The sequence below is a fragment of the Anomaloglossus baeobatrachus genome, chromosome 12 (genome assembly GCF_048569485.1).
Source record: "Anomaloglossus baeobatrachus isolate aAnoBae1 chromosome 12, aAnoBae1.hap1, whole genome shotgun sequence".
NCBI lineage: Eukaryota > Metazoa > Chordata > Amphibia > Anura > Aromobatidae > Anomaloglossus > Anomaloglossus baeobatrachus.
In genome coordinates, this window is record NC_134364.1 from 129,375,705 (window position 1) to 129,445,274 (window position 69,570).

The 69,570-nt window shown below is 55.2% G+C and overlaps 5 protein-coding genes across 10 annotated transcripts; 2 read left to right on the plus strand and 3 right to left on the minus strand.

Moving 5' to 3' along the window:
• Positions 1–4,911: 4,911 nt before the first annotated feature.
• On the minus strand, positions 4,912–7,808 carry SLC39A1 (solute carrier family 39 member 1). 2 transcript variants are annotated; one of them, XM_075330893.1, is made up of 4 exons: positions 7,750–7,808; positions 6,138–6,461; positions 5,902–6,032; positions 4,912–5,733 (listed from the first exon to the last, which is right to left on the minus strand). In XM_075330893.1, the coding sequence occupies exons 2-4, from the start codon at positions 6,310–6,312 to the stop codon at positions 5,098–5,100; spliced, it is 942 nt and encodes a 313-aa protein (XP_075187008.1). In that variant the 5' UTR covers positions 6,313–6,461; positions 7,750–7,808; the 3' UTR covers positions 4,912–5,097. The 2 variants fall into 2 exon arrangements, with proteins under 2 accessions (XP_075187008.1, XP_075187007.1); XM_075330892.1 differs by having other exon boundaries at positions 6,138–6,335; positions 7,750–7,801.
• TDRKH (tudor and KH domain containing) lies at positions 7,685–14,933 on the plus strand. Its single transcript, XM_075330901.1, has 13 exons — positions 7,685–8,006; positions 8,084–8,196; positions 9,147–9,374; positions 9,495–9,637; positions 9,713–9,956; positions 10,107–10,270; positions 10,393–10,565; positions 10,650–10,714; positions 10,945–11,096; positions 11,326–11,437; positions 11,496–11,567; positions 11,761–12,231; positions 14,773–14,933. The coding sequence occupies exons 2-13, from the start codon at positions 8,091–8,093 to the stop codon at positions 14,817–14,819; spliced, it is 1,977 nt and encodes a 658-aa protein (XP_075187016.1). The 5' UTR covers positions 7,685–8,006; positions 8,084–8,090; the 3' UTR covers positions 14,820–14,933.
• On the minus strand, positions 14,902–23,154 carry OAZ3 (ornithine decarboxylase antizyme 3). 4 transcript variants are annotated; one of them, XM_075330898.1, is made up of 5 exons: positions 23,123–23,154; positions 15,644–15,762; positions 15,387–15,559; positions 15,212–15,297; positions 14,905–15,133 (listed from the first exon to the last, which is right to left on the minus strand). In XM_075330898.1, the coding sequence occupies exons 3-5, from the start codon at positions 15,515–15,517 to the stop codon at positions 14,958–14,960; spliced, it is 393 nt and encodes a 130-aa protein (XP_075187013.1). In that variant the 5' UTR covers positions 15,518–15,559; positions 15,644–15,762; positions 23,123–23,154; the 3' UTR covers positions 14,905–14,957. The 4 variants fall into 4 exon arrangements, with proteins under 4 accessions (XP_075187014.1, XP_075187013.1, XP_075187011.1 ...); XM_075330896.1 differs by lacking the exon at positions 23,123–23,154 and adding an exon at positions 15,847–15,968; XM_075330897.1 differs by lacking the exon at positions 23,123–23,154 and adding an exon at positions 15,904–15,964.
• Positions 22,873–42,386, plus strand: MRPL9 (mitochondrial ribosomal protein L9). Of its 2 annotated transcripts, XM_075330894.1 has the most exons (7): positions 22,873–22,980; positions 36,946–37,105; positions 37,179–37,303; positions 38,866–38,919; positions 41,128–41,229; positions 41,575–41,658; positions 41,872–42,386. In XM_075330894.1, the coding sequence occupies exons 1-7, from the start codon at positions 22,921–22,923 to the stop codon at positions 42,106–42,108; spliced, it is 822 nt and encodes a 273-aa protein (XP_075187009.1). In that variant the 5' UTR covers positions 22,873–22,920; the 3' UTR covers positions 42,109–42,386. The 2 variants fall into 2 exon arrangements, with proteins under 2 accessions (XP_075187009.1, XP_075187010.1); XM_075330895.1 differs by lacking the exon at positions 41,128–41,229.
• A 3,847-nt stretch (positions 42,387–46,233) lies between these two features.
• RIIAD1 (regulatory subunit of type II PKA R-subunit domain containing 1) lies at positions 46,234–63,644 on the minus strand. The gene is made up of 4 exons (XM_075330900.1): positions 63,533–63,644; positions 58,380–58,456; positions 58,227–58,273; positions 46,234–46,479 (listed from the first exon to the last, which is right to left on the minus strand). The coding sequence occupies exons 1-4, from the start codon at positions 63,596–63,598 to the stop codon at positions 46,421–46,423; spliced, it is 249 nt and encodes an 82-aa protein (XP_075187015.1). The 5' UTR covers positions 63,599–63,644; the 3' UTR covers positions 46,234–46,420.
• Between the last annotated feature and the right edge of the window lie 5,926 nt (positions 63,645–69,570).

The following is a 69,570-nucleotide window of genomic DNA, read 5'->3' on the forward strand; positions in this document are numbered from 1 at the left end:
GTCACTGCTAGTGTAATCCTGTATATAGGGGCGGTATAGTCACTGCTGGTGTAATCCTGTATATAGGGGGCGGTATAGTCACTGCTGGTGTAGTCCTGTTCTGTATATAGGGGTCAGTATAGTCACTGCTGGTGTAATCCTGTATATAGGGGCGGTATAGTCACTGCTGGTGTAATCCTGTATATAGGGGCGGTATAGTCACTGCTGGTGTAGTCCTGTTCTGTATATAGGGGTCAGTATAGTCACTGCTGGTGTAATCCTGTATATAGGGGCGGTATAGTCACTGCTGGTGTAGTCCTGTTCTGTATATAGGGGCGGTATAGTCACTGCTGGTGTAGTCCTGTTCTGTATATAGGGGCGGTATAGTCACTGCTGGTGTAGTCCTGTTCTGTATATAGGGGGCAGTATAGTCACTGCTGGTGTAGTCCTGTTCTGTATATAGGGGTCAGTATAGTCACTGCTGGTATAGTCCTGTTCTGTATATAGGGGGCAGTATAGTCACTGCTGGTGTAGTCCTGTTCTGTATATAGGGGGCAGTATAGTCACTGCTGGTGTAGTCCTGTTCTGTATATAGAGGGCAGTATAGTCACTGCTGGTGTAGTCCTGTTCTGTATATAGGGGCGGTATAGTCACTGCTGGTGTAGTCCTGTTCTGTATATAGGGGGCGGTATAGTCACCGCTGGTGTAGTCCTGTTCTGTATATAGGGGGCAGTATAGTCACTACTGGTGTAGTCCTGTTCTGTATATAGGGGCGGTATAGTCACCGCTGGTGTAGTCCTGTTCTGTATATAGGGGGCAGTATAGTCACTGCTGGTGTAGTCCTGTTCTGTATATAGGGGCGGTATAGTCACTGCTGGTGTAGTCCTGTTCTGTATATAGGGGCGGTATAGTCACTGCTGGTGTAGTCCTGTTCTGTATATAGGGGCGGTATAGTCACCGCTGGTGTAGTCCTGTTCTGTATATAGGGGGCAGTATAGTCACTGCTGGTGCAATACAAAGAGCAGTCCAGCTCACCCATTATAGTTCATTGGAGACCAGCACTTCTTGACCGTGCACGGAGCAGAAGGAGAAAGCCAACTCCAAGCAGATAAGGAGATAGATTTGTAGGATTGTCCAGGAAACGGGTCAAAAATTTAAAAGTAAAATATTTTTCTTTATTTCATTAAAATTAAAAATAAAATAAAATTCCATCATGTAAAGTACAAAAACCATAGAACAGGAGGACGCGTTTCGGATCTCACATCCTTATTCTGTCTCCATACAGAACATAATGAAACAAGCCTTTTAAAAGCACAAAGTAAACCAGACAAGAGGTCACAATAGCAGCAGCAGATTAAGTTAATCAAACAGCATGTGTGTACAAGGGGAAAAGAGAAAAAACCTCACAAACGTTCAATGCAGAGGCATGAAATCACTTTTAAGATTAAGACCCGCAGGGATCTCGTTTTCATGTCCAAAATCCAATGTGCTTCTTTAGGCCCATTTCACACGTCAGTGAAAAAACAGTGACGTTTTTCACTGGCATGTAAAACACGCACATGTCCCTGCGTGTGCCGTGAATCACGGCACACGTGGGTTGTCTAAGTGCAATCCGGGCTCCGTTCTCCGTGGCCTGTGATTGCACTTAGAAATCAACTCACCTGCGCCCGCTCCCGCTCTCCGTGGTGCTGAATCCTCCCGCGGTGCAGCATCCGGCCGGCGCTGACCCCTGCCAGCAGCTGCTTCCGGGTCGGCTGTGTCGCGTATAATGAATATGTGCGACAGTAATCAGCCGGCTCAGAAGCAGCAGGGAGAACGGGCTGCAGAGGACATCGCTGAAGCCGGGTGAGTTAAAATGTTTATTATTTTAAAAGCACGTTTTTTTCTGGCACGTGTTTCACGGACCACACCACTGCGTGGTCCGTGGGACATCAGTGATGCCAGAAAAAAATGGACATGTCTCCGTGCGGCAATCACGCACACGCGGGTACGCCGCACCGAGACACGTGCAGTGAAAAATCACTGACGTGTGAGCAGACCCATTCATTAGAATGGGTCTGCATATGTCAGTGATTCTGGTACGTTTAAAAAAAAGCACAAACGTCCCAGAATTACTGACGTGTGAAAGAGGCCTTACATTGTAAAATGTTTTTTATATTAGTCCCTCTACGTGGCAACAGAATTTTCTCCAAAGCATTCACCTGTAACCCATCAAGGTTACCACCATGAACCCTCAAAAAATGTTGTGAAGCTCCTGCTAAATTTCTGGTAGACGCATTAGAAGTGTCATAAACATGTCCTGAGATGCGTTTTCTGGTGGTGCACCCTATATACTGCATGCGACAAATAGTACAGGAAATCATAGAAACTAAGTTGGATGTTCCACAATTAATGTTGTCATATCAAATTTGCGACCATTTGAATAAGATTCAAAAAAGGTGATATTTGGCATAAATCTACACAAGAGACATGCCTTTTTTCCACATTTAAACGACCCCCTAGTGGGAAGCCAATTTTCTCATCAGGTCCTTTTTTATTGAATCTTTTCAAATGGCCGCTTGGTGATGAATATCACGCTGGGGGCAATTCTATCACCAAGCGGCCATTTGAAAAGATTCAATAAAAAACGATCTGATGAGAAAAATTGGCTTCCCACTAGGGGGTCGTTTAAATGTGGAAAAAAGGCATGTGTCTTGTGTAGATTTATGCCAAATATCACCTTTTTTGAATCTTATTCAAATGGTCGCAAATTTGATATAACAACATTAATTGTGGAACATCCAACTTAGTTTCTATGATTTCCTGTACTATTTGCCGCATGTAGTATATAGGGTGCACCACCAGAAAACGCATCTCAGAACATGTTTATGATATTTCTAATGCATCTACCAGAAATTTATCAGGAGCTTCACGACATTTTTTTGAGGATTCATGGTGGTAACCTTGATGGGTTACAGGTGAATGCTTTGGGGAAAATTCTGTTAGGCGCCCTTCACACGCACGTGTCTCTGGTACGTGCCCGCATGTACCGGAGACACAGGCACACGTAAACCCATAAAAATCAATGGGTTTATGTGCACGCACGTGTTCAGCCGTTGGCCCGTGCCTCCGCGTGGAGCAGACGTGAGCCCGTGTGCTCCATACGGAGGCATGTCCGTTTTTCTCCAGCAGCACGGGTGTCACGCGACCCGCACACGTACCACACGGATATAGTGTGGATGCGGGCCCACGTGACACGCGCCAGAGAAACACACGTGTCATTTTAAAAATAAAAAAAAAAAACACATACCTCCACCAGCCCTGCAGTCTCTGCCGCGGCTGTCACCTGCATCCAAGCCCCAGTGAATTTGAACAAAGCATCTTCACTGGGGGCCGGAAGCAGCGTCAGCGGGGCATGGCCTGTGCCAGACACTGTCATTCAGCACCACAGACAGCTCTGGAAGAATCAGGTAAGGCGGAACTTTCCGTTCTCCATGTGTTATTACGTATAACACACGGAGAACACGCATGTGCCACAAACATGGCACACGGGGAGCAAAACACCCCTTTAACACGTATGTGACAAAACGGTACGTTTTTGTCACGTGCGTGTGAAGGGGGACTTACCACGTAGAGGGGGGTAATATAAAAAACATTTTACTACGTAAAGAAGCACATTGGATTTTGGACATGAAAACGAGATCCCCTGCGGGTCTTAATCTTAAAAAAGTGATTTCATGCCTCTGCATTGAACGTTTGTGGGGTTTTCTCTTTTCCCCTTGTACACACATGCTGTTTGACTTAATCTGCTGCTGCTATTGTGACCTCTTGTCCGGTTTACTTGTGCTTTTAAAAGGCTTGTTTCATTATGTCTTGTATGGAGACAGAATAAGGATGTGAGATCCGAAACGCGTCCTCCTGCTCTATGGTTTTTGTACTTGACATGATGGAATTTTATCTACAATGAAATAAAGAAAAAAATGTTTACTTTTAAATTTTGGACCCATTTGCTGGACAATCCTACAAATGTATCTCACAGTCACCGCTGGTGTAGTCATCTTCTGTATACAGTGTGTCCACCCATATCCTGTACACCGCCATTAACTTGAGAACGGCGGCAGCTATAGGCATAGAAGTGGTGTCTAGGTATAGTAAAGTAGCCATGCGCTACACAATGAAACCACCTATAGCGCCACCTGGTGGAAAACAACGGAGTTAGCATTTTTATCTCGAAAACGGAACGAGATAGAGAAAAAAAATGAATTAAAAAATTGTAGGGCATCATCAATTCAATCCGAATCGACACCTTGCATACAGAAATGCTATGATGTGAAACCCAAAACATTGAATGCTGGTCACTCATATGGCGCTCATTAACTTTGATGCTCAGTGGCCCCCGTCAGCTGCAATGCACATCTGGCCTCTGCACAGCATACTGTATCTGGCTGCAATGCACATCTGGCCTCTGCACAGCATACTGTATCTTGCTGCACGTTGTGCAATATGGTAGGTGACACGTTTGCTCAAGCATCTGTGATACGTGGTCGTAGGTCCTGCAATGTTGGTGGAGGGGTCGCATACACCTGCTGTTTGATGTGACCTCACAGAAAGAAGTCCAATGGGGTCAGGTCAGGAGAGCGGAGGCCACTCCACACAGCCCCATACCCAATGACTTGTAGGAAGGTCTCCATGAGGTATCGCTTCACGTCCGCAGCCTTGTGAGTGTTACACGTTCTAATCATAGCATTTCTGTATGTAAGGTGTCGATTCGGATTGAATTGATGAGGCCCTACAACTTTGTGTAATTTACTTTATCTCGTTCCATTTTCGAAATAAAAACGCTAACTCCGTTGTTTTCCAGCAGGTGGCGCTATAGTTTGTTTCATTGCGTAGCGCGTGGCTACTTTACTATACCTAGACACCACTTCTATGCCTATAGCTGCCGCCGTTCTCAAGTTAATGGCGATGGACAGGATATGGGTGGGCACACTGTATAGGGGGTGGTATAGTCACCGCTGGTGTAGTCCTAAAGGGGCAGTAGTATAAATAGTGATGTCACTACTGGCTGGAATGTCTTTTCAGTGGGGTCTGGTCTCCCGGGGCTGGGTGTTTTACCCATGAAGGTAGTTCTTGGACCCTTCAGATCTTGATGAATAGGATGGCGGTGATGACAGAGAAACCGCACAGTATGACGATGACCTTGACGATGCGCTGGTCTCCGGCGGTTAGCTCATGGGGCAGAATCTCCAAGAAAGTAATGTACAGGAAGGTCCCTGTGGCGATGCCCTCCAGGACGCTGCGGGTCAGCTGGTGTATGGGGTCTGTGTTCTCTGTCAGCACAATGCCAAGTCCGATGCCCAGAGGGGTCATGAAGGCGAAGAGAAGGAGGCAGGAGAGGATGACCCGCGGGCGAAGGCGGCCCTGTGCCAGCTTCAGGGTCAGGCTGAAGGAGATGATGCACTTGTGAATGAGCAGCGCCAGACAAGTCTCCAGCACCTTCCCGCTCTCCTGCAGGAGCCCCACGGCCAAACCCTCCAACACAGAGTGTAAGGAGAGAGACATGACCAGGACCCCGGCCCGCACGGCAGAGTGAGCGTTCACATCCACGTGGACATGCGGCTGCTCCGTGTAAGGAATCCGGGAGTCAGCGCCCAGGAGGGAGTGCGTCTCCTCCGACCACCCCGGCTGCTCCTTGTAACTCAGCACAATCTGCTCCAGGACCAGGACCAGGAAGAAGCCCATGGCCAGGACAAATTCCTGCAGGGGGAACTGGAGCTGAGGGCAAACACAGGGGACAAGGGTTAATGCAGGCAGGACAGCTCCACTCACTTCCAAATGCTAGTATTGTCATGTGACAGTGGGCCGGGCCCGGCGGCTCGCAGCCAGTGGGCCGGGCCCGGTGTCATGTGACTAGACATGGATTGGTGTTTCAGCAGTACTCACGGTTATATTCAGCCTCATGAGGGCGTCGTTCATCCCCGAAATGTAATCGGGCAGCAGATCTAGCAAGCAGGTGGCCAGGAAGACTCCCCCCGAGAAGCAGCTGATCAGACTCAGCGCCCTGCGACGGCTGCCTGTAATGAGGAATTACCGAAGACATTACTGACTCCGCCAACGGCAGCCAATAGTGACCACAAGGTTGTCAAGCAATGCCCCATTTTCCTGAAGACATAACTTACCCAAGATGTCGGGGGCTGCCTGCCGTCTGAAGAGGAAGAGTGGGGCCAAGCCACTGATGAGGGTCAGGAGCAGCAAAGTCACCAGAGATCCCAGCTTCACCTCCAGACCGGCCATAGAGAGAGAGGCGGCCTCCCGGCCCAGGCTCCACACCGCACTGGCGGGGTTCACCTCCATGGTGGAAAGGTAGGTGCCGATCACTAGAGGACAGCAGAGGCGAAATATCAGGCCTTGTTAACAAGAACCTTTATCTTGTCCAGGCCGAACACAAGACCACTACTTATCCATGTGCCCAATGGGTCCTGCGTCGTCTCTACCATCAGACTCTGCCATCAACAGAAAAGCGAGAATAAGAAGATGATACGAAAAAGTCACCGAGTGTCATTCACAGCAACAGCTATGGAATAGTATGGACAAAGACTGCACGGAGGACAAACGGTCCGGAGGAGGGCGCCGACTGTGCGCGGGGGAGGACAAACGGTCCGGAAGAGGGCGCCGACTGTGCGCGGGGGAGGACAAACGGTCCGGAAGAGGGCGCCGACTGTGCGCGGGGGAGGACAAACGGTCCGGAAGAGGGCGCCGACTGTGCGCGGGGGAGGACAAACGGTCCGGAAGAGGGCGCCGACTGTGCGCGGGGGAGGACAAACGGTCCAGAAGAGGGCGCCGACTGTGCGCGGGGGAGGACAAACGGTCCGGAAGAGGGCGCCGACTGTGCGCGGGGGAGGATAACCGGTCCGGGGGAGGGCGCCAACTGTGCGCGGGGGAGGATAACCGGTCCGGGGGAGGGCGCCAACTGTGCGTGGGGGAGGATAAACGGTCCGGGGGAGGGCGCCAACTGTGCGTGGGGGAGGATAAACGGTCCGGAGGAGGGCGCCGACTGTGCGTGGGGGAGGATAAACGGTCCGGAGGAGGGCGCCGACTGTGCGTGGGGGAGGATAAATGGTCCAGAAGAGGGCGCCGACTGTGCGCGGAGGAGGACAAACGGTCCGGAAGAGGGCGCCGACTGTGCGCGGGGGAGGACAAACGGTCCGGAAGAGGGCGCCGACTGTGCACGGGGGAGGACAAACGGTCCAGAAGAGGGCGCCGACTGTGCGCGGGGGAGGATAACCGGTCCGGGGGAGGGCGCCAACTGTGCGTGGGGGAGGATAACCGGTCCGGGGGAGGGCGCCAACTGTGCGCGGGGGAGGATAACCGGTCCGGGGGAGGGCGCCAACTGTGCGTGGGGGAGGATAAACGGTCCGGAGGAGGGCGCCGACTGTGCGTGGGGGAGGATAAACGGTCCGGAGGAGGGCGCCGACTGTGCGTGGGGGAGGATAAACGGTCCGGAGGAGGGCGCCGACTGTGCGTGGGGGAGGATAAACGGTCCGGAGGAGGGCGCCGACTGTGCGTGGGGGAGGATAAACGGCCCGGAAGAGGGCGCCGACTGTGCACGGGGATGGGGGGGACGACAAACGGTCCAGAAGAGGGTGCTGTGTGGGGGGGACGACAAACGGCCCGGAAGAGGGCGCCGACTGTGCGTGTTTGTGTACAAAGGCTCCGGCCTCTGGGGTGTGGGACAGAGTACTAAGGAGCGTAGCGAGTTGTGGGACATGCCGAGTATTAGCGATTTCTCACCCTAACGTTCGGGCGCCTGTTCCGTTCCGTTTTACTAGCACACCGTACTGCGCATGCTCTAACGCCATCTTGCTGCACCCGGAAATGACCGTCATCTCATCACAGCTGGCCCCAGGAGCGCAAATCAATGGCTCGGGGCGTCCCCAACGCTAGAGGGGAGTAGATAAATAACGGAGTAGCTGCCGCCCCCTCCCCCTCCCCGAGCTGCAGGTACCGGGAGGTGAGCAGTCTGCACTGGGCGGGCGCTGTGGCCGGCTGTAAGTGTCTCCGGTTTCTTGCAGCTTTTGAGGAGGGTCACGTATTATTATTATTTTTTGTTTTTACTGTGCGGCAGGTGGATAATGGAGCGATGGAGCGGCCTCAGCACCAGGCAGAAGGTGGCCGTGACCATGGGAGTGTCAGCTGGAGCGGTACTAATGTATGCGTGCTACACCCGATACCGGACAGGTGAGGAGCGCCGAGACCTCCGCACTCACTGCCCCCGTTCGCTCGCCCTCGGTCCCTCGCTGTCCGTCCGCTCGCCCGCCCTCTGTCCACTCGCTCGCTCTCTGTCCGCTCGCCGTCCATCCGCTCGCCCTCGGTCCCTCGCTGTCCGTCCGGTTGCCTGCCGTCTGTCCACTCGCTCGCCCTTGGTCCCTCGCCATCCGCTCGCTCTCTGTCCGCTTGCCGTCCGTTCGCCCACCTTCGGTCCGCTCGCCGTCCGTCTGCCCGCCCTCGGTCCCTCGCCGTCCGTCTGCCCGCCCTCGGTCCCTCGCCGTCCGTCTGCCCGCCCTCGGTCCCTCGCCGTCCGTCTGCCCGCCCTCGGTCCCTCGCCGTCCGTCTGCCCGCCCTCGGTCCCTCGCCGTCCGTCTGCCCGCCCTCGGTCCCTCGCCGTCCGTCAGCCCGCCCTCGGTCCCTCGCCGTCCGTCAGCCCGCCCTCGGTCCCTCGCCGTCCGTCAGCCCGCCCTCGGTCCCTCGCCGTCCGTCAGCCCGCCCTCGGTCCCTCGCCGTCCGTCAGCCCGCCCTCGGTCCCTCGCCGTCCGTCAGCTCGCCCTCGGTCCCTCGCCGTCCGTCAGCTCGCCCTCGGTCCCTCGCCGTCCGTCAGCTCGCCCTCGGTCCCTCGCCGTCCGTCAGCTCGCCCTCGGTCCCTCGCCGTCCGTCAGCTCGCCCTCGGTCCCTCGCCGTCCGTCAGCTCGCCCTCGGTCCCTCGCCGTCCGTCAGCTCGCCCTCGGTCCCTCGCCGTCCGTCAGCTCGCCCTCGGTCCCTCGCCGTCCGTCAGCTCGCCCTCGGTCCCTCGCCGTCCGTCAGCTCGCCCTCGGTCCCTCGCCGTCCGTCAGCTCGCCCTCGGTCCGTTCCTCTCCCCGGCTCTACCTTTCCCCCCAATCATCGCCCTCCACTCATCTGTGTGGTGTCTCCAGCCCCAGAACACAGACCAGATGAGCTGCAGGTGACCATCCCCCAATACTCCGCAGGGGTTATCATTGGGCAGGCGTCGCCAGACACCAGAGGAGACCGCAAGCTGACTGTTAAAGGCAGCCCTGCACAGGTGTGCCAGGCTGAGCAGCGGCAACACGAGATCCTACAGAATGGAGCTTCCCTGAGGGTGGATCTGCACTTTCCGACCACCTCTATGGGCCGCATCATAGGTAAGGAGAGGAGCTGGTAGTGGCGGCCATATGTAACACTGATGGCTCTGGGAGCTGTTGTAGAAGCGACTCTCGTACTGGCCATGCAGCTCCATACAGTCTTGTCTTCTCGGTCTGCAGGACAAGGTGGTGAGCGGATCCGGGAAATAACCAGAAGTTCTGGTGCCAAAATCGTCTGTGAGCGGCGGACAGAGAACAACCAGGCTGCACCGACCCGACGAGTCACAGTCACCGGGACCAAGGAGCAAGTGGAGGCCGCCAAGGTGGGGCGCTGGGAGGATGAGGGAAGTAGTTAACCTGTGTCATCCCTCATAACCCTCTACTGCTCTTCCTGTCAGACCCTCCTCCAGAATGCATCAGAGGAGGAAGCCACTGTGCAGCGCAGAGCCGCAGAGTCCTCCACCTTCCGCTCACGCCGGAAAGAGATCATTGCTGTGAAGAAGACAGACAGACAGCGCCCCCAAGAGGAGGAAAAGCAGCCACCTCCCATGGAAGCTCCCCAAACCATGTACTCTGCAGAGGACGACCCATCGGCCCAAGAAAGTATGGCCAACTGCACCTACTCCATCTGCAAGTTTGAGGGTATCAGCACCTCCATTTGGTTGTGTGGGGGGCCGGGTTTATCCACAAATTCTCCTTATATGGACATTGTGCATGATGTCATGTGAACCCCAGAGGCAATCAGGAAGTCAGATGGTAATCACTCTTCATATCTTCCCCTCCTCCTTTAAGTACCGAGCCCGGACTTCAGCTTCCGAGCAGATGAGTACGTGGACGTCTACGTGTCGGCCGCGGAGAATCCCGAACACTTCTGGGTCCAGTTTCTGGGATCCCGTTCCTCACAGCTAGACAAATTGACCTTAGAGATGAGTGACCACTACCGGGGGCGGAAGAGGGTGTGTCCTGATTACTGTAGCCACTCCCCCTTAGTTTTCTGTATTGATGAATTACCCCTCTCATTATGATGTCACCACCTTAATGAATTGCTCCTCCCCTTGTGATGTTACTGCTTTGTCAGGGGGCAGTGCCGGAGATCCAGGTGGGTGACATTGTGGCCGCACCCTTCCATGTTGATGAGTTCTGGTACCGGGCAAAAGTTCTGGGTTTCCTGAAAAATGGAACCGTGGATTTGTACTACGTGGACTATGGCGACAACTGGGCCACGGCGAGAGAGGAGCTGCACCCGCTTCGGTGAGTAGCAGCACCCCAACCTCCTGTTGTAATGACCAATGTCTGGCCCCCATCCTGTGTAACCGTGAACTTGTCCTCTTCCAGGAGTGACTTTCTGAGTCTCACCTTCCAGGCTGTTGAATGCCGCCTCTCTGGTGTTGCTCCCAGTGGTGAGTTGTGTCTTGTAGACAATAGCTTAGAGGGTGATTCCTCCGGCTGACCAACATGGCCGCCATTATATCCATACAGGCAAATGTGCCGAACAGTGCCTAAGCAAAATATCTGCAGGAACCAGAGAGCTAGTGACAACTTCTAGGAGCTGCGGCCATCTTGGTTGTCAGTCTAGTACATGCCAGTCTTCGGGGGTCTCTTTCTTCATTGTGATCTCCTCTCCCGGCAGGGGGGGCGTGGTCGGATCAGGCACTGGACGCTTTTGATGCTTTGTCGCACTGCGCTGAATGGAAGCCCCTGCTTGCCAAAATCTCCAGCTTCCCGTCTCCTGGCGTGTCTCGCTGCTTCCAGATCCAACTGTATGACCCCTGCAGTGACCCCGTGAGTCCAGACATGGCCTCCATGCACAGCCAAAACTGTGTGCACAATCCTGGAAGAAGAAATCTCACATTGCAGTTTTGGCTGTGAGTGGGGGATAATGTGATGTAACAAGACAGGTGTGACTGCAGCTTTGGCTGTGAGTGGAGGATAGATGGAATATAATGTCCATGGATTTGTAGCTTTCCCTGTATTTTGGTTGTGACCCTTGTCCTTGTTCCTCTTCATGCAGATGGTTAATGTCGGTCTGGAGCTGATCCGCCAGGGGCATGCCATCGAGTGCCAGGTGAGCTCAACGAAGGGCGATGAAGAGCAATCTCTGGTAGTTGGCGTCCTCACCACTGGTGACAGCAGGTCTAGGTTCTCTGTTCACTGTGTGTTGCTGCCCTCTACAGGAAGAAGTCAGCAATCTGCCTGTGGGGTCCGACCTTGACAATTTCTCCAGCCGGACGGAGGAGGGGCGCCTGGCTTCTGGTAAGTGTTGTAGGATGTGTGCCAGCCGAGGTTCGGTTTATTGGGGGTTCCATATTTAGGTTGGTGTCACTTCCTTTTCATGGTGGGGCGCCCCCTCCTACTTGAGATGCCGATCTCTTGGCAATAGATCAGTGGCTGCTGTGTGGTAGACGTTGCCACTGTCTTGGTTAACACTTTGATACCTGCATCCCAGATGGATCTATTGAGATGATCCGAGAGGATGTGATTCCCAGCCCTGAGTGCCAGCAGAGTGGCATCTCCACCCCCACATCCTGCCCAGAATCGGTGGAAGAAGAGGACAACCTGGAGCAGAGCATCTCAAAACTGCATCTAAGTGAGAGCGACCATCCTGTGACCTCCAGTCCATGCACCGCTGCCTCCTCTGAGAACATGAGCGCCTGCAGCGCCTCGCCAGAGGCCTCGGGGGAGGCGTCTGGCTCTTCCTCCACCTGCACCGCCTCCGAGGGGCTGAGTTTTGTGTCCTCCCCGGAGGACAGCAGCATCAACTCCTCGGAGGACACCAGCATCAACTCCCCGCGCGGTTGTTTCTATTACCTGACCGATGAGTCGTTCACCAACTCCTCCAGAGAAGTCATCATAATCAGCTCCAGCAGCGAGGAAGACCTGGTCCACACGGGCGAGAAAAAGACTGCGAGGGATTCTGGTAAAGTCCACTGAGAGCTGGTGATGGGAGCACGAAGACAAACACTTCACTAAAGGCATCGGGGCCCATAATTAGACCAGTGGTGTGCGCGGCTGTGTCAGTGTATGGGGCCATTCACACTTTAGGTTTACCTCTTTGCTGTTTTGGGCTCATTGCTTGTTGCACACACTCTCTTTTGCACTCTGAGCCTCACTTGTCCTCACTCTAGGACCCACTCAATATTTCCTTCCCTCCATTTTTTCTTTATTTTATCGTTTTCCCCGCTCACACTTGCTTCATTCTCTGGCACTCTGGGCCCTACTTACCCACTGCCTTGCAATATAGACCTGCTCACTCACTTTTAGAAATGCCAGGCCCACTCACTCCCAACAGCCTTCTTTTGATGCTTTGCGTCTTGCTTCCGCCCTCTTGTATTCTGGGCCCCGCTCACTTCCTTCATGTCTTCTTATGCTTTGGCTCCCGCCAGGCTGCGCTTGCCCACTCTTCAGACACTTAGGCTCCCTCTTACAAGCTTCCTCTTGCGCTCTAGGTACTGATTGCTCTCCAACCTTCTTCTGACACTTTGGCTCCCTCTTGGGCTAGGTTCACATTTCCGTTGTTTTGTATCAGTCACATGCGTTGCTTGACGCTTGTGACTGATGTGTTGTACAAAAGGTGACAAGAATTGGAATTCATGGTCACGAGACAGCGGATTTCATTGTAAAACGAGTGATCGTTCACAATAGCCGGCCGCCGGAAAATCATCTGATTGCTCTCAAAAGCCGGCGGCCAGCTATTGTGAACTGATCGCTGATTGTTCTCTCTCACGTTGTACAACGGAATCCGCTTTCTAATTCCAATTCTTGTCATCTGTTGTACAACGCATCAGTCCCAAGCGTCAAGCAACGCATGTAACTGAAGCAAAACAATGGAAATGTGAACCTAGCCTTACTTGCTCCTTCTTGTATTCCAGGCTCAGCTCCCTCCAGCTCTCTTCTGACACTTGGGCTCCCTCTTACTTGCTCCCTATTGCTTCTCGTGCCCTGCTTGCTCACTCTGTCCTTCTGACACTTTGGCTCTTACTCGCTCACTTTTGTACTCCAGGCTTGGCTCACACACTTCTTCTCTATTCTAACATTTAGGCTCCCTCTTACTCTGAGTTCCGCTCGCTCCGTCCATCTGTATGCTGACACTCAACTTCCTCATACTCTTGTACTGAAGGCCCAGCTTGCTCCATCTCTCTTTTGACACTAAAGGGGGCTTTACACGCTGCAACATCGCTAATGCGGAGTCGTTGGGGTCACGGAATTTGTGACGCACATCCGGCCACATTAGCGATGTTGCTGCGTGTGACACCGATAATCGATTTTGCATCGTTGCAAAAACATGCAAAATCGCTCATCGGTGACATGGGGGGCCATTCTCGATTATCGTTACTGCAGCAGTAACAGTGTAGTTCGTCGCTCCTGCGGCAGCACACATCGCTATGTGTGACGCCGCAGGAACGAGGAACCTCTCCTTACCTGCCTCCCGGCCACTATGAGGAAGGAAGGAGGTGGGCGGGATGTTCCGGCCACTCATCTCCGCCCCTCCGCTTCTATTGGGCGGCCGCTCCTTAGAAAGGAGGCGGTTCGCCGGTCACAGCGACGTCGCCAGTCAGGTAAGTATGTGTGACGGGTCTGCGCAATGTTGTGCGGCACGGGCAGCGATTTGCCCGTGTCGCGCAACAGATGGGGGCGGGTACCCACACTAGCGATATTGGGACCGATATTGCAGTGTGTAAAGTAGCCTTTAGGTTCCCTCCATCTCTTTGCTGACACTTAAGGGTGCTTTACACGCTGCGACATCGCTAGTGATTGCACCCGCCCCCGTCATTCGTGCGACATTTGGTGATCGCTGCCGTAGCGAACATTATCGCTACGGCAGCGTCACACGCACATACCTTTTCAGCGACGTCGCTGTGACCGCCGAACAATCCCTCCTTCAAGGGGGAGGTGCGTTCGGCGTCATAGCGACGTCACTGCGGCGTCACTAAGCGGCCACCCAATAGCAGAGGAGGGGCGGACATGAACATCCCGCCCACCTCCTTCCTTCCTCATTGCCGGTGGACGCAGGTAAGGAGATGTTCGTCGTTCCTGTGGTGTCACACAGCGATGTGCGGTGCTGCAGGAACGACGAACAACATCGTACCTGCAGCAGCAACGATATGAAAAGGAGCGACGTGTCAATGATCACGATTTTTGACGCTTTTGTGCTCATTGATCGTCGCTCCTTGGTGTCGCACGCTGCGATGTCGCTAACGGCGCCGGATGTGCGTCACTAACAACGTGACCCTGACGATATATCGTTAGCGATGTCGCAGCGTGTAAAGCACCCTTTAGGCTCCCTCTTACTCTCTGAGCTCAGCTTGATCCCTCCATCTCTATGCTGACACTTCTGCTCCCTCTTACTCTTGTACTCCAGGCCCAGCTTGCTCCATCTCTCTTCTGACATTTTGGTTGCCTCTTACTTGCTCTCTGGCTCCTGCCCTGTCTTTCTGATTGACTCTTGCTCTCTCCGCAGGCGCGCTCCTGAGCTCCAGCAGTGATGTCATAGTGATTGAGGATTAGTCCCGTGCCGCCCCTCCCCCGGCTGCTGTTTGCATCATTGCACGTTCCAGTTCTTTGTTTACAAGTTGTGTATATATATATTTTCTATGAATAATAAAGGTTGTGTTCATTTATCGCCTAGCTCCTACCCATTCGTATTTATTGAACTGTGTATTTCTGCTTCTCTTTATTGGGGGCATTTATCCCCTCTTGTGCGGCTGCCCCGTCCAGTGAGTAGACCAGGATGACATTGTCGGTGCAGGTCGGGAACCACTGGTGCTGAGCTGGTCGTACGATGTCAAAGCCGATAAAGCTGAAGGCTCTGAGCAGGCGTCCTGGAGACAAGAAAATGGCAGCAATGGTCACGTGCAGCAGCTGCCTCTGCGGGGTAGTCTTTAGCCAAGCCTTCTTACCTCTCGCCGCCAGTTCTTTGTTGACCCCCACGAGAACCCAAATCGCGTCCAACTTCATCTCCACAAACTCCAATATGGCTGCCAGGCTGTAAGCGAGAAGAAAACCTTTTGAATTTAGGAAGCCAAGAAAAGGCTCTGTCTTCTGCAGTCACATCCAAAGCTTCTGTAATATTACCCCTCGTGATCTCCTTGCTCCAGAAGATTGGGGGCCCCATCCAGAAAGACCTGTCGATTGGTTAATAGCCCAAACCAGACCAAAGCTTCCTGTCCTTGCTTGTACTGGAAAAGCAGGAGAGTAGGGCTCATGGCTGGAGCTGCGGAGTCAGCCAGAATGGACAACTTTCCTCTCTGGGGAAAATAAAAAAAATACCAAACAAAATAACTTTCCCCACAATCCAGGAATACCTACCCATGTGGTTGACCTACCCGTACCTCATGCAGGGGTGTCAGATGTGACCGGCCGGACTCCACCCTCAGCCGCAGTCTCCTCAACTCAGGAATGCCAGGGGCAGCAGTGACAGCTAGACACCGAGGACTGGACAGCCGTCATTCTACAAGGGCCAAGAGGAAACCGCCCGTCAGTACTGAGCAATAGTCATCCATCATGGAGGGCATCTCATAGCGAAGCCTCTTACCTGTGAGGCTGAAGTGATGGAGGGAAGCCTACCCTTATCTAGGAGGTTGACGGTTACCTCTATTGTTTAGGTAGCATAATACTGGTTCCTCTCTTCGGAGCAGATGGTCAGGGGCATGTGAGCATAATTTATATACAACTCATAAGATGCCAGAGGTCACTGGTGACATCACAAGGACGTAGTGATGTCACAGCGATGACAGGGTTGAGTGGTGATGTCTCTGGTGGCCTCTCCTGGTACTGCAGGTCAAAACTAAGGAATGGAGCTGACCTTCAGTATCTGGAGCGGCCACTACAGTGTGAGGGGCAGTGCTGTTCTCTCTACGCTGTGTGAACTGAGTGATCAGCGGACAGTTATTGGTAAGGGAAAAATGTTGGAGCTTTTATACATACCTTTTAAATGTTTTGTAATAAGTTTGTTATGCTCTGTAGATAAGATAGGGGATAATATTTCATGAGGTCTAACCACTGCGCCACAACCACTGCGCCACAACCACTGCGCCACATAGAAAATAGCAAAACGCGCAGAGCCCCTTCACAATGGAGCAGAGGTAGAACATATACGGGAGAGGTGAGTGCTGGGCTCTACCTCCTACGGCCCCATAGAGAATGAATGGAGAGGTGAGTGCTGGGCTCTACCTCCTACGGCCCCATAGAGAATGAATGGAGAGGTGAGTGCTGGGCTCTACCTCCTACGGCCCCATAGAGAATGAATGGAGAGGTGAGTGCTGGGCTCTACCTCCTACGGCCCCATAGAGAATGAATGGAGAGGTGAGTGCTGGGCTCTACCTCCTACGGCCCCATAGAGAATGAATGGAGCAGAGGCAGAACATGTAGGAGAGGTGAGTGCTGGGCTCTACCTCCTACGGCCCCATAGAGAATGAATGGAGAGGTGAGTGCTGGGCTCTACCTCCTACGGCCCCATAGAGAATGAATGGAGAGGTGAGTGCTGGGCTCTGCTACCTCCTACAGCCCCTTAGAGAATGAATGGAGCAGAGGCAGAACATGTAGGAGAAATGAGTGCTGGGCTCTGCTACCCCCTAAGGCCCTATAGAATATGAATGGAGCAGAGGCAGAACATGTAGGAGAAATGAGTGCTGGGCTCTGCTACCTCCTACAGCCCCATAGAATATGAATGGAGCAGAGGCAGAACATGTCACAGATGTGAGTGCTGGGCTCTGCTATCTCCTACAGCCCCATAGAGAATGAATGGAGCAGAGGCAGAACATGTAGGAGAGGTGAATGCTGGGCTCTTCTTCCTCCTACAGCCCCATAGAATATGAATGGAGCAGAGGCAGAACATGTCACAGATGTGAGCGCTGGGCTCTGCTATCTCCTACAGCCCCATAGAGAATGAATGGAGCAGAGGCAGAACATGTAGGAGGTGCGTGCTGGGCTCCATCTTTGCACCTTTCATAGCAGGGTCTGCTCTCGGGATTAGTGGGGAGTCAGTGAGCAGTTGACTGCTATCAATAAGGCCGGTTTCAGACATCCGTGTTTCAGATACGTGTGACATCCGTTTTTAACACTGATGCCACATGTTCCCATGTCAGTCTATGGTGTTCCTCACACGTGCGTGTTTTCACACAGACAGTGTGACCCCGCACGCACACACTGAGACATGTCCGTTTTTTCTCCGGCAGCACGGGTGTCACATGTACCACACACTGATGTGATCCGTGTGACAGGTACCGGAGAAAACAGGTCTATGTAATAAAAAGATTTTCTATATTCACCTGTATCCAGCGCTGTTTTCTTCGGCTCTGCTGCCTCCTGCTTTTGACACCCACTCATTATACTCACTGAATATCCAGTGCCCTGTGGACCTGGAAGCAGCTGCAGCGCTGCAGACTTCAGTGCCGGGGACTGCATCGCTGGGGACAGGTGAGTATCCAGCAGAGTGTGTGTGCGCAGTGAGGTCAGGATGTCAATGGAGATCACAATGAACTCAGATGACATCCTGACAACACCCCCCGTGACATCTGCGCTACCGCGGGTTTAGCGGCTGTCACTTCACGGGTTCATCAGAGTTCATTGTGAACTCCGATGAACTCGTAACGTTACTGCCGCGACACCCGCGGATGTCACGGGGGTGTTGTCAGGATGTCATCTGAGTTCATTGTGATCTCCGATGAACCCGCGCCACACACACACTGCTGAGGGTGCCTCTGCGGTGACCTGGGCTCACCTTATGAGGTCCAGGTTCCCACAGGGAAGCACAGACAGCAGTGATGACCTCCTGACCAGGCCACCCACACCCACATCCACTGCTGAGGGCACTCCTGTAGTGATCTGGGATGGCCTTTTAAGGTCCAGGTCACCGCAGGAATGCATACACACTACTGAGGGTGCCCCTGTGGTGACCTAGACTGACCTTATAAGGTCCAGGTCACTGCAGAGAATCGCGCACATAGCAGTGATGACCTCCTGACCAGGCCACACACACACACTGCAGGAAAGCATACACACTGCTGAGGGCACCCCTGTGGTGACCTGGGCTAACCTTATAAGGTCCAGGTCACCGCAGGGTAGCATACATAGCAGTGTGTGTGCCTGCAGGGGCTGCTCTCACAATCAATGGGGAACATTGAGTTCTCCATTGAATGTGCCAGCAGTATGGGATCGACGTGGGCCCCCCTAATTGGATTATGGTGGACCAGTATTAGGGCTTTGATAGGGAAATAAATTAGAAAAAAGGGCGTCTCTTGTCTTTATCTATTGAATTATTTTCTCTCTTTTTATGTCTTTTCAGGTTTGCTTTTGGGGAACGTCGAGGGACCTCACCATAGATTATGGCGGACCTTCTTTTTTTTTTTTTTTATTTATAAAAATCAAATAAATTGGTGAATGAGGGCTGAGTCGGGGGGATTTTTGTTCAAATAAACTGTTATTCTCCTTTCATCTACTGGATTAGTAATTGTGGTGTCTGCTAGACGCCAGCTGGAGCTGGGATTAACCCCTCAAATGTTACCCCATTTTCCACTGCACCAGGGCAACGGGAAGAGCTGGGTCCAGCACCAGAATTGGCACATCTAATGGATGCGCCATTTCTGGGGCGGCTGTGGGCTGCTATTGTTAGACTGGAAAGGGCCAAATAACCATGGCCCTGCCCACCCTGATAATATCAGCCCCCAGTTGTCTGCTGTACCATGGCTAGTTTTAGTAAAATGGAGGGGACCCCACGTCATTTTTAGTTTTTATTTTTATTACATCTAAAAATTTAAAAAATATGCGTGGGATCTCCTCTATTTTAAATAACCAGCCAAGGTACAACAGAGAGCTGAGGGATGCAGCCTTCAGCTGCTGCTGTTCCTGTGTTGGATATGAAAATTAGGGGGGAACTCACTTCATTGTTGTTTGGGGGTTTTTTTGTAAAACAGCTGGACAAGCTAGCTATCTCTACATCTACAGCTCTGTCAAAAATTAAAAGACTGCTGCAAAATTGTCAGTTTTTCTGATTCTTCTCTTTATATTTTTGAGTAAAATGTAAATTGTTCTTTAATTCTATAATCTACTGACAGCGTCTCCGAATTTCCAGGCAATAAATTTTGTATTTATTTTCTGAAAATGTGAAATGGTGAAAATAACAGAACAATGCACTGCTTTCACCTCAAACACAGTCATATGAAAAGTTTGGGCGCCCCTATTAATGTTAACCTTTTTTCTTTATAACAATTTGGGGTTTTGCTATTTCAGTGTCATATATCTAATAACTGATGGACTGAGTAATATTTCTGGATTGAAATGAGGTTTATTGTACTAACAGAAAATGTGCAATCCGCATTTAAACTAAATTTGACAGGTGCATAAGTATGGGCACCTCAACATAAAAGTGACATTAATATTTTGTAGATCCTCCTTTTGCAGAAATCACAGCCTCTAGTCGCTTCCTGTAGCTTTTAATGAGTTCCTGGATCCTGGATGAAGGTAGATTTGACCATTCCTGTTTACAAAACAATTCCAGTTCAGTTAAGTTTGATGGTCGCCAAGCACGGACAGCCGCTTCACATCATCCCACAGATTTTCAATGATATTCAGGTCTGGGGACTGGGATGGCCATTCCAGAACATTGTAATTGTTCCTCTGCATGAATGCCTGAGTAGATTTGGAGCGGTGTTTTGGATCATTGTCTTGCTGAAATATCCATCCCCTGCGTAACTTCAACGTCATCACTGATTCTTGCACATTATTGTCAAGAATCTGCTGATACTGAGTTGAATCCATGCGACCCTCAACTTTAACAAGATTCCCAGTGCCGGCATTGGCCACACAGCCCCAAAGCATGATGGAACCTCCACCAAATTTTACTGTGGGTAGCAAGTGCTTTTCTTGGAATGCCATGTTTTTTTGCCTCCATGCATAACGCCTTTTTGTATGACCAAACAACTCAATCTTTGTTTCATCAGTCCACAGGACCTTCTACCAAAATGTAACTGGCTTGTCCAAATGTGCTTTTGCATACCTCAGGCGGCTCTGTTTGTGGCGTTCTTGCAGAAACTGCTTCTTTCGCATCACTCTCCCATACAGCTTCTCCTTGTGCAACGTGCGCTGTATTGTTGACCAATGCACAGTGACACCATCTGCAGCAAGATGATGCTGCAGGTCTGTGGAGGTGGTCTGTGGATTGTCCTTGACTGTTCTCACCATTCTTCTCTGCCTTTATGATATTTTTCTTGGCCTGCCACTTCTGGGCTTAACAAGAACTGTACCTGTGTTCTTCCATTTCCTTACTATGTTCCTCACAGTGGAAACTGACAGTTTAAATCTCTGAGACAACTTTTTGTACCTTCCCCGGAACAACTATGTTGAATAATCTTTGTTTTCAGATCATTTGAGAGTTGTTTTGAGGAGCCCATGATGCCACTCTTCATAGGAGACTCAAATAGGAGAACAACTTGCAAGTGGCCACCTTAAATACCTTTTCTCATGATTGGATACACCTGCCTATGAAGGTCAAAGCTCAATGAGGTTACAAAACCAATTTAGTGCTTTAGTAAGGGGTGCTTCACACATAGCGACAGCGACAACGACGTTGCTGTTACGTCACCATTTTCTGTGACGTAGCAGCGACCTGGTAAGTCACTGTTATGATCGCTGCTTAGCTGTCAAACACAGCGACGCAGCAGCGATCATAACATCGCTACATGTGCAGAGAGCAGGGAGCCGCGCACACTGCTTAGCGCTGGCTCCTTGCTCTCCTAGCTACAGTACACATCGGGTTAATTAACCCGATGTGTACAGCAGCTACATGTGCAGAGAGCAGGAGCCGGCAGCACAGGAAGCGTGAGAGCTGCGGAGGCTGGTAACTAAGGTAAATATCGGGTAACCAGATGTTTACCCTGGTTACAGCTTACCGCAGCTGCCAGATGCCGGCTCCTGCTCCCTGCTCGCTTCATTTGTCGCTCTCTCGCTGTCACACACAGCGATCTGTGTGTCACAGCGGGAGAGCGCCTTTGAAGAAAACGAACCAGGGCTGTGTGTAACGAGCAGCGATCTCTCAGCAGGGGCCAGATCGCTGCTCAGTGTCACACACAGCGAGATCGCTAATGAGGTCACTGCTGCGTCACAAAAAGCGTGCCGTAGCAGCGATTTCGGTAGCGATCTCGCTATGTGTGAAGCACCCCTAAGTCAGTAAAAAGTAGCTAGGAGTGTTCAAATCAATAAATTGATAAGGGTGCCCATACTTTTGCACCGGTCAAATTTTGTTTAATGCGGATTGCACATTTTCTGTTAGTACAATAAACCTCATTTCAATCCAGAAATATTACTCAGTCCATCAGTTATTAGATATATGCAACTGAAATAGCAGAAACCCAAATTGTTATAAAGAAAAAAGGTTAACATTAATCGTGGTGCCCAAACTTTTTCATATGACTGTTATGCAAAGAAAACAAGTTCTTAATCATTTAGAAACAACAATACTAATAATTTTTTACTTCAGGAAGATTCAGAAATCAAGATTTTGTGGAATAACCATGATATTTAATCCCAGCTTTCATGCGTCTTGGTCGCTTTCCACCACTCTGTCACACTGCTTTTGGGTCACCTTATGCTACTCCTGGCGCAAAAAAACAGTTGCTTCCTTCTGCTCAGGCAATGTTCCCCAACTCTGAGGACTGGTTTTTCCAGCAGGACAATGCACCATGTCACACAGCTAGGTCCATCAATGTGTGGATGAAGGACCACCACATCAAAACCCTGTCATGGCCAGTCTAATTTCCAGACCTAAACCCCATTGAGAACCTGTGGAATGTAATCAAGAGGAAAATGGATAGTCACAAGCCATCAAAGAAAGAAGAGCTGCTTACATTTCTGCACCAGGAATGGCATAAGGTCAACCAAAAGCCGTGTGACAGACTGGAGGAAAGCGGCCAAGACGCAGGAGAGCTGGGATTAATAATCATGGTTATTCTACAAAACATTGATTTCTGAATCTTCCTGAGGTAAATCATTATTATATTGTTGTATGTAAATGAGGAACTTGTTTTCTTTGCATTTGTGCATTGTTCTTTTATTTTCACCATTTCTCATTTTCAGAAAAAAAATACAAAATGTATTGGAAATTGGGAGACGTCGTCAGTAGATTATAGAATAAAGAACAATTTACATTTTCCTCAAATATAAAGAGAAAAAAATGAAAAACTGAACATTTTGCAGCGGCCTCTTCTATCTGTTCTATTATCTTTCTATCTAATCTGTTCTATTATCTCTCTATTTCTAGCTATAATTTTTCAGGCTTTGCAAATCTTTTACACATTAAAAAAAACCATTAATTTCAGTATCAGGCACTTTTTTTTTTACCGGTACCAGTCACACGGATGACATACCCGTACGTGTGGCTTGCACCTGTTTACACACGGACGTCGGAAAGGGGCTGACATATTTGTGTGATAGGGCACCACTAACGGCCTCCGGGAAGATGGAGGGCGCAGACACTTCATAATTACAAAACTAATGCCTATAATCCCCGTGCTCATCGCTAGAGCGCGCCTGTGGGTCATGTGACGAGGAGCGATAGCGGTGATTGATCACAGCTTCACACGTGCTGCCCTTGGTGTCAGTGTCTGTGGCCGGGATGTTGAGGACGTGCAGCCGCCTCCTGAGTCTCCGGGCACCGAGCGTCACCCAGACCCGGGTGAGTGTGCGCGCTGTGTCCAGCCCCTCCTGTCCCCCGCTCCAGGTGCAGGACAGCCACAAGCCAGCGTCACTACGTACGGAGCAGGACTGCACGGCTCAGCACCGGAGGGGGAGGCTGCCACACAAAACCATCCTATTACCTGAGGGCCAAATGCATCCACAATCGCCTCCGCGCACTGCCCCTCCCCCGCCACATCATCACTGCCCCTCCCCCCCACATCATCACTGCCCCTCGCCCACGCACTGCACCCCCCCACATCATCACTGCCCCTCCCCCACATCATCACTGCCCCTCCCCCACGCACTGCCCCTCCCCCGCCACATCATCACTGCCCCTCCCCCCCACATCATCACTGCCCCTCGCCCACGCACTGCACCCCCCCACATCATCACTGCCCCTCCCCCATTCACTGCACCCCCCCACATCATCACTGCCCCTCCCCCACGCACTGCACCCCCCCACATCATCACTGCCCCTCCCCCACGCACTGCACCCCCCCACATCATCACTGCCCCTCCCCCACGCACTGCACCCCACAGCCCCTCCCTCGCACACCTCCCACACCCTCACTGCCCTTCCCCTGTACACCTCCCACACCCTCACTGCCCTTCCCCTGTACACCTCCCACACCCTCACTGCCCTTCCCCTGTACACCTCCCACACCCTCACTGCCCTTCCCCTGTACACCTCCCACACCCTCACTGCCCCTCCCCTCGCACACCTCCCACACCCTCACTGCCCTTCCCCTGTACACCTCCCACACCCTCACTGCCCTTCCCCTGTACACCTCCCACACCCTCACTGCCCTTCCCCTGTACACCTCCCACACCCTCACTGCCCTTCCCCTGTACACCTCCCACACCCTCACTGCCCTTCCCCTGTACACCTCCCACACCCTCACTGCCCCTCCCCTCGCACTCCCCCCACACCCTCACTGCCCTTCCCCTGCACACCTCCCACACCCTCACTGCCCTTCCCCTGTACACCTCCCACACCCTCACTGCCCCTCCCCTCGCACACCTCCCACACCCTCACTGCCCCTCCCCTCGCACACCTCCCACACCCTCACTGCCCTTCCCCTGTACACCTCCCACACCCTCACTGCCCCTCCCCTCGCACACCTCCCACACCCTCACTGCCCCTCCCCTCGCACACTTCCCACACCCTCACTGCCCTTCCCCTGCACACCTCCCACACCCTCACTGCCCTTCCCCTGTACACCTCCCACACCCTCACTGCCCCTCCCCTCGCACACCTCCCACACCCTCACTGCCCTTCCCCTCGCACACCTCCCATACCCTCACTGCCCTTCCCCTCGCACACCTCCCATACCCTCACTGCCCTTCCCCTGCACACCTCCCACACCCTCACTGCCCTTCCCCTCGCACACCTCCCACACCCTCACTGCCCCTCCCCTCGCACACCTCCCATACCCTCACTGCCCTTCCCCTGCACACCTCCCACACCCTCACTGCCCTTCCCCTGCACACCTCCCACACCCTCACTGCCCTTCCCCTCGCACACCTCCCACACCCTCACTGCCCCTCCCCTCGCACACCTCCCATACCCTCACTGCCCTTCCCCTGCACACCTCCCACACCCTCACTGCCCTTCCCCTGTACACCTCCCACACCCTCACTGCCCTTCCCCTGTACACCTCCCACACCCTCACTGCCCCTCCCCTCGCACACCTCCCACACCCTCACTGCCCCTCCCCTGCACTCCTCCCATACCCTCACTGCCCCTCCCCTGTGCACTGCACCCACATCCTCACTGCCTCTTCCTCGCACTCCTCCCACACCCTCACAGCCCCTCCCCTGTGCACTGCACCCACTTCCTCACTGTCTCTTCCCCGCACTCCTCCCACATCCTCACTGTCCCTCCCCTGCACTCTTCCCATACCCTCACCTCCGCATTCCTCCCACATCCTCACTGTCCCTCCCCCGCACTCCTCCCACATCCTCACTGCCTCTCCCCTGCACTCTTCCCATACCCTCACTGCCCCTCTCCTGTCCTCCTCTCACATCCTCACTGCCCCTCCCCTGCACTCTTCCCATACTCTCACTGCCGCTTCCCCGCACTCCTCCCACATCTTCACTGCCGCTTCCCCGCACTCCTCCCACATCTTCACTGCCGCTTCCCCGCACTCCTCCCACATCTTCACTGCCGCTTCCCCGCACTCCTCCCACATCCTCACTGCTGCTTCCCCGCACTCCTCCCACATCCTCACTGCCCCTCCCCTGCACTCTTCCCATACCCTCACCTCCGCATTCCTCTCACACCCTCACTGCCCCTCCCCCACGCAAATGCACCCACATCCTCACTGCCTCTACCCTGCACACCTCCCACACCCTCACTGCCCCTCCCCCGCACACCTCCCACACCCTCACTGTCCCTCCCCCGCACACCTCCCACACCCTCACTGTCCCTCCCCCGCACACACCCTCACTGTCCCTCCCCCGCACTCCTCCCACATCCTCACTGCCTCTCCCCTGCACTCTTCCCATACCCTCACTGCCCCTCTCCTGTCCTCCTCTCACATCCTCACTGCTCCTCCCATTCCTCCTCCCACATCCTCACTGCCCCTCCCCTGCACTTTTCCCATACTCTCACTGCCCTTCCTGTGCACTCTTCCCATACTCTCACTGCCGCTTCCCCGCACTCCTCCCACATCTTCACTGCCGCTTCCCCGCACTCCTCCCACATCCTCACTGCCGCTTCCCCGCACTCCTCCCACATCCTCACTGCCGCTTCCCCGCACTCCTCCCACATCTTCACTGCCGCTTCCCCGCACTCCTCCCACATCTTCACTGCCGCTTCCCCGCACTCCTCCCACATCTTCACTGCCGCTTCCCCGCACTCCTCCCACATCCTCACTGCCGCTTCCCCGCTCTCCTCCCACATCCTCACTGCCGCTTCCCCGCACTCCTCCCACATCCTCACTGCCGCTTCCCCGCACTCCTCCCACATCCTCACTGCCGCTTCCCCGCACTCCTCCCACATCCTCACTGCCGCTTCCCCGCACTCCTCCCACATCCTCACTGCCGCTTCCCCGCACTCCTCCCACATCCTCACTGCCGCTTCCCCGCACTCCTCCCACATCCTCACTGCCGCTTCCCCGCACTCCTCCCACATCCTCACTGCCCCTCCCCCGCACACTGCACCCCCCCACGCACTGCACCCCACAGCCCCTCCCCTCGCACACCTCCCACATCCTCACTGCCCCTCCCCTGCACTTTTCCCATACTCTCACTGCTCTTCCTCTGCACTCTTCCCATACTCTCACTGCCGCTTCCCCGCACTCCTCCCACATCTTCACTGCCGCTTCCCCGCACTCCTCCCACATCTTCACTGTCGCTTCCCCGCACTCCTCCCACATCTTCACTGTCGCTTCCCCGCACTCCTCCCACATCCTCACTGCCGCTTCCCCGCACTCCTCCCACATCCTCACTGCCCCTCCCCCGCACACTGCACCCCCCCACATCATCACTGCCCCTCCCCCACGCACTGCACCCCACAGCCCCTCCCCTCGCACACCTCCCACATCCTCACTGCCCCTCCCCTGCACTCCTCCCATACCCTCACTGCCCCTCTTCTGTGCACTGCACCCACATCCTCACTGCCTCTTCCTCGCACTCCTCCCACACCCTCACTGTCCCTCCCCCGCACACCTCCCACACCCTCACTGTCCCTCCCCCGCACACCTCCCACACCCTCACTGCCCCTCCCCCGCACACCTCCCACACCCTCACTGCCCCTCCCCCGCACACCTCCCACACCCTCACTGCCCCTCCCCCGCACACCTCCCACACCCTCACTGTCCCTCCCCCGCACACCTCCCACACCCTCACTGTCCCTCCCCCGCACACCTCCCACACCCTCACTGTCCCTCCCCCGCACACCTCCCACACCCTCACTGTCCCTCCCCCGCACTCCTCCCACATCCTCACTGCCTCTCCCCTGCACTCTTCCCATACCCTCACTGCCCCTCTCCTGTCCTCCTCACATCCTCACTGCTCCTCCCATTCCTCCTCCCACATCCTCACTGCCCCTCCCCTGCACTTTTCCCATACTCTCACTGCCCTTCCTCTGCACTCTTCCCATACTCACTGCCTCTCCCCTGCACTCTTCCCATACTCTCACTGCCGCTTCCCCGCACTCCTCCAACATCCTCACTGCCGCTTCCCCGCACTCCTCCCACATCCTCACTGCTCCTCCCATTCCTCCTCCCACATCCTCACTGCCCCTCCCCTGCACTTTTCCCATACTCTCACTGCCCTTCCTCTGCACTCTTCCCATACTCACTGCCTCTCCCCTGCACTCTTCCCATACTCTCACTGCCGCTTCCCCGCACTCCTCCAACATCCTCACTGCCGCTTCCCCGCACTCCTCCCACATCCTCACTGCCGCTTCCCCGCACTCCTCCCACATCCTCACTGCCGCTTCCCCGCAGTCCTCCCACATCTTCACTGCCGCTTCCCCGCACTCCTCCCACATCCTCACTGCCGCTTCCCCGCACTCCTCCCACATCCTCACTGCCGCTTCCCCGCACTCCTCCCACATCTTCACTGTCGCTTCCCCGCACTCCTCCCACATCCTCGCTTCCCCGCACTCCTCCCACATCCTCACTGCCCCTCCCCCACGCACTGCACCCCACAGCCCCTCCCCTCGCACTCCTCCCATACCCTCACTGCCCCTCTTCTGTGCACTGCACCCACATCCTCACTGCCTCTTCCTCGCACTCCTCCCACACCCTCACTGTCCCTCCCCTGCACACCTCCCACACCCTCACTGTCCCTCCCTCGCACACCTCCCACACCCTCACTGCCCCTCCCCCACACACCTCCCACACCCTCACTGCCCCTCCCCCGCACACCTCCCACACCCTCACTGTCCCTCCCCCGCACACCTCCCACACCCTCACTGTCCCTCCCCCGCACACCTCCCACACCCTCACTGTCCCTCCCCCGCACACCTCCCACACCCTCACTGTCCCTCCCCCGCACACCTCCCACACCCTCACTGTCCCTCCCCCGCACTCCTCCCACATCCTCACTGCCTCTCCCCTGCACTCTTCCCATACCCTCACTGCCCCTCTCCTGTCCTCCTCACATCCTCACTGCTCCTCCCATTCCTCCTCCCACATCCTCACTGCCCCTCCCCTGCACTTTTCCCATACTCTCACTGCCCTTCCTCTGCACTCTTCCCATACTCACTGCCTCTCCCCTGCACTCTTCCCATACTCTCACTGCCGCTTCCCCGCACTCCTCCCACATCCTCACTGCCGCTTCCCCGCAGTCCTCCCACATCTTCACTGCCGCTTCCCCGCACTCCTCCCACATCCTCACTGCTGCTTCCCCGCACTCCTCCCACATTCTCACTGCCGCTTCCCCGCACACTGCACCCCCTCACATCATCACTGCCCCTCCCCCACGCACTGCACCCCACAGCCCCTCCCCTCGCACACCTCCCACATCCTCACTGCCCCTCCCCTGCACTCCTCCCATACCCTCACTGCCCCTCCCCTGTGCACTGCACCCACATCCTCACTGCCTCTTCCTCGCACTCCTCCCACACCCTCACTGCCCCTCCCCTGCACACCTCCCACACCCTCACTGCCCCTCCCCTGCACTCCTCCCATACCCTCACTGCCCCTCCCCTGTGCACTGCACCCACATCCTCACTGCCTCTTCCTCGCACTCCTCCCACACCCTCACAGCCCCTCCCCTCGCACACCTCCCACATCCTCACTGCCCCTCCCCTGCACTCCTCCCATACCCTCACTGCCCCTCCCCTGTGCACTGCACCCACATCCTCACTGCCTCTTCCCCGCACTCCTCCCACATCCTCACTGCCCCTCCCCTGCACTCTTCCCATACCCTCACCTCCGCATTCCTCTCACACCCTCACTGCCCCTCCCCCGCGCAAATGCACCCACATCCTCACTGCCTCTTCCTCGCACTCCTCCCACATCCTCACTGCCCCTCCCCTGCACTCTTCCCATACCCTCACCTCCGCATTCCTCTCACACCCTCACTGCCCCTCCCCCGCGCAAATGCACCCACATCCTCACTCCCACACCCTCACTGCCCCTCCCCCGCACACCTCCCACACCCTCAATGCCCCTCCCCTGCACACCTCCCACACCCTCACTGTCCCTCCCCCGCACACTTCCCACACCCTCACTGTCCCTCCCCCGCACACTTCCCACACCCTCACTGTCCCTCCCCTGCACACCCTCACTGTCCCTCCCCTGCACACCCTCACTGTCCCTCCCCCGCACACCTCCCACACCCTCACTGTCCCTCCCCCGCACTCCTCCCATACCCTCACTGCCCCTCTCCTGTCCTCCTCTCACATCCTCACTGCTCCTCCCATTCCTCCTCCCACATCCTCACTGCCCCTCCCCTGCACTTTTCCCATACTCTCACTGCCTCTCCCCTGCACTCCTCTCACATCCTCACTGCCTCTGCTATGCACTCTTCCCATACTCTCACTGCCACTTCCCCGCACTCCTCCCACATCTTCACTGCCGCTTCCCCGCACTCCTCCCACATCTTCACTGCCGCTTCCCCGCACTCCTCCCACATCTTCACTTCACTGCCGCTTCCCCGCACTCCTCCCACATCCTCACTGCCTCTTCCTCGCACTCCCCCCACACCCTCACTGCCCTTCCCCTGCACACCTCCCACACCCTAACTGCCCCTCCCCTGCACTCCTCCCATACCCTCACTGCCCCTCCCCTGTGCACTGCACCCACATCCTCACTGCCTCTTCCTCGCACTCCCCCCACACCCTCACTGCCCTTCCCCTGCACACCTCCCACACCCTCACTGCCCTTCCCCTGCACACCTCCCACACCCTCACTGCCCTTACCCTGCACACCTCCCACACCCTCACTGCCCTTCCCCTGTACACCTCCCACACCCTCACTGCCCCTCCCCTGCACTCCTCCCATACCCTCACTGCCCCTCCCCTGTGCACTGCACCCACATCCTCACTGCCTCTTCCTCGCACTCCCCCCACACCCTCACTGCCCTTCCCCTGCACACCTCCCACACCCTCACTGCCCTTCCCCTGCACTCCTCCCATACCCTCACTGCCCCTCCCCTGTGCACTGCACCCACATCCTCACTGCCTCTTCCTCGCACTCCTCCCACACCCTCACAGCCCCTCCCCTCGCACACCTCCCACATCCTCACTGCCCCTCCCCTGTGCACTGCACCCACATCCTCACTGTCTCTTCCCCGCACTCCTCCCACATCCTCACTGCCCCTCCCCTGCACTCTTCCCATACCCTCACCTCCGCATTCCTCCCACACCCTCACTGTCCCTCCCCCGCACACCGCCCACACCCTCACTGTCCCTCCCCCGCACACCGCCCACACCCTCACTGTCCCTCCCCCGCACTCCTCCCACATCCTCACTGCCTCTCCCCTGCACTCTTCCCATACCCTCACTGCCCCTCTCCTGTCCTCCTCTCACATCCTCACTGCTCCTCCCATTCCTCCTCCCACATCCTCACTGCCCCTCCCCTGCACTTTTCCCATACTCTCACTGCCCTTCCTCTGCACTCTTCCCATACTCTCACTGCCGCTTCCCCGCACTCCTCCCACATCTTCACTGCCGCTTCCCCGCACTCCTCCCACATCTTCACTGCCGCTTCCCCGCACTCCTCCCACATCTTCACTGCCGCTTCCCCGCACTCCTCCCACATCTTCACTGCCGCTTCCCTGCACTCCTCCCACATCCTCACTGCCGCTTCCCCGCACTCCTCCCACATCCTCACTGCCCCTCCCCTGCACTCTTCCCATACCCTCACCTCCGCATTCCTCTCACACCCTCACTGCCCCTCCCCCGCGCAAATGCACCCACATCCTCACTGCCTCTACCCTGCACACCTCCCACACTCTCACTGCCCCTCCCCCGCACACCTCCCACACCCTCACTGTCCCTCCCCCGCACACCTCCCACACCCTCACTGTCCCTCCCCCGCACACCGCCCACACCCTCACTGTCCCTCCCCCGCACTCCTCCCACATCCTCACTGCCTCTCCCCTGCACTCTTCCCATACCCTCACTGCCCCTCTCCTGTCCTCTCACATCCTCACTGCTCCTCCCATTCCTCCTCCCACATCCTCACTGCCCCTCCCCTGCACTTTTCCCATACTCTCACTGCCCTTCCTCTGCACTCTTCCCATACTCTCACTGCCGCTTCCCCGCACTCCTCCCACATCTTCACTGCCGCTTCCCCGCACTCCTCCCACATCCTCACTGCCGCTTCCCCGCACTCCTCCCACATCCTCACTGCCGCTTCCCCGCACTCCTCCCACATCCTCACTGCCGCTTGCCCGCACTCCTCCCACATCCTCACTGCCGCTTGCCCGCACTCCTCCCACATCCTCACTGCCGCTTCCCCGCACTCCTCCCACATCCTCACTGCCGCTTCCCCGCTCTCCTCCCACATCCTCACTGCCGCTTCCCCGCACTCCTCCCACATCCTCACTGCCGCTTCCCCGCACTCCTCCCACATCCTCACTGCCGCTTCCCCGCACTCCTCCCACATCCTCACTGCCGCTTCCCCGCACTCCTCCCACATCCTCACTGCCGCTTCCCCGCACTCCTCCCACATCCTCACTGCCGCTTCCCCGCACTCCTCCCACATCCTCACTGCCCCTCCCCCGCACACTGCACCCCCCACGCACTGCACCCCACAGCCCCTCCCCTCGCACACCTCCCACATCCTCACTGCCCCTCCCCTGCACTTTTCCCATACTCTCACTGCTCTTCCTCTGCACTCTTCCCATTCTCTCACTGCCGCTTCCCCGCACTCCTCCCACATCTTCACTGCCGCTTCCCCGCACTCCTCCCACATCCTCACTGCCGCTTCCCCCGCACTCCTCCCACATCTTCACTGTCGCTTCCCCGCACTCCTCCCACATCCTCACTGCCGCTTCCCCGCACTCCTCCCACATCCTCACTGCCCCTCCCCCGCACACTGCACCCCCCCACATCATCACTGCCCCTCCCCCACGCACTGCACCCCACAGCCCCTCCCCTCGCACACCTCCCATACCCTCACTGCCCCTCCCCTGTGCACTGCACCCACATCCTCACTGCCTCTTCCTCGCACTCCTCCCACACCCTCACTGTCCCAAACCCTGCACACCTCCCACACCCTCACTGTCCCTCCCCCGCACACCTCCCACACCCTCACTGCCCCTCCCCCGCACACCTCCCACACCCTCACTGTCCCTCCCCCGCACACCTCCCACACCCTCACTGTCCCTCCCCTGCACACCTCCCACACCCTTACTGTCCCTCCCCCGCACACCTCCCACACCCTCACTGTCCCTCCCCCGCACACCTCCCACACCCTCACTGTCCCTCCCCCGCACACCGCCCACACCCTCACTGTCCCTCCCCCGCACTCCTCCCACATCCTCACTGCCTCTCCCCTGCACTCTTCCCATACCCTCACTGCCCCTCTCCTGTCCTCCTCTCACATCCTCACTGCTCCTCCCATTCCTCCTCCCACATCCTCACTGCCCCTCCCCTGCACTTTTCCCATACTCTCACTGCCCTTCCTCTGCACTCTTCCCATACTCTCACTGCCGCTTCCCCGCACTCCTCCCACATCTTCACTGCCGCTTCCCCGCACTCCTCCCACATCTTCACTGCCGCTTCCCCGCACTCCTCCCACATCTTCACTGCCGCTTCCCCGCACTCCTCCCACATCCTCACTGCCGCTTCCCCGCACTCCTCCCACATCCTCACTGCCCCTCCCCTGCACTCTTCCCATACCCTCACCTCCGCATTCCTCTCACACCCTCACTGCCCCTCCCCCGCGCAAATGCACCCACATCCTCACTGCCTCTACCCTGCACACCTCCCACACCCTCACTGCCCCTCCCCCGCACACCTCCCACACCCTCACTGTCCCTCCCCCGCACACCTCCCACACCCTCACTGTCCCTCCCCCGCACACCGCCCACACCCTCACTGTCCCTCCCCCGCACTCCTCCCACATCCTCACTGCCTCTCCCCTGCACTCTTCCCATACCCTCACTGCCCTTCTCCTGTCCTCCTCTCACATCCTCACTGCTCCTCCCATTCCTCCTCCCACATCCTCACTGCCCCTCCCCTGCACTTTTCCCATACTCTCACTGCCCTTCCTCTGCACTCTTCCCATACTCTCACTGCCGCTTCCCCGCACTCCTCCCACATCTTCACTGCCGCTTCCCCGCACTCCTCCCACATCCTCACTGCCGCTTCCCCGCACTCCTCCCACATCCTCACTGCCGCTTCCCCGCAGTCCTCCCACATCTTCACTGCCGCTTCCCCGCAGTCCTCCCACATCCTCACTGCCGCTTCCCCGCAGTCCTCCCACATCTTCACTGCCGCTTCCCCGCACTCCTCCCACATCCTCACTGCCGCTTCCCCGCAGTCCTCCCACATCTTCACTGCCGCTTCCCCGCACTCCTCCCACATCCTCACTGCCGCTTGCCCGCACTCCTCCCACATCTTCACTGCCGCTTCCCCGCACTCCTCCCACATCCTCACTGCCGCTTCCCCGCACTCCTCCCACATCCTCACTGCCGCTTCCCCGCTCTCCTCCCACATCCTCACTGCCGCTTCCCCGCACTCCTCCCACATCCTCACTGCCGCTTCCCCGCACTCCTCCCACATCCTCACTGCCGCTTCCCCGCACTCCTCCCACATCCTCACTGCCGCTTCCCCGCACTCCTCCCACATCCTCACTGCCGCTTCCCCGCACTCCTCCCACATCCTCACTGCCGCTTCCCCGCACTCCTCCCACATCCTCACTGCCCCTCCCCCGCACACTGCACCCCCCACGCACTGCACCCCACAGCCCCTCCCCTCGCACACCTCCCACATCCTCACTGCCCCTCCCCTGCACTTTTCCCATACTCTCACTGCTCTTCCTCTGCACTCTTCCCATTCTCTCACTGCCGCTTCCCCGCACTCCTCCCACATCTTCACTGCCGCTTCCCCGCACTCCTCCCACATCCTCACTGCCGCTTCCCCGCACTCCTCCCACATCTTCACTGTCGCTTCCCCGCACTCCTCCCACATCCTCACTGCCGCTTCCCCGCACTCCTCCCACATCCTCACTGCCCCTCCCCCGCACACTGCACCCCCCCACATCATCACTGCCCCTCCCCCACGCACTGCACCCCACAGCCCCTCCCCTCGCACACCTCCCATACCCTCACTGCCCCTCCCCTGTGCACTGCACCCACATCCTCACTGCCTCTTCCTCGCACTCCTCCCACACCCTCACTGTCCCTCCCCTGCACACCTCCCACACCCTCACTGCCCCTCCCCCGCACACCTCCCACACCCTCACTGCCCCTCCCCCGCACACCTCCCACACCCTCACTGCCCCTCCCCCGCACACCTCCCACACCCTCACTGCCCCTCCCCCGCACACCTCCCACACCCTCACTGTCCCTCCCCCGCACACCTCCCACACCCTCACTGTCCCTCCCCCGCACACCTCCCACACCCTCACTGTCCCTCCCCCGCACACCTCCCACACCCTCCCCCGCACTCCTCCCACATCCTCACTATCTCTCCCCTGCACTCTTCCCATACCCTCACTGCCCCTCTCCTGTCCTCCTCTCACATCCTCACTGCTCCTCCCATTCCTCCTCCCACATCCTCACTGCCCCTCCCCTGCACTTTTCCCATACTCTCACTGCCCTTCCTCTGCACTCTTCCCATACTCACTGCCTCTCCCCTGCACTCTTCCCATACTCTCACTGCCGCTTCCCCGCACTCCTCCAACATCCTCACTGCCGCTTCCCCGCACTCCTCCCACATATTCACTGCCGCTTCCCCGCACTCCTCCCACATCCTCACTGCCGCTTCCCCGCACTCCTCCCACATCTTCACTGCCGCTTCCCCGCACTCCTCCCACATCCTCACTGCCGCTTCCCCGCACTCCTCCCACATCTTCACTGCCGCTTCCCCGCACTCCTCCCACATCTTCACTGCCGCTTCCCCGCACTCCTCCCACATCCTCACTGCTGCTTCCCCGCACTCCTCCCACATCCTCACTGCCCCTCCCCCACGCACTGCACCCCACATCCCCTCCCCTCGCACACCTCCCACATCCTCACTGCCCCTCCCCTGCACTCCTCCCATACCCTCACTGCCCCTCCCCTGTGCACTGCACCCACATCCTCACTGCCTCTTCCTCGCACTTCTCCCACACCCTCACTGCCCCTCCCCTGTGCACTGCACCCACATCCTCACTGCCTCTTCCTCGCACTCCTCCCACACCCTCACAGCCCCTCCCCTCGCACACCTCCCACATCCTCACTGCCCCTCCCCTGCACTCCTCCCATACCCTCACTGCCCCTCCCCTGTGCACTGCACCCACATCCTCACTGCCTCTTCCCCGCACTCCTCCCACATCCTCACTGCCTTTCCCCTGCACTCTTCCCATACCCTCACCTCCGCATTCCTCTCACACCCTCACTGCCCCTCCCCCGCGCAAATGCACCCACATCCTCACTCCCACACCCTCACTGCCCCTCCCCCGCACACCTCCCACACCCTCACTGCCCCTCCCCTGCACACCTCCCACACCCTCACTGCCCCTCCCCTGCACACTTCCCACACCCTCACTGTCCCTCCCCCGCACACTTCCCACACCCTCACTGTCCCTCCCCTGCACACCCTCACTGTCCCTCCCCCGCACACCTCCCACACCCTCACTGTCCCTCCCCCGCACTCCTCCCATACCCTCACTGCCCCTCTCCTGTCCTCCTCTCACATCCTCACTGCCCCTCCCCTGCACTTTTCCCATACTCTCACTGCCTCTCCCCTGCACTCCTCTCACATCCTCACTGCCTCTGCTATGCACTCTTCCCATACTCTCACTGCCGCTTCCCCGCACTCCTCCCACATCTTCACTGCCGCTTCCCCGCACTCCTCCCACATCTTCACTGCCGCTTCCCCGCACTCCTCCCACATCTTCACTGCCGCTTCCCCGCACTCCTCCCACATCCTCACTGCCGCTTCCCCGCACTCCTCCCACATCTTCACTGCCGCTTCCCCGCACTCCTCCCACATCCTCACTGCCGCTTCCCCGCACTCCTCCCACATCTTCACTGCCGCTTCCCCGCAGTCCTCCCACATCTTCACTGCCGCTTCCCCGCAGTCCTCCCACATCCTCACTGCCGCTTCCCCGCAGTCATCCCACATCCTCACTGCCGCTTCCCCGCACTCCTCCCACATCCTCACTGCCGCTTCCCCGCACTCCTCCCACATCCTCACTGCCGCTTCCCCGCACTCCTCCCACATCCTCACTGCCGCTTCCCCGCACTCCTCCCACATCCTCACTGCCGCTTCCCTGCACTCCTCCCACATCCTCACTGCCGCTTCCCCGCAGTCATCCCACATCCTCACTGCCGCTTCCCCGCACTCCTCCCACATCCTCACTGCCGCTTCCCCGCACTCCTCCCACATCCTCACTGCCGCTTCCCCGCACTCCTCCCACATCCTCACTGCCGCTTCCCCGCACTCCTCCCACATCCTCACTGCCGCTTCCCCGCACTCCTCCCACATCCTCACTGCCGCTTCCCCGCACTCCTCCCACATCCTCACTGCCGCTTCCCCGCACTCCTCCCACATCCTCACTGCCGCTTCCCCGCACTCCTCCCACATCCTCACTGCCGCTTCTCCGCACTCCTCCCACATCCTCACTGCCGCTTCCCCACACTCCTCCCACATCTTCCTCCCTTTATGCATCCTTCGCTCAGTGCTCTTCCCTTTGCCCATCCCCTGCACTATCTACTTTCCCATCTGCCCCTCCCCCACACACGGCACTTCTTTACCATCTACCCCTCCCCCGTACACTGTACTTCCTTATCTCCCCGCACACTGTTCTCTCCATCTGTAGATTTTGGGGTAATGAATTGGTGATTTCAGGGGACGGTGATTGTAGAGCGATGGTGGAAAATCCCTTTGGCCAAGGAGGGTGAGGAGCCGTACCTGCACCCCCGGAGGCATCGCATTTACCGGCTGCTGGAGGACACCAAGCACAGCCCCAAGGAGAAGATGCAGCTGATCCTCACACAGAACGTGCACCGTAAGGTCGCGGCTCGTGGGCTCGCCCGTCTGTAGGGCCAATGGCCGCCACCATCATCTTCTGTTTCTTTTAGAACTTGGCAGCCGCGGAGACACAGTCCTGGTGGACAAACGGCGGGGAAGGAACAAATTGCTGGCCCAGGGGCTGGCGGTCTATGCTTCCCCTGAAAATAAGGAGATTTTCGAAGAGGAGAGAAAGGTGAGAGTCTGGTGCTGGGAGGGATCTTACTGGTAATGCTGTGAAGGGGGTCAAACGATGATGGGGATAAAATTTGGGGTGGGCGTTGAAATGTCAGGTGGGTGATTGGAAGGGTATAGTTGGTGTTAGGCTGTGGAGGAGTCAGATGATTGGAGGGATATACTGGGTGGGATCAGGTGATGGAAGGGATATACTGGGGGGGGTCAGGTGATGGGAGAGCTATACTAGGGAGGGGTCAGGTGATGGGAGGGCTATACTAGGGGGGGTCAGGTGATGGGAGGGCTATACTAGAGGGGGTCAGGTGATGGGAGGGCTATACTAGGGGGGTCAGGTGATGGGAGGGCTATACTAGGGGGGGGTCAGTCAGGTGATGGGAGGGCTATACTAGGGGGGGTCAGTCAGGTGATGGGAGGGCTATACTAGGGGGGTCAGTCAGGTGATGGGAGGGCTATACTAGGGGGGGTCAGGTGATGGGAGGGCTATACTGGGGGGGGTACGATCATGGGAGGTCTATACTAGGGGGTACGATCATGGGAGGTCTATACTAGGGGGTACGGTGATGGGAGGTCTATACTAGGGGGGGTATGGTGATGGGAGGTCTATACTGGGGGGTATGGTGATGGGAGGGCTATACTGGGGGGGAGGTGATGGGAGGGCTATACTAGGGGGGTAAGGTGATGGGAGGGCTATACTAGGGGGGTAAGGTGATGGGAGGGCTATACTAGGGGGGTAAGGTGATGGGAGGGCTATACTGGGGGGGGGTCAGGTGATGGGAGGTCTATACTAGGGGGGTACGGTGATGGGAGGTCTATACTAGGGGGGTACGGTGATAGGAGGTCTATACTAGGGGGTACGGTGATGGGAGGTCTATACTAGGGGGGTACGGTGATGGGAGGTCTATACTAGGGGGGTACGGTGATGGGAGGGCTATACTAGGGGGGGTAAGGTAATGGGAGGTCTATACTAGGGGGGTACGGTGATGGGAGGGCTATACTAGGGGGGTACGGTGATGGGAGGGCTATACTAGGGGGGGTACGGTGATGGGAGGGCTATACTAGGGGGGGTACGGTGATGGGAGGGCTATACTAGGGGGGGGTACGGTGATGGGAGGGCTATACTAGGGGGGGTACGGTGATGGGAGGGCTATACTAGGGGGGGTACGGTGATGGGAGGGCTATACTAGGGGGGGTAAGGTAATGGGAGGGCTATACTAGGGGGGGTAAGGTAATGGGAGGGCTATACTAGGGGGGGTAAGGTAATGGGAGGGCTATACTGGGGGGGTAAGGTAATGGGAGGGCTATACTGGGGGGGGAGGTGAGGTGATGGGAGGGCTATACTGGGGGGGGAGGTGAGGTGATGGGAGGGCTATACTGGGGGGGGAGGTGAGGTGATGGGAGGGCTATACTGGGGGGGGAGGTGAGGTGATGGGAGGGCTATACTGGAGGGGGTCAGGTAAAGGGAGGACCATACTGGCGGAGGTTGTGTGATGTGAGGGCTTTAGTTGAGGGTGGGTTGGGGTAAGGGAAGACTCTTCTATTGACTATCTCGTTTCTCCATTCTAGATGCAGCAGGCGGGCGAGCTTGGTGGTAGGAAACAGACTTGGACGGGTGAGATGGTGAGACGATGATGCACACCTTTCTGCTATATATGACCGCAGCAAAAGCAGTGATAGGGAGGCTTCCTGCTGGGGTCATTTAATCGTGTGATGGCAGTACCTCTTGCAGGAGGCTGGTGTGATGGCAGTACCTCTTGCAGGAGGCTTGGGTGATGGCAGTACCTCTTGCAGGAGGCTTGTGTGATGGCAGTACCTCTTGCAGGAGGCTGGTGTGATGGCAGTACTGTGACGGGGGTGTACAACAGAGCAAAGGATGGACGAGGCCGAGGGACGATCCAACAGGTTTATTCACAGGAATACAGGAACAGCACACGATTAGTCCACATAAAACAGATTCGGGGGCCCTTCCCGACAATCCTCGGACCGGATAACAAAGCAATCGTCCTTACAGTAGTCCAAAGAGTTCCACACAATCCCACGGGCCGCGACACAGGCCTAGCTCCATCCGTGTCCACAGCCACCCAGGCTGGGGCTCCTGCTCTCTTCAAGTTTCAGCTCACTCTGACTGAATCTCCCAGGTAAGCAGAGTTTACACTAGTTGGACTCTAGGCCCACCTCCCCCTACTCCCAGGGATGGAAGTGCCTCAAGAGGATATAACCTTGCATTTTAGGGGGTGATTACCTACAACAATAGAAATGTACACAGAAGTAGTTCAAATAAGACAATGAACCCAGCTTGAAATAGGAATCTGTACAGCATATACAGTGAGAGGGTAAATTACATCTTCACAATCCCTCCCCCTCCCAACTTGTGTACGTACTAGGGACCTCTACAGGTCACTGGTTAAGTACACACAGGCAGAGCGTTACTTACATGTGGCTTCATGCAGCCACGAATTGGCATCATTGCCCAGGAGAACAGCTGCAGGCAGACCACCCATCACCCCAACCACACATCGCCTGACCCCAAAACCAAAGTTCAGATCCACAGTGGCTGTGGGAATAGTCCTCCATTGTCCACCAGCCAGTTCAATAACAATCCCAGGTCCTCTATGGATTGCCTCAGGCCGAACCACTCGGGGATCAGTACCTCTTGCAGGAGGCTTGTGTGATGGCAGTACCTCTTGCAGGAGGCTTGGGTGATGGCAGTACCTCTTGCAGGAGGCTGGTGTGATGGCAGTACCTCTTGCAGGAGGCTTGTGTGATGGCAGTACCTCTTGCAGGAGGCTTGGGTGATGGCAGTACCTCTTGCAGGAGGCTTGGGTGATGGCAGTACCTCTTGCAGGAGGCTTGTGTGATGGCAGTACCGCTTGCAGGAGGCTGGTGTGATGGCAGTACCTCTTGCAGGAGGCTTGCGTGATGGCAGTACCTCTTGCAGGAGGCTTGCGTGATGGCAGTACCTCTTGCAGGAGGCTTGCGTGATGGCAGTACCTCTTGCAGGAGGCTTGCGTGATGGCAGTACCGCTTGCAGGAGGCTTGCGTGATGGCAGTACCGCTTGCAGGAGGCTTGCGTGATGGCAGTACCGCTTGCAGGAGGCTTGCGTGATGGCAGTACCTCTTGCAGGAGGCTTGCGTGATGGCAGTACCTCTTGCAGGAGGCTTGCGTGATGGCAGTACCTCTTGCAGGAGGCTTGCGTGATGGCAGTACCTCTTGCAGGAGGCTTGCGTGATGGCAGTACCTCTTGCAGGAGGCTTGCGTGATGGCAGTACCGCTTGCAGGAGGCTTGCGTGATGGCAGTACCGCTTGCAGGAGGCTTGCGTGATGGCAGTACCGCTTGCAGGAGGCTTGCGTGATGGCAGTACCTCTTGCAGGAGGCTTGCGTGATGGCAGTACCTCTTGCAGGAGGCTTGCGTGATGGCAGTACCTCTTGCAGGAGGCTTGCGTGATGGCAGTACCTCTTGCAGGAGGCTTGCGTGATGGCAGTACCGCTTGCAGGAGGCTTGCGTGATGGCAGTACCGCTTGCAGGAGGGTTGTGTAATTGATTGCAGTACCTTTTGCGGGAGGTGTGGTTGTGACTTTACGGGGTCTTTTATGAAGGTTGCGGGGCGGTCGGAGGTGGGGTTGTGACTTTTGTGAGGGTTGCGGGGAGTCGTGTGACTGCAGTACCTCTTGCTGGGGGTGGGGTTGTGACTTTAGGGGTCCTCATTAGCGGATGCAGAGCTTGTGTGACTGTGTGGACTCTACCGGCTGATGGGACGGATCAGACCCCCCATAGTGTGTGTTCTGGGTGCGATCACGGATGATGATTTCTGCTTTTTGCCGCCAGACTGTAAATTACTTGAAGAAATCTCGTCTAACTGTTGAAATGAAGACTAACATACAGTGGCAGCTGAACGAGGAGATTGTGACGCGACACCTGCTGAAAAGCGTAAGAACGTCAGTGGAGGTGTCATGGTGGCTCCAGGTCAATCTGGTGCCCATGCTGTATAGTGCACAGAGCCTGCCAGATATTGTGCGCATGCAGCAGTGATGATCTGCGTCCCGGGTCGCGCGCGTGTGGTGATGGCCTGCGTCCCGGGTCGCGCGCGTGTGGTGATGGCCTGCGTCCCGGGTCGCGCGCGTGTGGTGATGGCCTGCGTCCCGGGTCGCGCGCGTGTGGTGATGGCCTGGGTCGCGCGCGCGTGTGGTGATGGCCTGCGTCCCGGGCCGCGCGTGCGTGGTGGCGGTGACTACCTCTGGTTTTCCGCTCGGTGACTGTGTCTCCTCTCTCCAGTTAGGGGTGGTGGCTCCAGCACACGCTGTGAAGATCCCCGATGAGCCCATCACCATGTTCGGGGAGTACTGGTGTGAGGTGACGGTGAGTTTCTGTCTGGACCTGAGGTCTGTTTTATTGAGTGACTGCTGAGAGGAGTCAGCATCTTTCCTGCAGCGCCTCCACAGGAGAAAAGAGGCATTACACAGCCGGGTCCTCCAGAGAAACACTCATTAGTAGATGAGGGTCCTGCATTTTGGGGTCTTGAAATTACTTTCTGGGTAACATGCAGTCATTCTTTTGCTCTCTCCACCACAGGTGAACGGATTAGATACAGTCCGGATGCCAATGGATGTTGTGAACTATATGAGCATGAGGACCAAACGATACAATCACTGGCTATCCAAGCAAGCGAACACAGCAGGATCGCCAGCAGAGGGCGACGTTACCACAGAAACGCCAGCAGAAGACAACGTTGCCACAGAAACGCCAGCAGAAGGCAATGTCTGCGAGTCGCCACCAGAGGGCAGCACTTCCCCAAAATCTACAAGCTGAGCTGCTGGTGTACAGTCGTGCGTCGTGAATATGGACCGGCTTCACACCGGCTGCTGTGGAAACCTCGGACGCAGCTACATTTGTAATAAAATCGCCTCCATATTGGAAGAAGTTTGGACGGCCAGGTCCTATGCGTCATCCGGCTCACGTGATGTGCCGGCGGATTGTGATTGGTCACTTGGAGCAGGATTATGGGAAGGCCCAGAAGATGTGTAGAAATGTTTCCGCTCGGCGGGGGGCTTTTCATATGGCGGCTCAGAATAAATGGAGAAGGAAAATTGTGCGTTTTGTGTATGGAAGGCGGTGCAGTGTGACGCCTCTCGTGCTGCCTCCAACCTGACACCTGCCGGCCGCCATTGTCAGAGGCACAATGTCCCCCCCTCCTCCCCCCAAGGCAGCAGATCCTACATGGGGGTGGGGGGCGTTAACTCCTTCCCTGCCAGTCAGCCAGCAGTGAGTTTATAACCTGCAGCCATTCGTAACCTGTATGGTGACACGTACCCCCAGCTACTGAGTTTCTACACCGCCAAGGGTTAATGAGGCAAAGTGCAGACAGCTCTGCACTCTATAGGAGGTGGAGGAGCGATGCACTGCAGAGAAGTCAGGGGTGTAATAATCTGCAGAATATATCACTGTCCATAGCTGGAGGAGCGATGCTCTGCAGAGGTTAGTAGTGTAATAATCTGCAGGATATATCACTGCATAGGTGGTGGAGTGGTGATGCTCTGCAGATAATTCAGAGGTGTAATCTGCAGGAAATATCACTGTGCATAGAAGGTGGAGGAGTGATGCTCTGCAGAGAGGTTAGTGGTGTAATATGCAGGATATATCACTGCATAGGAGCGATACTCTGCAGAGAGGTCAGTGGTGTAATAATCTGCAGGATATCACTGGAGGAGCGATGCTCTGCAGAGAGGTCAGTGGTGTAATAATCTGCAGGATATATCACTGCATAGGAGCGATGCTCTGCAGAGAGGTCAGTGGTGTAATAATCTGCAGGATATATCACTGCATAGGAGCGATGCTCTGCAGAGAGGTCAGTGGTGTAATAATCTGCAGGATATATCACTGTGGAGGAGTGATGCTCTGCAGGATATATCACTATCTGTCAGGTGGAGGAGCGATGCTCTGCAGAGAGGTCAGTGGTGTAATAGACTGCAGGCTGTTTTTGCCTCCAGCTGCCGCCAATTTCCTGCCTGTTCTCCGTGATATAATGGAGCGCTGTGTGGGGGGCGGCAGCTGGGCGCGGGGGGGATTATGTGATGTGCACAGGAACGAGGCTCCATGTAACATTCTGGCATCTGATGCTTGGGCAGAGGGGTGCCAGCTGCTGCCTGATCTGTGCTGGGCAGCCAGTGCCAGCCGCTGGGCAGTGACATCGCAGTATATTCACCAGCGTGCACTGCAGAGCGTTTACAGAGCGTTGCTGCCCTGTAGTGCGTCGCTCCCGCCATTTGCAGTGGATATGCATATTGCTCAGGGACGTGTTGATGTGTTTTGGGGTCTGCTGGATATTGGGAACAGCAGGGCCTTATTTGGGGGTCATGGTTTGGGTCCAGGAGCTTACGATCAGAGGTTTTCACCATCCTCATTGTTCATTGGACCATTCTCGCTGTGGTGCAGTCACAATCAGTCGCTCCTTCCATGGCTGGTTATTTTCTTTAGGACCCCCTCTCCTGCCCGATGGGGGCCTCTGCTCATATTCGGGTGGGCAATCTGGACGGCTGCATTGAGACACTGCGGCCATGGTGTGTTTTTCCTGCAATGCATTGTAGCCCCTACGTGTGCTGCCCCCGTTGCTGCACATCTTCGGCCAGTAGGGGGTAGCGACGGCGGCCCATGTAGCAGGTTCCAGGCAGGAGTTAACCCCGTAGGCCGCACACGTGGGATGTCTGCGCTCCGGTTGCTGGCTCTGTTTGGCCTGCGTGACACGCACTCCCCCAAGGGCGGCTCATTAAGTGGAATCTGCTCGCGGGACTCGAGGGAGGGTTATTTTGAGCAGCGCTCTCGGTGGACTGTCTGGGGCCTGCGCCCAGGTACGGCGAGAGAAGCGCAACACTGGGGAAACTGCAGCCCACAACACCGGCTCCATTCTTAGTCGGTGCCGTACGTCATTTGTTCTCCAGAGCAGGAATCCGTCGCTCCCCTGGATTGTCCGGCCGGGCGTGGACATCTGTCCTGGGTCTGTACTCACAGGTGAATATTTCTTGGTGTTGCCTGGGGGCTACCGCCGAATCTCATCTAGGAAAAAAGACCCTAGGATCTAGGAGAGAAGCAGTTAGGCTCCGGCTCTTTCTCTACACTCGTCTCGTAGGTTGTATCACCAGACACACTACCCGCCACCACCTCCTCACCGATGTTCTGCCGATCGTTATCGCCAGCTCCTGGATTGACCATGGCCGTGTTTCTCTGGCAGTGGAGTCGTATCTTGGCATGCTGCAAAGCTCAGGTGCTCCCAGGGGGCAGAAGTGGTGGAGGAGATGATTTATAGAAGCTGGTGCCAGCGGAGGGTCTTATCTTCTGGAGGAGATTCAGCTGCGGCCCCCAGAGAACACCATGAAATATTCATGAGACAGACATGGAAAGCATCCAAGAGGAGAGCGTCGCGGAGACTGCTGACCGCTGAGAAGAGGACTCTAAAACTATCGGTGGCCGCGCTGCCTCTAGATCTGCCGCCTCTACCACAAGCAATCTGCTGCCTTCAGATCTGCTGCCTCCCCTGCGAGGGCTATGCTGCCTCCAGATCTGCCGCCTCTACCACAAGCAATCTGCTGCCGCCTCCCCTGCGAGGGCTATGCTGCCTCTAGATCTGCCGCCTCTACCGCAAGCACTCTGCTGCCTTCAGATCTGCCGCCTCCCCTGTGAGGGCTATGCTGCCTCCAGTTCTGCCGCCTCTACCACAAGCAATCTGCTGCCTTCAGATCTTCCGCCTCCCCTGTGAGGGTTTTGCTACCTTTAGATCTGCCACCTTGCCTGCTAGCGTTCTGCTGCTTTCAGATCTGCTGCTTTCTCCACAAGTGCTCTGCTGCCTCCAGATCTACAGTCTATTCCGTGAGCGCTCTGCTGCCTCCGGATCTACCGCCTCTTTCACGAGCGCTCCGCTGCCTCCAGATCTACCGCCTCTTCCATGAGCGTTTTGCTGCCTTCAGATCTGCTGCCTCCTCAGCGATTGCTCTGCTGCCTTCAGATCTGCCATCTCCCCTGCGAATGCTCTGCTACCTCCACATCTGCTGCCTGCGCTGCGAGTGCTCCACTGTACCAAATCTCCCACCTCCACTGTGAGCGCTCTGCTGCCTACATAGTGTATCTGCTGCCTCTGCTCTGCGCGTTCTGCTACCTCCACATCTGCTGCTGCCTCTGCGAGCGCTCTGCTGCCCTCAGATCTGCTGCCTCGTCCATGAGTGCTCTGCTACCTTCAGATCTGCCCGCTAGCGCTCTGCTGCTTTCAGATCTACCGCCTCCACCACAAGTGCTCAGCTGCCACCAGATCTGCCGCCTCCATTGCGAGAGCTCTGCTAGCTCCAGCTCTGGCACCTCCTCTGCGAGCGCTCTTTTCAGACTCTTCCTCATTTCCTTCTTGTCTGCTCCTGTGTACACTCCGGGGAGACCGCCAGGAACAAAAGCTTTCATTACCAGGAAGCAGTCTCCAATGTGGGTAGGAAGCGGCTCATACACATTTACAAAGCTTTGCCTCGAGCTGCGTGTGTAGATTTGCCGGCACTAGCCGCACTTTCTAGGAACTGAACAATGGCGGCCGCTTGGGTAGCACAAGATTAGGTGAGGGTGGGGGGGGGTGGGGGGTCAGAGAGCGTCCCCGATCTTCCAAGGCACAGCTATTGGGTGGAGGAAGCAAGGCAATCTGATGAGGGCGTTACTGACGTACGGTGAGACAGCAGCCCCTGCGCCCAATAAAGGACCGCGATAAACCAGCAGGGGGCGGCCAGGCCCTGATGCCAGTATAGAAGGTTGCTTATATAATCATCTCCAAGGTGCCACACTCCTCGTGTAACATTACCTGTCTCACAATACCCCACAGCTCTGATCTAGCAGCATTATGATTGCAGCTCTAAAGGTGAATGGAGGCAGGAGCAGTAGAGGATAAAGTAAAGCTATGACCAAGCGACATCTATTACATGTAGATATAATCAGTCACCGGAGTAACTGGAAGTATCCATAAGTGAAATGTAAGGATGGAGGAGGCTCCAGCACACGTCGTTCCACCTCCAGTGAGAAGCCTCTCCCTTATGCCTCGATCAGCAGACAGGATCCAGTATATAATGCCCGGCAGCAGGGGTCGTCGTGGCTCTGGATGTCACTCAGGGCTTCTCTTCTCCTGGATTTTCTCTCGCAAAGCTGGGTCTGTGAAATAATCTACAAGACCAAACAGTAAGATGCAGAATCGTCTTACAAGACCTCTATCTATGAAAGACTTCAGGACCGGTCTCATGGGATTTCACTAACAACACAAACAATGGCTGCAGATGTGAGAGTGGGGCCGGGGGTTCTAGGCAAGATCAGATGACTGTAGATGTGAGGGTGGGGCCGGGGGTTCTAGGCAAGATCAGATGATTGTAGATGTGAGGGTGGGGCCGGGGGTTCTGGGTGTGATCAGACGATTGTAGATGTGAGGGTGGGGCCGGGGGTTCTGGGTGTGATCAGACGATTGTAGATGTGAGGGTGGGGCCGGGGGTTCTGGGTGCGATCAGACTACTGTAGATGTGAGGGTGGGGCCGGGGGTTCTGGGTGCGATCAGACGACTGTAGATGTGAGGGTGGGGCCGGGGGTTCTGGGTGAGATCAGACGACTGTAGATGTGAGGGTGGGGCCGGGGGTTCTGGGTGAGATCAGACGACTGTAGATGTGAGGGTGGGGCCGGGGGTTCTGGGTGCGATCAGACGATTGTAGATGTGAGGGTGGGGCCGGGGGTTCTGGGTGCGATCAGACGATTGTAGATGTGAGGGTGGGGCCGGGGGTTCTGGGTGCGATCAGACGATTGTAGATGTGAGGGTGGGGCCGGGGGTTCTGGGTGCGATCAGACGATTGTAGAGGTGAGGGAGGGGTCGGGGGTTCTGGGTGCGATCAGACGATTGTAGATGTGAGCATGGAGTCGGGGGTTCTGAGTGGGATCAGACGACTGTAGATGTGAGGGTGGGGCTGGGGGTTGTAGGTGCGATCAGACGATTGTAGATGTGAGGATGGAGCCGGGGGTTCTGGGTGCGATCAGATGATTGTAGATGTGAGGGTGGGGCCGGGGGTTCTAGGTGCAATCAGATGATTGTAGATGTGAGGGTGGGGCTTGGGGTTCTAGGTGCAATCAGATGATTGTAGATGTGAGGGTGGGGCCGGGGGTTCTGGGTGCGATCAGACGACTGTAGATGTGAGGGTGGGGCTGGGGGTTGTAGGTGCGATCAGACGATTGTAGATGTGAGGATGGATTCGGGGGTTCTGAGTGGGATCAGACGATTGTAGATGTGAGGGTGGGGCCGGGGGTTCTGGGTGCGATCAGACGATTGTAGATGTGAGGGTGGGGTCGGGGGTTTTGGGTGGGATCAGACGATTGTAGATGTGAGGATGGAGCCGGGGTTCTGGGTGCGATCAGACGATTGTAGATGTGAGGGAGGGGTCGGGGGTTCTGAGTGGGATCAGACGATTGTAGATGTGAGGGTGGGGCCGGGGGTTCTGGGTGCGATCAGATGATTGTAGATGTGAGGGTGGGGCCGGGGGTTGTAGGTGCGATCAGACGATTGTAGATGTGAGGATGGATTCGGGGGTTCTGAGTGGGATCAGACGATTGTAGATGTAAGGGTAGGGCCGGGGGTTCTGGGTGCGATCAGACGATTGTAGATGTGAGGGTGGGGCCGGGGTTCTGGGTGCGATCAGACGATTGTAGATGTGAGGGAGGGGTCGGGGGTTCTGAGTGGGATCAGACGATTGTAGATGTGAGGGTGGGGCCGGGGGTTCTGGGTGCGATCAGACGATTGTAGATGTGAGGGTGGGGCCGGGGGTTGTAGGTGCGATCAGACGATTGTAGATGTGAGGGTGGGGCCGCGGGTTCTGGGTGTGATCAGACGACACTAGATGTGAGGGTGGGGCTGGGGGTTCTGGGTGCGAGCAGACGATTGTAGATGTGAGGGTGGGGCCGGGGGTTCTGGGTGCGATCAGACGATTGTAGATGTGAGGGTGGGGCCGGGGGTTCTGGGTGCGATCAGACGATTGTAGATGTGAGGGTGAGGCCGGGGGTTCTGGGTGCGATCAGACGATTGTAGATGTGAGGATGGAGCCGGGGGTTCTGGGTGCGATCAGACGATTGTAGATGTGAGGGTGGGGCCGGGGGTTCTAGGTGCAATCAGATGATTGTAGATATGAGGGTGGGGCTTGGGGTTCTAGGTGCAATCAGATGATTGTAGATGTGAGGGTGGGGCTGGGGGTTCTAGGTGCAATCAGATGATTGTAGATGTGAGGGTGGGGCCGGGGGTTCTAGGTGAGATCAGACGACTGTAGATGTGAGGGTGGGGCCGCGGGTTCTGGGTGCGAGCAGACGATTGTAGATGTGAGGGTGGGGCCGGGGGTTCTGGGTGTGATCAGACGACTGTAGATGTGAGGGTGGGGCCGGGGGTTCTGGGTGCGAGCAGACGATTGTAGATGTGAGGGTGGGGCCGCGGGTTCTGGGTGTGATCAGACGATTGTAGATGTGAGGGTGGGGCCGGGGGTTCTGGGTGCGATCAGACGATTGTAGATGTGAGGGTGAGGCCGGGGGTTCTGGGTGCGATCAGACGATTGTAGATGTGAGGGTGAGGCCGGGGGTTCTGGGTGCGATCAGACGATTGTAGATGTGAGGGAGGGGTCGGGGGTTCTGGGTGCGATCAGACGATTGTAGATGTGAGGATGGAGCCGGGGGTTCTGGGTGCGATCAGATGATTGTAGATGTGAGGGTGGGGCCGGGGGTTCTAGGTGCAATCAGATGATTGTAGATGTGAGGGTGGGGCTTGGGGTTCTAGGTGCAATCAGATGATTGTAGATGTGAGGGTGGGGCTGGGGGTTCTAGGTGCAATCAGATGATTGTAGATGTGAGGGTGGGGCCGGGGGTTCTGGGTGCGATCAGACGACTGTAGATGTGAGGGTGGGGCTGGGGGTTGTAGGTGCAATCAGACGATTGTAGATGTGAGGATGGATTCGGGGGTTCTGAGTGGGATCAGACGATTGTAGATGTGAGGGTGGGGTCGGGGGTTTTGGGTGGGATCAGACGATTGTAGATGTGAGGGTGGGGTCGGGGGTTTTGGGTGCGAGCAGACGATTGTAGATGTGAGGGTGGGGCCGCGGGTTCTGGGTGTGATCAGACGACACTAGATGTGAGGGTGGGGCTGGGGGTTCTGGGTGCGAGCAGACGATTGTAGATGTGAGGGTGGGGCCGGGGGTTCTGGGTGCGATCAGACGATTGTAGATGTGAGGGTGGGGCCGGGGGTTCTGGGTGCGATCAGACGATTGTAGATGTGAGGGTGAGGCCGGGGGTTCTGGGTGCGATCAGACGACTGTAGATGTGAGGGAGGGGTCGGGGGTTCTGGGTGCGATCAGACGATTGTAGATGTGAGGATGGAGTCGGGGGTTCTGAGTGGGATCAGACGACTGTAGATGTGAGGGTGGGGCTGGGGGTTGTAGGTGCGATCAGACGATTGTAGATGTGAGGATGGAGCCGGGGGTTCTGGGTGCGATCAGATGATTGTAGATGTGAGGGTGGGGCTGGGGGTTCTAGGTGCAATCAGATGATTGTAGATGTGAGGGTGGGGCCGGGGGTTCTAGGTGAGATCAGACGACTGTAGATGTGAGGGTGGGGCCGCGGGTTCTGGGTGCGAGCAGACGATTGTAGATGTGAGGGTGGGGCCGGGGGTTCTGGGTGTGATCAGACGACTGTAGATGTGAGGGTGGGGCCGGGGGTTCTGGGTGCGAGCAGACGATTGTAGATGTGAGGGTGGGGCCGCGGGTTCTGGGTGTGATCAGACGATTGTAGATGTGAGGGTGGGGCCGGGGGTTCTGGGTGCGATCAGACGATTGTAGATGTGAGGGTGAGGCCGGGGGTTCTGGGTGCGATCAGACGATTGTAGATGTGAGGGAGGGGTCGGGGGTTCTGGGTGCGATCAGACGATTGTAGATGTGAGGATGGAGCCGGGGGTTCTGGGTGCGATCAGATGATTGTAGATGTGAGGGTGGGGCCGGGGGTTCTAGGTGCAATCAGATGATTGTAGATGTGAGGGTGGGGCTTGGGGTTCTAGGTGCAATCAGATGATTGTAGATGTGAGGGTGGGGCTGGGGGTTCTAGGTGCAATCAGATGATTGTAGATGTGAGGGTGGGGCCGGGGGTTCTGGGTGCGATCAGACGACTGTAGATGTGAGGGTGGGGCTGGGGGTTGTAGGTGCAATCAGACGATTGTAGATGTGAGGATGGATTCGGGGGTTCTGAGTGGGATCAGACGATTGTAGATGTGAGGGTGGGGCCGGGGGTTCTGGGTGCGATCAGACGATTGTAGATGTGAGGGTGGGGTCGGGGGTTTTGGGTGGGATCAGACGATTGTAGATGTGAGGGTGGGGCCGGGGGTTCTGGGTGCAATCAGACGATTGTAGATGTGAGGGTGGGGCCGAGGGTTGTAGGTGCGATCAGACGATTGTAGATGTGAGGGTGGGGCCGAGGGTTCTGAGTGAGATCAGACGATTGTAGATGTGAGGGTGGGGCCGGGGGTTCTGAGTGGGATCAGACGACTGTAGATGTGAGGGTGGGGCTGGGGGTTGTAGGTGCGATCAGACGATTGTAGATGTGAGGGTGGGGCTGGGGGTTCTAGGTGTAATCAGATGATTGTAGATGTGAGGGTGGGGCCGGGGGTTCTGGGTGCGATCAGACGACTGTAGATGTGAGAGTGGGGCTGGGGGTTGTAGATGCGATCAGACGATTGTAGATGTGAGGATGGATTCGGGGGTTCTGAGTGGGATCAGACGATTGTAGATGTAAGGGTAGGGCCGGGGGTTCTGGGTGCGATCAGACGATTGTAGATGTGAGGGTGGGGCCGGGGGTTGTAGGTGAGATCAGACGATTGTAGATGTGAGGGTGGGGTCGGGGGTTCTGAGTGGGATCAGACGACTGTAGATGTGAGGATGGAGCCGGGGTTCTGGGTGCGATCAGATGATTGTAGATGTGAGGGTGGGGCTGGGGGTTCTAGGTGCAATCAGATGATTGTAGATGTGAGGATGGAGCCGGGGGTTCTGAGTGGGATCAGACGATTGTAGATGTGAGGGTGGGGCCGGGGGTTCTGGGTTCGATCAGACAATTGTAGATGTGAGGGTGGGGCCGGGGGTTCTGGGTGTGATCAGACGATTGTAGATGTGAGGGTGGGGCTGGGGGTTCTGGGTGCGATCAGATGATTGTAGATGTGAGGATGGAGCAGGGGGGTTCTGGGTGCGATCAGACGATTGTAGATGTGAGCGTGGGTTCTGGGTGCGATCAGACGATTGTAGATGTAAGGGTGGGGCCGGGGGTTCGGAGTGGGATCAGATGATTGTAGATGTGAGGATGGAGCCGGGGGTTCTGGGTGCGATCAGACGATTGTAGATGTGAGGGTGGGGCCGGGGGTTCTGGGTGCGATCAGACGATTGTAGATGTGAGGGTGGGGCCGGGGGTTCTGGGTGCGATCAGACGATTGTAGATGTAAGGGTGGGGCCTGGGGTTCTGGGTGCGATCAGACGATTGTAGATGTGAGGGTGGGGCCGGGGGTTCTGTGTTCGATCAGACGATTGTAGATGTGAGGGTGGGGCCGGGGGTTCTGGGTGTGATCAGACGATTGTAGATGTGAGGGTGGGGCTGGGGGTTCTGGGTGCGATCAGATGATTGTAGATGTGAGGATGGAGCCGGGGGTTCTGGGTGCGATCAGACGATTGTAGATGTAAGGGTGGGGCCGGGGGTTCTGAGTGGGATCAGACGATTGTAGATGTGAGGATGGAGCCGGGGGTTCTGAGTGGGATCTGACGATTGTAGATGTGAGGATGGAGCCGGGGGTTCTGGGTGCGATCAGACGATTGTAGATGTGAGGGTGGGGCCGGGGGTTCTGGGTGCAATCAGACGATTGTAGATGTGAGGGTGGGGCCGGGGGTTCTGGGTGCGATCAGACGATTGTAGATGTAAGGGTGGGGCCTGGGGTTCTGGGTGCGATCAGACGATTGTAGATGTGAGGGTGGGGCCGGGGGTTCTGGGTGCGATCAGACGATTGTAGATGTAAGGGTGGGGCCGGGGGTTCTGGGTGCGATCAGACGATTGTAGATGTGAGGGTGGGGCCGGGGGTTCTGGGTGCGATCAGACTATTGTAGATGTGAGGGTGGGGCTGGGGGTTCTAGGTGCGATCAGATGATTGGAGATTTTCAGTGTTTTCTCCAGCGTAGACTAGACGTTATATTTTGCTCATATCAGTAATCATGGGGTTAATTTTGCCTGTACGGAGATGCTGCTATCTACTGACTCTCGTTTCCATAGAAACCATTGCATGCGCGTTACTGTATAACTACATTACACGGCTGTAATATGATTTAATAAAGGCCATAATGGATCTTTTGGGGCCGTCTGGAGCGGCTCAGCAGACGCCCTGTCACTGCCTGTATTTACAGTGGTCGGGGTCCTCCTCATCCACCTCACTCTTCTCAAGGAAAGACCCTCATTCCTCCTCTCTGCAAGTATCTAAGAACGTCATACAGCGACCACCCACAATATCGTCACTGCATCTGCCCCGGTGCACAGCTAGAGATATAGACCAGGGATGCCCGAAAATGGCACCAAGTAAGCCCCACACCTCTGCTACCCACTGTGCTCATGTGTATAGAAAAGGTCGCCACCATTATTCTGTAACCCAGGCCACCTCTCACCACTCCTACAGATGAGCACTGGTCACGGGCAGAGAAGAGATCCAGCAAACTGGGCTAAAACAGCAGTGCTCTCCTAATCCAGAGGACTCCTTCACCTAAACCCCTCTGCCATTCTCTCCTCCACCTGCACTCCTCCACACAGGCTGCCCTTCTCTCCTCCGCCTGCACCCCTCCGCACAGGCTGCCCTTCTCCCTTCCTCCGCCTGCACCCCTCCGCACAGGCTGCCCTTCTCCCTTCCTCCGCCTGCACCCCTCCGCACAGGCTGCCCTTCTCCCTTCCTCCGCCTGCACCCCTCCGCACAGGCTGCCCTTCTCCCTTCCTCCGCCTGCACCCCTCCGCACAGGCTGCCCTTCTCCCTTCCTCCGCCTGCACCCCTCCGCACAGGCTGCCCTTCTCCCTTCCTCCGCCTGCACCCCTCCGCACAGGCTGCCCTTCTCCCTTCCTCCGCCTGCACCCCTCCGCACAGGCTGCCCTTCTCCCTTCCTCCGCTTGCACCCCTCCGCACAGACTGCCCTTCTCCCTTCCTCCGCCTGCACCCCTCCGCACAGGCTTTCCTTCTCCCTTCCTCCGCCTGCACCCCTCCGCACAGGCTGCCCTTCTCCCTTCCTCCGCCTGCACCCCTCCGCACAGGCTGCCCTTCTCCCTTCCTCCGCCTGCACCCCTCCGCACAGGCTGCCCTTCTCCCTTCCTCCGCCTGCACCCCTCCGCACAGGCTGTCCTTCACCCTTCCTCCGCCTGCACCGCTCCGCACAGGCTGCCCTTCTCCCTTCCTCCGCCTGCACCCCTCCGCCGCCTGCACCCCTCCGCACAGGCTGCCCTTCTCTCCTCCGCCGCCTGCACCCCTCCGCACAGACTGCCCTTCTCCCCTCCTTCGCCTGCACCCCTCCGCACAGACTGCCCTTCTCCCTTCCTCCGCCTGAAGCCCTCCATACAGGCTGTCCTTCTCCCGCCTGCACCCCACCGCACAGGCTGTCCTTCTCCCCTCCTTCGCCTGCACTCCTCCATACAGGCTGCCCTTCTCCCTTCCTCCGCCTGCACTCCTCCATACAGGCTGTCCTTCTCCCTTCCTCCGCCTGCACTCCTCCATACAGGCTGTCCTTCTCCCCTCCTCCGCCTGCACTCCTCCATACAGGCTGCCCTTCTCCCTTCCTCCGCCTGCACTCCTCCATACAGGCTGCCCTTCTCCCTTCCTCCGCCTGCACTCCTCCATACAGGCTGCCCTTCTCCCCTCCTCCGCCTGAACCCCTCCATACAGGCTGCCCTTCTCCCTTCCTCCGCCTGCACCCCTCCATACAGGCTTTCCTTCTCCCTTCCTCCGCCTGAACCCCTCCATACAGGCTGTCCTTCTCCCTTCCTCCGCCTGAACCCCTCCATACAGGCTGTCCTTCTCTCGTCCTCCGCCTGAACCCCTCAATACAGGCTGCCCTTCTCCCTTCCTCCGCCTGCACTCCTCCATACAGGCTGCCCTTCCCCCTTCCTCCGCCTGAACCCCTCCATACAGTCTGCCCTTCTCCCTTCCTCCTCCTGCACTCCTCCATACAGTCTGCCCTTCTCCCTTCCTCCGCCTGCACTCCTCCATACAGGCTGCCCTTCTCCCTTCCTCCGCCTGAACCCCTCCATACAGGCTGCCCTTCTCCCTTCCTCCGCCTGCACCCCTCCATACAGGCTGTTCTTCTCCCTTCCTCCGCCTGAACACCTCCATACAGGCTGCCCTTCTCCCTTCCTCCTCCTGCACTCCTCCATACAGGCTGCCCTTCTCCCTTCCTCCGCCTGAAACCCTCCATACAGGCTGTTCTTCTCCCTTCCTCCGCCTGAACCCCTCCATACAGGCTGCCCTTCTCCCTTCCTCCTCCTGCACTCCTCCATACAGGCTGCCCTTCTCCCTTTCTCCGCCTGAAACCCTCCATACAGTCTGTCCTTCTCCCTTCCTCCGCCTGCACTCCTCCATACAGGCTGTCCTTCTCCCTTCCTCCACCTGCACTCCTCCATACAGGCTGCCCTTCTCCCTTCCTCCGCCTGCACTCCTCCATACAGGCTGCCCTTCTCCCTTCCTCCGCATGCACCCCTCCGCACAGGCTGCCCTTCTTCCTTCCTCCGCCTGCACTCCTCCATACAGGCTGTCCTTCTCCCCTCCTCTGCCTGCACCCCTCCGCACAGGCTGTCCTTCTCCCTTCCTCCGCCTGCACCCCTCCACACAGGCTGCCCTTCTCCCCTCCTCCGCCTGCACCCCTCCGAACATACTGCCATTCTCCCTTCTTCCGCACAGGCTACCCTTTCCTCATCTTCTGCACAGGTCGCCCTTCCCACCCCCTCCGTCTGAACCGTCTGTCCCCATTCCCACCTTGGTGACATGCGCTTACCCTCCCCTTCCAAACCTTTGCGCTGTTTGCCCCACTTTTCTGTATGCAACCTTTAGCATCATATTTCCCTCCCTTGCACAATCGTTCACCCTTGCCCCGTCCCCCAGCATCCCTGTGTAACATCACTGGCCCCCTCCCCCTATATAAATCTGTGCCATCACCCACCCCCCTGCTGCAATTAGCAACCCTAGGCACCATTGCCCACCCTCCGTGCCATCTGCCCCTACTCCACCATGGCCAGAAGACATCCTCACACCTCAGGGCTGGAGGTTGTGTTGTTGTAGTAATTAAATTCATTACGCACACTCACATCCGTTCTGCAACCATGGAAATCTCCGTTTTTCCACAGGCCGGATGGTCCCAGTGGACACTCAGTACCGGGCCGGATCCTAGGCCTTATTAGAGGAAGGTAACGATGTCCCTGGTGACGTGTGCTGAAGATAACCTGTTACTACCGATGGCAGCCGCCCCCATGTACAATGGAGAATGTGCCCTCTCGTCACCATTAGATGCCATCATGCATCCCACGACTAGAGCCTTCATCGTCAGCAAGTGAGGCCTTCATCGCTGCTCTGACAGACGGTACAGGTGCGGGCAGTGGGGTCGCCTCCTGCCTTGGTGCCGCTGCTAAGCACTAGCCATTTATACAGTCCACGGCCCCAGGAAGGACGAGACCCGCGCTGCTCTCCAGGGAGCGCTGCCGCCAGCTCCTAATCCATGAAAATCCACATTATTCCTGCCATTTGTCCTGACAGCTTTACGATACAGAGAATCAGTCACAGCAGCGGCGGCTGCGAGTGTGATGGACGACGTGCGAGAGCTGATAATGTGTTTTCTGTCCTCCGGCTCCGCGTCCTTCTCAGTGATGGATCCCTCCAAAAGAGCATGAAGCATCAGCAGCACACAGCGCCGTCCTCACTAATAGAGCTCCATCACACCGCGGGCACAGGCTCTTCTGCTCTGCCACCCACTGACAGGGTATGGGGATGTCACAGACAACATGCTGACTGTTTCCTTCTGATGATCAGTGTCTGCATACCCAGAACAGACAACACAAATAACTCTTCCGTGGTCACTCGTGGGCTGCACCCGTATTGGTAGACTTAAGGGGTCACAGACCCTGAGGATCCGGGGTATAACCTGGCCCTACCTGCTTCAATGTACAGTAATGTGACGTCCAAGGGTCATGTGACACATATATACAGTTATGGCCTAAAGTGCTGGCACCCTTTAAATTGTTCCAGAAAATGAAGTATTTCTCCCAGAAAATTATTGCGATTACACATGTAAATTATACACGTTTATACTGGAACAACACTAAAAAAAAACTGAGAAAAAAGGCAAATTGGACAAAATTTCACACAAAACCCCAAAACATGCAGGACAAACTTGTTGGCACCGTTCCAAAATTGTGGGTAACAACTTTGTTTCAAGCATGTGATCCTTGTTTAAAATCACCTATGGCAAGTAACAAGTGTGGGCAATATGAAAATCACACCTGAAACCAGATAAAAAGGGGAGAAGTTGACTCCATCTGTGCGTTGTGTGTCTGTGTGTGCCGCACTAATCATGGAGAACAGAAAGAGGAGAAGAGGACTGTCTGAGGACTTCAGAACCAGAAGTGTTTGAAAATATGAGCAATCTCAAGGTTACAAGTCCATCTCCAGAGATCTTGATTTTCCTTTGTCCAGGGTGCGCAACATAATTAAAAAGTTTACAACCCATGGTAATGTAGCTAATATCTCTGGATGTGGTGGCAGAGAAGAATTGATGAAAGGTTGTAACGCAGGATATTCTGGATGGTGGATAAGCCCAAATCAAGGTACAAAGAAATTCAAGCAGTCCTGCAGCTCAGGGTCATCAGTGTCAGTGGAACTATTCGTACACATCTGAAGGAAATGGAGGAAGGTTGAACCAGATGGACCTAGGTCTTTTTTTCAACCTAAGTAACTATGTAAATACTATGGAGGAGACCCCGGAGGACCCCACTGCTGACACCGAGACATAAAGGCCAAAATGTACGTGAATAACCAAAATCCTTCTATGAAAGCATCTTGTGGACAGATGAGACCAAGATAAATCTGTTTGATAAAGCACATGATTCTACTGGATACCGAAAACAGAATGAGGATACAAAGTAAAGCTCACAGCACCTACAGTCACATATGGTGGAGGTCAGAGATGTTTTGCTGGGGGCACTGGGGGGCCTTGACTGTGTGCAAGACATCATGAAATCTGAAAGTTACCAAAGGATTTTGGGTGCCAATGTAGTGCCCTGTGTCAGAAAGCTGGGTATAGTCCTAGGTCATGGGTCTTCCAGCAGGACAATGACCCCAAACACTTCAACAAGCTCCATAAATGGATGGAAACAAAGCGCTGGAGAGTTCTGAAGTGGCAGCAATGAGTCCGGATCCAAATCCCACTGATATCTGTGGAGAGATCTGAAAAATGGGAGAAGAAAAGACTCCTTCAAATATGAGAGACCTGGAGACGTTTATGAAGAAGAGTCTGAGATTCCAGATGAGAGGAGGAAGAGGCTGTGGACGGTTACAGGAGGCGACTGATTGCAGGGATTTATTCTAAAGGGCGAGAAACCAAAATCTTAAGCTGAGGGGGACAATTTTTGGGGCGTTTGTGAAGTTATGTCCAGTTTGAATTTTATTTCTGATTTTTGTGTTGTTCCAAAACACAAAAAGGGAATAAACCTATATAACAAAATGTGTGATTGTACTAATATTCTGGGAGGAATACTTCATTTCCTGCGACAATTTCACGGGTGTTATTAACACTTTCAGCCTTGACTGTGTGTATATACTATAAAATATACGACGAGCGCGCTCTATAAATACTGAGATTTCTCACCTGACGCAAATTCTCGGATATTTTCTGGTCTTTTCAGTAAAACTTCTCTTGGGGAAAAGAAAAGAAAAAAAAAAAAAGAAATTTAGAAAGAACTGTTGTGAAGAGCGGGCGAATGGTTACGTGACCTGAGGGAGCAAAAATAAACATAATTACCGGATGAATCCAGAGAGCAGCAGCTTCACGTCAGGACGGCTCCTCAGATATTCCTCATTAACAATCCGAGTCTGAATCTGGAGCAAGAAGACGAGACGTCAGCAAGTGAGAAATACAGGGGGCCCCATCCGGTATATATAGAGGTGTAAGGGGCAATGCCTGGGGTTACCAAGGTGTAAGGGGCAATGCCTGGGGTTACCAAGGTGTAAGGGGCAATGCCTGGGGTTACCAAGGTGTAAGGGGCAATGCCTGGGGTTACCAAGGTGTAAGGGGCAATGCCTGGGGTTACCAAGGTATAAGGGGCAATGCCTGGGGTTACCAAGGTGTAAGGGGCAATGCCTGGGGTTACAAAGGTGTAAGGGGCAATGCCTGGGGTTAAAAAGTTGTAATGCTACTTTCACACATCACTTTTTTGCCATCATCACCGCACACACACACCGGCACTACCGCCCCCATCATCACCGCACACACACACCGGCACTACCGCCCCCATCATCACCGCACACACACACCGGCATTACCGCCCCCATCATCACAGCACACACACACCGGCATTACCGCCCCCATCATCACAGCACACACACAGGCAATACCGCCCCCATCGTCACAGCACACACACAGGCAATACCGCCCCCATCATCACCGCACACACCCCGGCACTACCACCCCCATCATCACCGCACACACACAGGCACTACCGCCCCCATTATCACCACGCAGGCACTACCGCCCCCATCATCACCGCACACAACGGCACTACCGCCCCCATCATCACCGCACACACGCAGGCACTACCGCCCCCATTATCACCGCGCACACCGGCACTACCGCCCCCATCATTACCGCACACACGCAGGCACTACTGCCTCCATCAACACCACACGCATCGGCACTACCGCCCCCATCGTCACAGCACGCACCGGCACTACCGCCTTCATCATCACCGTATGCACTGGCACTACCGCCCCCATCATCACTGCACACAAACGAGACACTACTGCCCCCATCATCACCGCACACAAGCAGGCACTACCTGAGTGACGTGACCACTGATCGCACAACTCACTTCAGTTGCTCTGTGGAGCTCACAGAAAGCGGTCATGGTCTGTGGCCACTCTCAGCTTCCGATGTAGCAGTGCTGTAAGCGTCGTGGGACCTCGTGTGGATTACGCCAGACCTGGAGGGGTGTTTGGGGATTAATAAAGTGGTGAAAGAGGGTGTTTATTTTTTTTGGCTTTTATTTTAAATAAAGGATTTTTCGGGTGTACTTTGAATTACAGGTTAATCATGGGGGTGTCTCATAGACGCCTGACATGATTAACCTAGGACTTAGTGGCAGCTATGGGCTGCCATTAACTCCTTATTACCCCGATTGCCACCGCACCAGGGCAATTCGGGATGAGCCGGGTAGAGTTCCGGGACTGTCGCATCTAATGCATGCGCAATTCCAGGAGGCTGCTGGCTGATATTTTTAGGCTGGGGGGGCTCCCCATAACGTGGGGCTCCCCATCCTGAGAATACCAGCCTTCAGCCGTGTGGCTTTACCTTGGCTGGTATCAAAATTGGGGGGGACCACACGCCTTTTTTTAATTTATTTATTGTACTGCATGATATAGACCCGCCCACCGGCGGCTGTGATTGGTTGCAGTGAGACAGCTGTCACTCAGCGTGGGGGCGTGTCTGACTGCAACCAATCATAGGCGCCGGTGGGCGGGGGAAGCAGTGAATACGAGATGGAATAATGAGCGGCCGGCATTTTCAAAAGAGGAAAAGCCGCCAGAGCAGTGTGACAGCCGTGCAGCGCCCGAGAACGGTGAGTATGAGAGAGGGGGGGAGAGAAAGAGACCGACATCGACAGAGAGAAAGAGAGAGGCCAAAAATGAATTCACATCTCATCTGAGCATGCTCAGATTAAAAAACGTATCCATCACTGGAATATGTTTTTGCCAGATGACGACGGATCCGGCACCCATAGGCTTCCATCATACAACATGTCGGACGGCGCCGGGTCCGTCGTGGTCCGTTTTTTGTCAGAGACAAAAAATGCTGCATGCTGCGTTGTTTCCGGCAGCCGAAGACATTTCAACGGATCCGGCGGACACCGCATGCAACGCAAGGCCCCCCGACACAATCAGGCGCTAATACAAGTCTATGCGGAATAAAAAGGATCCGGTGCCGGATCCGTTTTATCCGTTTTTTTGCTGGATTGTGCCTGCTACCAAAAAACTGATCTGTGAAAATAGCCTAAGGGGAACCGCCCGGGGTTACAGAAGTGCAGAGGGCACCGCCCGGGCTAACAGAAGTGCAGAGGGCACCGTCCGGGGTTACAGAAGTGCAGAGGGCACCGCCCGGGGTTACAGAGGTGCAGAGGGCACCGCCCGGGCTAACAGAAGTGCAGAGGGCACCGCCCGGGGCTACAGAAGTGCAGAGGGCACCGCCCGGGGCTACAGAAGTGCAGAGGGCACCGTCCGGGGTTACAGAAGTGCAGAGAGCACCGCCCGGGGTTACAGAAGTGCAGAGGGCACCGCCCGGGGTTACAGAAGTGCAGAGGGCACCGCCCGGGGCTACAGAAGTGCAGATGGCACCGCCCGGGCTAACAGAAGTGCAGAGGGCACCGCCCGGGCTAACAGAAGTGCAGAGGGCACTGCCCGGGGCTACAGAAGTGCAGAGGGCACCGTCCGGGATTACAGAAGAGCAGAGGGCACCGCCCGGGGTTACAGAAGTGCAGAGGGCACCGCCCGGGGTTACAGAAGTGAAGAGCGCACCGCCCGGGCTAACAGAAGAGCAGAGGGCACCGCCCGGGCTAACAGAAGTGCAGAGGGCACCGTCCGGGGTTACAGAAGTGCAGAGGGCACCGCCCGGGGTTACAGAAGTGCAGAGGGCACCGCCCGGGGTTACAGAAGTGCAGAGGGCACCGCCCGGGGCTACAGAAGTGCAGAGGGCACCGCCCGGGCTAACAGAAGTGCAGAGGGCACCGCCCGGGCTAACAGAAGTGCAGAGGGCACCGCCCGGGCTAACAGAAGTGCAGAGGGCACCGCCCGGGGCTACAGAAGTGCAGAGGGCATTTGTAGGGCGTGCAGAAGAGCAGAGGGCATTTGGTGCCGCCCGGTGTGTCTGCACTGCCCGGTGTGTCAGCCCTGCCCGGTGTGTCAGCCCTGCCCGGTGTGTCAGCCCTGCCCGGTGTGTCAGCCCTGCCCGGTGTGTCAGCCCTGCCCGGTGTGTCTGCCCTGCCCGGTGTGTCTGCCCTGCCCGGTGTGTCTGCACTGCCCGGTGTGTCTGCACTGCCCGGTGTGTCAGCCCTGCCCGGTGTGTCAGCCCTGCCCGGTGTGTCAGCCCTGCCCGGTGTGTCTGCACTGCCCGGTGTGTCTGCACTGCCCGGTGTGTCTGCACTGCCCGGTGTGTCTGCCCTGCCCGGTGTGTCTGCCCTGCCCGGTGTGTCTGCACTGCCCGGTGTGTCAGCCCTGCCCGGTGTGTCAGCCCTGCCCGGTGTGTCTGCACTGCCCGGTGTGTCTGCACTGCCCGGTGTGTCTGCACTGCCCGGTGTGTCTGCACTGCCCGGTGTGTCTGCACTGCCCGGTGTGTCTGCACTGCCCGGTGTGTCAGCCCTGCCCGGTGTGTCAGCCCTGCCCGGTGTGTCAGCCCTGCCCGGTGTGTCTGCACTGCCCGGTGTGTCAGCACTGCCCGGTGTGTCAGCACTGCCCGGTGTGTCAGCACTGCCCGGTGTGTCTGCACTGCCCGGTGTGTCTGCACTGCCCGGTGTGTCAGCACTGCCCGGTGTGTCTGCACTGCCCGGTGTGTCTGCACTGCCCGGTGTGTCTGCCCTGCCCGGTGTGTCTGCCCTGCCCGGTGTGTCTGCCCTGCCCGGTGTGTCTGCACTGCCCGGTGTGTCTGCACTGCCCGGTGTGTCAGCCCTGCCCGGTGTGTCTGCACTGCCCGGTGTGTCTGCACTGCCCGGTGTGTCTGCACTGCCCGGTGTGTCAGCACTGCCCGGTGTGTCTGCACTGCCCGGTGTGTCTGCACTGCCCGGTGTGTCTGCACTGCCCGGTGTGTCTGCACTGCCCGGTGTGTCAGCCCTGCCCGGTGTGTCTGCCCTGCCCGGTGTGTCAGCCCTGCCCGGTGTGTCTGCACTGCCCGGTGTGTCTGCACTGCCCGGTGTGTCTGCACTGCCCGGTGTGTCTGCACTGCCTGGTGTGTCTGCCCTGCCCGGTGTGTCAGCCCTGCCCGGTGTGTCTGCACTGCCCGGTGTGTCAGCCCTGCCCGGTGTGTCAGCCCTGCCCGGTGTGTCAGCCCTGCCCGGTGTGTCTGCACTGCCCGGTGTGTCTGCACTGCCCGGTGTGTCTGCACTGCCCGGTGTGTCAGCACTGCCCGGTGTGTCAGCACTGCCCGGTGTGTCAGCACTGCCCGGTGTGTCTGCACTGCCCGGTGTGTCAGCACTGCCCGGTGTGTCTGCACTGCCCGGTGTGTCTGCACTGCCCGGTGTGTCTGCACTGCCCGGTGTGTCTGCACTGCCCGGTGTGTCAGCACTGCCCGGTGTGTCTGCACTGCCCGGTGTGTCTGCACTGCCCGGTGTGTCTGCACTGCCCGGTGTGTCTGCACTGCCCGGTGTGTATGCACTGCCCGGTGTGTCTGCCCTGCCCGGTGTGTCTGCACTGCCCGGTGTGTCAGCCCTGCCCGGTGTGTCTGCACTGCCCGGTGTGTATGCACTGCCCGGTGTGTCAGCCCTGCCCGGTGTGTCAGCCCTGCCCGGTGTGTCAGCCCTGCCCGGTGTGTCTGCACTGCCCGGTGTGTCTGCACTGCCCGGTGTGTCTGCACTGCCCGGTGTGTCAGCCCTGCCCGGTGTGTCAGCCCTGCCCGGTGTGTCAGCCCTGCCCGGTGTGTCTGCACTGCCCGGTGTGTCTGCACTGCCCGGTGTGTCTGCACTGCCCGGTGTGTCTGCACTGCCCGGTGTGTCTGCACTGCCCGGTGTGTCTGCACTGCCCGGTGTGTCTGCACTGCCCGGTGTGTCTGCACTGCCCGGTGTGTCTGCACTGCCCGGTGTGTCAGCCCTGCCCGGTGTGTCAGCCCTGCCCGGTGTGTCTGCACTGCCCGGTGTGTCTGCACTGCCCGGTGTGTCTGCACTGCCCGGTGTATCACCACTCCAGCAGACTCATCACCTTCCAGTCCCGCAGCCGTTGCCGCTGCTCGCAGTTCAGGGCCCCGGGATTCTCATCCTCCGCCATGTCGCGCGGCACCGTTGCTAGGACTGGTTGCTAGGGCACACGTCAGTTGACGCTGCGCATACGTTTCTCACGTGATCATCTCAGGGTCGCGCCTTTTTCACAGTTCCCATGGAGACCGCGATGGTGGCGGTTTGGAGGTGAGAGTCCGAGGCCCGTCACTGAGGAGAGTATATATTGTATGCAGATATATGGTGTCAGCACTCACCGGAGCTGCACAGTGCCGTACTGACAGTAATACATAGTGCAGGTCATGTATACCTTATATATGTACAGTATATGATATAATACACTCCTGCCCCCTGTACAGTATATGTATATAATACACTCCTGCCCCTGTACAGTATATATATATAATACACTCCTAACCCTGTACAGTATATGTATAGAATACACTCCTGCCCCTGTACAGTATATGTATATAATACACTCCTGCCCCCCTGTACAGTATATGTATATAATACACTCCTGCCCCCCCTGTACAGTATATGTATATAATACACTCCTGCCCCTGTACAGTATATGTATATAATACACTCCTGCCCCTGTACAGTATATGTATATAATACATTCCTGCCCCTGTACAGTATATGTATATAATACACTCCTGCCCCTGTACAGTATATGTATATAATACACTCCTGCCCCTGTACAGTATATGTATATAATACACTCCTGCCCCCTGTACAGTATATATATAATACACTCCTGCCCCCTGTACAGTATATATATAATACACTCCTGCCCCCTGTACAGTATATATATAATACACTCCTGCCCCTGTACAGTATATGTATATAATACACTCCTGCCCCCTGTACAGTATATGTATATAATACACTCCTGCACCTGTACAGTATATGTATATAATACACTCCTGCCCCCCCTGTACAGTATATGTATATAACACACTCCTGCCCCCCCTGTACAGTATATGTATATAATACACTCCTGCCCCCCTGTACAGTATATATATAATACACTCCTGCCCCCCCTGTACAGTATATGTATATAATACACTCCTGCCCCCCCTGTACAGTATATGTATAGAATACACTCCTGCCCCCCCTGTACAGTATATGTATAGAATACACTCCTGCCCCTCTGTACAGTATATGTATATAATACACTCCTGCCCCCTGTACAGTATATGTATATAATACACTCCTGCCCCCTGTACATTATATGTATATAATACACTCCTGCCCCCTGTACAGTATATGTATATAAAACACTCCTGCCCCTGTACAGTATATGTATAGAATACACTCCTGCCCCTGTACAGTATATGTATATAATACACTCCTGCCCCTGTACAGTATATTTATAGAATACACTCCTGCCCCTGTACAGTATATGTATATAATACACTCCTGCCCCTGTACAGTATATGTATATAATACACTCCTGCCCCTGTACAGTATATGTATATAATACACTCCTGCCCCCTGTACAGTATATGTATATAATACACTCCTGCCCCCCTGTACAGTATATGTATATAATACACTCCTGCCCCTGTACAGTATATGTATATAATACACTCCTGCCCCCCTGTACAGTATATGTATATAATACACTCCTGCCCCTGTACAGTATATGTATATAATACACTCCTGCCCCTGTACAGTATATGTATATAATACACTCCTGCCCCCCTGTACAGTATATGTATATAATACACTCCTGCCCCTGTACAGTATATGTATATAATACATTCCTGCCCCTGTACAGTATATGTATATAATACACTCCTGCCCCCTGTACAGTATATATATAATACACTCCTGCCCCCTGTACAGTATATATATAATACACTCCTGCCCCTGTACAGTATATGTATATAATACACTCCTGCCCCCTGTACAGTATATGTATATAATACACTCCTGCACCTGTACAGTATATGTATATAATACACTCCTGCCCCCCCTGTACAGTATATGTATATAATACACTCCTGCCCCCCTGTACAGTATATATATAATACACTCCTGCCCCCCCTGTACAGTATATGTATATAATACACTCCTGCCCCCCCTGTACAGTATATGTATATAATACACTCCTGCCCCCCTGTACAGTATATATATAATACACTCCTGCCCCCCCTGTACAGTATATATATAATACACTCCTGCCCCCCTGTACAGTATATATATAATACACTCCTGCCCCCCCTGTACAGTATATATATAATACACTCCTGCCCCCCCCTGTACAGTATATATATAATACACTCCTGCCCCCCCTGTACAGTATATGTATAGAATACACTCCTGCCCCCCCCTGTACAGTATATGTATAGAATACACTCCTGCCCCTCTGTACAGTATATGTATATAATACACTCCTGCCCCCTGTACAGTATATGTATATAATACACTCCTGCCCCCTGTACATTATATGTATATAATACACTCCTGCCCCCTGTACAGTATATGTATATAAAACACTCCTGCCCCTGTACAGTATATGTATAGAATACACTCCTGCCCCTGTACAGTATATGTATATAATACACTCCTGCCCCTGTACAGTATATTTATAGAATACATAGAATACACTCCTGCCCCTGTACAGTATATGTATATAATACACTCCTGCCCCTGTACAGTATATGTATATAATACACTCCTGCCCCTGTACAGTATATGTATATAATACACTCCTGCCCCTGTACAGTATATGTATATAATACACTCCTGCCCCTGTACAGTATATGTATAGAATACACTCCTGCCCCCTGTACAGTATATGTATATAATACACTCCTGCCCCCTGTACAGTATATATATATAATACACTCCTGCCCCCTGTACAGTATATGTATATAATACACTTCTGCCCCCTGTACAGTATATGTATATAATACACTCCTGCCCCCTGTACAGTATATATATATAATACACTCCTGCCCCCTGTACAGTATATGTATATAATACACTCCTGCCCCTGTACAGTATATGTATATAATACACTCCTGCCCCCCTGTACAGTATATGTATATAATACACTCCTGCCCCTGTACAGTATATGTATATAATACACTCCTGCCCCCTGTACAGTATATGTATATAATACACTCCTGCCCCTGTACAGTATATGTATATAATACACTCCTGCCCCCTGTACAGTATATGTATATAATACACTCCTGCCCCCCTGTACAGTATATGTATATAATACACTCCTGCCCCTGTACAGTATATGTATATAATACACTCCTGCCCCTGTACAGTATATGTATATAATACACTCCTGCCCCTGTACAGTATATGTATATAATACACTCCTGCCCCCTGTACAGTATATGTATATAATACACTCCTGTCCCTGTGCAGTATATGTATATAATACACTCCTGCCCCCCCTGTACAGTATATGTATATAATACACTCCTGCCCCTGTACAGTATATGTATATAATACACTCCTGCCCCATGTACAGTATATGTATATAATACACTCCTGCCCCTGTACAGTATATGTATATAATTCACTCCTGCCCCCCCTGTACAGTATATATATATAATACACTCCTGCCCACCCGTACAGTATATGTATATAATACACTCCTGCCCACCCGTACAGTATATGTATATAATACACTCCTGCCCCTGTACAGTATATGTATATAATACACTCCTGCCCCTGTACAGTATATGTATATAATACACTCCTGCCCCCTGTACAGTATATGTATATAATACACTCCTGCCCCTGTACAGTATATGTATAGAATACACTCCTGCCCCTGTACAGTATATGTATAGAATACACTCCTGTCCCTGTACAGTATATGTATATAATACACTCCTGCCCCTGTACAGTATATGTATATAATACACTCCTGCCCCCTGTACAGTATATGTATATAATACACTCCTGCCCCATGTACAGTATATGTATATAATACACTCCTGCCCCTGTACAGTATATGTATATAATTCACTCCTGCCCCCCCTGTACAGTATATATATATATATAATACACTCCTGCCCACCCGTACAGTATATGTATATAATACACTCCTGCCCCTGTACAGTATATGTATATAATATACTCCTGCCCCTGTACAGTATATGTATATAATACACTCCTGCCCCCCTGTACAGTATATGTATATAATACACTCCTGCCCCCTGTACAGTATATGTATATAATATACTCCTGCCCCCTGTACAGTATATGTATATATTACACTCCTGCCCCCTGTACAGTATATGTATAGAATACACTCCTGCCCCCCCTGTACAGTATATGTATATAATACTCTCCTGTCCCTGTACAGTATATGTATATAATACACTTCTGCCCCCCCTGTACAGTATATGTATATAATACACTCCTGCCCCTGTACAGTATATGTATATAATACACTCCTGACCCTGTACAGTATATGTATAGAATACACTCCTGCCCCCCCTGTACAGTATATGTATATAATATACTCCTGCCCCCCTGCACAGTATATGTATATAATACACTCCTGCCCCCCTGTACAGTATATGTATATAATACACTCCTGCCCCTGTACAGTATATGTATATAATATACTCCTGCCCCTGTACAGTATATGTATAGAATACACTCCTGCCCCCTGTACAGTATATGTATATAATACACTCCTGCCCCTGTACAGTATATGTATATAATACACTCCTGCCCCCCTGTACAGTATATATATAATACACTCCTGCCCCCCCTGTACAGTATATGTATATAATACACTCCTGCCCCCCCTGTACAGTATATGTATAGAATACACTCCTGCCCCCCCTGTACAGTATATGTATAGAATACACTCCTGCCCCTCTGTACAGTATATGTATATAATACACTCCTGCCCCCTGTACAGTATATGTATATAATACACTCCTGCCCCCTGTACATTATATGTATATAATACACTCCTGCCCCCTGTACAGTATATGTATATAAAACACTCCTGCCCCTGTACAGTATATGTATAGAATACACTCCTGCCCCTGTACAGTATATGTATATAATACACTCCTGCCCCTGTACAGTATATTTATAGAATACACTCCTGCCCCTGTACAGTATATGTATATAATACACTCCTGCCCCTGTACAGTATATGTATATAATACACTCCTGCCCCTGTACAGTATATGTATATAATACACTCCTGCCCCCTGTACAGTATATGTATATAATACACTCCTGCCCCCCTGTACAGTATATGTATATAATACACTCCTGCCCCTGTACAGTATATGTATATAATACACTCCTGCCCCCCTGTACAGTATATGTATATAATACACTCCTGCCCCTGTACAGTATATGTATATAATACACTCCTGCCCCTGTACAGTATATGTATATAATACACTCCTGCCCCCCTGTACAGTATATGTATATAATACACTCCTGCCCCTGTACAGTATATGTATATAATACATTCCTGCCCCTGTACAGTATATGTATATAATACACTCCTGCCCCCTGTACAGTATATATATAATACACTCCTGCCCCCTGTACAGTATATATATAATACACTCCTGCCCCTGTACAGTATATGTATATAATACACTCCTGCCCCCTGTACAGTATATGTATATAATACACTCCTGCACCTGTACAGTATATGTATATAATACACTCCTGCCCCCCCTGTACAGTATATGTATATAATACACTCCTGCCCCCCTGTACAGTATATATATAATACACTCCTGCCCCCCCTGTACAGTATATGTATATAATACACTCCTGCCCCCCCTGTACAGTATATGTATATAATACACTCCTGCCCCCCTGTACAGTATATATATAATACACTCCTGCCCCCCCTGTACAGTATATATATAATACACTCCTGCCCCCCTGTACAGTATATATATAATACACTCCTGCCCCCCCTGTACAGTATATATATAATACACTCCTGCCCCCCCTGTACAGTATATATATAATACACTCCTGCCCCCCCTGTACAGTATA

Coding starts and splice junctions, on each gene's coding strand:
- SLC39A1 (XM_075330893.1), bottom strand. CDS start 6,312: ATGGAGGTGAACCCCGCCAGTGCGGTGTGGAGCCTGGGCCGGGAGGCC. Junction 6,033..6,137: donor GGCAGCCCCCGACATCTTGG/GTAAGTTATGTC, acceptor TCCTCATTACAG/GCAGCCGTCGCAGGGCGCTG. Junction 5,734..5,901: donor TCATGAGGCTGAATATAACC/GTGAGTACTGCT, acceptor GTTTGCCCTCAG/CTCCAGTTCCCCCTGCAGGA.
- TDRKH (XM_075330901.1), top strand. CDS start 8,091: ATGGAGCGATGGAGCGGCCTCAGCACCAGGCAGAAGGTGGCCGTGACC. Junction 9,638..9,712: donor AGCAAGTGGAGGCCGCCAAG/GTGGGGCGCTGG, acceptor TCTTCCTGTCAG/ACCCTCCTCCAGAATGCATC. Junction 11,097..11,325: donor ATGACCCCTGCAGTGACCCC/GTGAGTCCAGAC, acceptor CTCTTCATGCAG/ATGGTTAATGTCGGTCTGGA.
- OAZ3 (XM_075330898.1), bottom strand. CDS start 15,517: ATGAGCCCTACTCTCCTGCTTTTCCAGTACAAGCAAGGACAGGAAGCT. Junction 15,298..15,386: donor GAGCAAGGAGATCACGAGGG/GTAATATTACAG, acceptor TCTCGCTTACAG/CCTGGCAGCCATATTGGAGT. Junction 15,134..15,211: donor CAAAGAACTGGCGGCGAGAG/GTAAGAAGGCTT, acceptor TCTTGTCTCCAG/GACGCCTGCTCAGAGCCTTC.
- MRPL9 (XM_075330894.1), top strand. CDS start 22,921: ATGTTGAGGACGTGCAGCCGCCTCCTGAGTCTCCGGGCACCGAGCGTC. Junction 38,920..41,127: donor AGACTTGGACGGGTGAGATG/GTGAGACGATGA, acceptor TTTTGCCGCCAG/ACTGTAAATTACTTGAAGAA. Junction 41,659..41,871: donor AGTACTGGTGTGAGGTGACG/GTGAGTTTCTGT, acceptor TCTCCACCACAG/GTGAACGGATTAGATACAGT.
- RIIAD1 (XM_075330900.1), bottom strand. CDS start 63,598: ATGGCGGAGGATGAGAATCCCGGGGCCCTGAACTGCGAGCAGCGGCAA. Junction 58,457..63,532: donor AACGGCTGCGGGACTGGAAG/GTGATGAGTCTG, acceptor TTCTTGCTCCAG/ATTCAGACTCGGATTGTTAA. Junction 58,274..58,379: donor CTGCTCTCTGGATTCATCCG/GTAATTATGTTT, acceptor CTTTTCCCCAAG/AGAAGTTTTACTGAAAAGAC.